Below are 72,089 nucleotides of genomic sequence, written 5' to 3'. Positions count from 1 at the left end.
ACCTTCAGAAATGACATAGAATCACTTCTAATGTGTTGTAAGGAGAGAAAATAATCTCTAGGTTTTAAAAATATACGCATACATACAAATATATATTATAATTAGAAACCCATGAACTTCTCAACCATAGTAGAGGTGCTTGGGGCTGAGATACCGAAGATAAGACTTTGGTTTGCTGCTATTTTTTTAATTTAAGGATTTATTTATTTGTTTGAGAGAGAGAGAGAGAGAGTTCTTCCTTCCACTAGTTCACTTCCAAGATGGCTGCAATAGCTGGGGCTAAGCTAGGCCAAAGCCACGAGTCAGGAGCTTCATCCGGGTCTTCCATGTGGGTGGCAGGGGCCCAAACACTTGGGCCATCTTTCGCTGTTTTTCCTAAGCCATTAGCAGGGAGCTAGATTGGTAGTGGAGCAGCCAGGACACAAACCGGTTGCTCATATGGAATGTGGGTGTTGCAGGCAGTGGCTTAACCCACTGTGCCACACCAGGCCCCTTAAAAATATTTCTACTTGAGATGCAAAGAAACAGGAGAAAGTGCATAGAGAGAGAGAGAGAGAGAGAGAGAGAGAGAGAGAGAGAGAGAGAAGGAGAGAGAGAGAGAGAGAATGTCACCTGCTGGTTCACGCCCCAAATGCCCATAAGAGCTAGTGGGGGTGAAGGTGGGTGCCAAGAACTCAGTCTAGTTCTCTGATGCAAGTGGCAGGGACACAATTCCTTGAGCCATTATCTACAGCTTCCCAGGTGCGAATCAGCAGGAATCTGGGAGAGGAGCCAGGACTGTCACCCAGGCACTCATCTGTGGGTCGTGGGTGTCCCAAGTGGTGTCATAACTGCTGTGCCAAGTGCCCACTTGGGATCTCCAGGTTTTGTGTGGATCTTGGGGACAAAGGTAGAACAGGGAACTGGACAGCTCTAGTGGGGAGAGAAGATAGTGACCTAGATGCACATATGGGAGCGGTGGATGTGGGGAGAAACGGTTGGCTCTCAGACCCTTGAAGGCAGAGCTAACATGATTTCCAGAGAGATGTGGTGTAAGGTGTGAGAGAAAGTGAAAATTCAAGGATGGCACACATGTTTTTGGTTTAAGCAACTTGTGTGGAGCTTCCCTTATAGACATGAGGATGAGTGTGGGAGAAGTAGGTATTGGAGTTTTGGGGTTGGCATTAGACATATTCAACTTAAAACAGCAAGTTAGGTAGATACTAAAATGTGCATATAAAAAAGATTTATTCATTTATTTTGAATGTCAGAGATACAGATAGAGAGAGATCTTCCATCCACTGATTCATTCCCCAGATGGCTACAATGGCCAGTGCTGGGCCAGGCCAAAGCCAGGAGGGAGTAGCCACATAGGTGGCAGAGTCCCAAACATTTGGGCCACCTCTAGCTGCTTTTCCGAGGTCATTAGCAGGGAGCTGGATTAGAAGTGGGGCAGCCAGAACACGAACTGGTGCCCATATGGGATGCCAGTGTTGCCAGCAGTGGCTTTACCTGCTATGCCACAATGCTGGTCCCTAAAGTGTACATTTTAATTGGTCTTTGGTTGTACACATTTGGAGGTTAGAAATTGATTCAGAATATGGGTATAAATTTTGAAGTCGTCAATGGAGAAATTCTTAAAATCATGAGAAAATCAGATTAAGAAGAAAGTTTGTCATTGTGAAGTACGTGGTACTACACAACCAGGTTGTTGTGCTCTTTATAATTCTTTTTGCCTAAAATGCTCTTCCCCCATGGTTTTGTTTATCACGTGAAGCTACATTCATCCTTCAACACTAAGTTTGCTCGTACACTAAGACCTTTTGTAATAAGTGCCATCTTCCATGGCCGGTGCCGTGGCTTAACAGGCTAATCCGCTGCCTTGCGGCGCCGGCACACCAGGTTCTAGTCCCGGTCAGGGCGCCGGATTCTATCCAGGTTGCCCCTCTTCCAGGCCAGCTCTCTGCTATGGCCCGGGAAGGCAGTGGAGGATGGCCCAAGTGCTTGGGCCCTGCACCCACATGGGAGACCAGGAGAAGCACCTGGCTCCTGGCTTCGGATCAGCACGATGTGCCGGATGCAGCGGCCACTGTAGGGTGAATCAACGGTAAAGGAAGACCTTTCTCTCTGTCTCTCTCTCTCTCACTATCCACTCTGCCCGTCCAAAAAAAAAAAAAAAAGTGCCATCTTCCTAGATAGCACTAAATATTTTCTTTTCAGCATTCCATGGCACATGGAACTTCCCCATACAATTGTGAAACCCACATGACTACTGTTTCTCTCTTACTGATGAGGGTAGGCTTAAGAACTTGTTGTACCCTCTTCTTCGTCTCTCAATAGTTTATTGAGATAGTTTGTATCAACCTGGGGCATTAAGCTGTCACATCAACCAAGTCATTCACTTACCACACCTTCCTTGGCATGCCTTGTCTTCATGTTCTCCAGTTTCTAAAGACTTAAAATCATTTGGGTCAGCAGTAAGACTGGCATTGAAGCAGACCTTCTGTTGCTCTGTGGGCCAGTTACTTTCTTTGATGTCTCTGTTCTTCAGTGTTGGACCTGTGGTCCTGGGCTGGGAATAGCACAATATTTCTATTTTTCTGGTTGGGTTCCTGCTAGGTCTGGCCAAAAGAGAGTTATTGGGAGTTCTGTCTGTGTGCTTTCCCCTGTCTGCTGAGGTTCTGTGAATGGTACCCTAGTTGGATCTTTTCACACAATAGCTGTCATTGTTAACCTCATGTTTGGAGATTTTCCAACACTTTCAGAACCAGTTTCATGGTCCACTGCTCTCTGCACTCCAGAGCTACCAGCACGTCGGGGCACCAGGGGTCAGTGACACCACTCTCTGAGGTCAGGTTCTAGGCCCCTAGCACCCTTCTTCATGCCCAGAGGCATCACCCCCCACCAGGAACAGTCTCCTGGGGTCTTTACCCTAAGTTTCCAGTTTCCATTTATTCCAGAGTCTTCCATTTGTCCTCTCAGCCATTGGGAGGTGGCAGCAGCTCCTTGAAGTTGTTTTTTTTTCCCTCTTTTTAACTTTCCAGTTGCTTATTAATAACCGTTTACTCAGTACTTCTTCTCTGGTCAACCAACAGGAATAGTTTCTGTCTCTCTGATTAGAACCTGAACAAGTATCAGAGATTTACACTGAAAACTGTACCTTCTTTGGTTTTAACTCAATGGTTTTCATAGATTTCAACATTAGAATAAAGTCCAACCAGGCAACTAATTGATCTTCCCCCCTGAATGGAAAATCCTGATGTTTTTCACATTTGTTTCTCTCTTTCTCTCTCTCTTAAATATAGTGTTTTTTTTTAAAAGATTTATTTGAAAGTCAGAGTTACACAGAGAGAGGAGAGGCAGAGAGACAGAGAGAGAGGTCTTCCATCTGATGGTTCACTCCCAAATTAGCTGCAATGGCAAGAACTGTGCCGATCTGAAGCCAGGAGCCAGGAGCTTCTTCCAGGTCTCCCACGTGGGTGCAGGGGCCCAAGGACTTGGGCCATCTTCCACTGCTTTCCCAGGCCATAGCAGAGAGCTGGATAGGAAGTGCAGCTGGGACTCAAAGTGGTGCCCATATGGGATGCCAGCGCTTCAGACCAGGGTGTTAACCCACTGCGCCACAGTGCTGGCCTCTTCAATTTAGTTTTTATAGTATACATTTAAGGTGCACAACTTGACGATTTGAGACTCATAAACACAGTGAAAGGACATATCAAGCAAATTAACACATCCATCACTTTCAGTAGTTACCATTTTTTTTTTTGTGGCGAGAGCACCTAAAACCTATACTTTTAGTAGATTTTCAGTATTAAACACAATATAATTAACTACAGTCCTCATGCTAACTATTGGATCTCTAGACTTATTCATCCTACATAACTGAAATTTTGTCTCCTTAGACCCACTTCACCCCATTCCCACCCCCTCCTTGTCCCTTGTAACTACCTGTCTGAATTCTGATATATATATATATATACACACACACAATCACATATACATACACACACATATATATACACACTCAGATATACACACACATTAAAAATATTCACATATACACACAGATATACACACACTCACATACACACATACACATATATATACATACATTCACATATACACACTCACATACAAACACAGTCATATACACATATATACACACAAATATACACACTCACAAATATACACACTCACATATATACACACATTCAGATATAAACACATTCACATATAAACACACTCACATGCACACATACACATATATACATAAATTCACACATATACACACATTCAGATATACACACACTCACATATAAACACACTCATACACACATATGCATATATACATAAATTCACATATACATACATATCTATACACACACATACACACATAAACACATATATATGTATACATACACTCACATTTACACACATATACACACTCACATATAAACATACATACACGTATGTACACACACACTCAGATATATACACACTCACATACACACATACACATGTACATACATTCACATATACACACATATACACACTCACATATACACACACATATATACACACATTCAGATATACACACACTCACATATAAAGACATTCACATACACACATACACATATATACATAAGTTCACATACACACACATATATATACACACATACACACATATATATATACATACACTCACATTTACACACATATACACACTCACATATATACACACACACTCAGATATATACACACTCATATATACACACATTCAGATATACACACACTCACATATAAAGACATTCACATACACACATACACATATATACATAAATTCACATATACACACATATATACACACACATACACACACATATATATACATACACTCACATTTACACACATATACACTCACATATATACACACACACTCACATATACACACACATATACACACACTCGCGTACACACATACGTATTTGACTTTTAAAAAGATTCTACTTGCAAATAGCTTATGGTATGAAAATATCCAAGGTAGATGAATTTTAGAGGGTTGTAAGATCATAAGTCATTTTATAATGTCAAAAGATCCATAGAAAATATTCATAATAGTTAAGATTGTCTGACCTTTCAGTTAGTCACATCAAATTCTAAGCATGAACATGAAAACCAGCTCATGACTGACATATTATGAAAAAAAAATAAAGAACATGGTCACACATCAAAAAAGCCTAAATTATATATACTCCCATTCTGCATGTTGTCTTTTTACTCTGTTGATTTGTTCCTGTGCTGTGCAGCAGCTTTTTAAGTTTGATATAGTTCTTCACGCCCAGAGGCACATTTATTTTTGCTTTCATTGTCTGAGCTTTTTTATTTAAAGATTTATTTTATTTATTTGAAAGACAGAGTTACAGAGAGAGAGAGAGAGAGAGAGAGAGAGAGAGAGAGAGAGAGGTCTTCCTTCTGCTGGTAAACCCCCTAAATGACTGCAATGGCCAGAGCTGAGCTGATCTGAAGTCAGGAGCCAGGAGCTTCTTTCCAGTCTCCCACATGGGTGCAGGGGCCCAAGGACTTGAGCCGTCTTCCACTGCTTTCCCAGGCCATAGCAGAGAGCTGGATCAGAAGAGGAGCAGCCTGGACTTGAACTGGTGCCCAAATGGGATGCTGGCACTGCAGGCTGGGGCTTTAACTGGCTGTGCCACAGTACTGGCACACTGAGCTTTTCTTCCGATATCCAAAAGATCATTGCCAAGGAAATATCAAGAAAGCTTCCCCTTGTATTCTCTTCCAGGGTTTTTACAATTTCAGGTCTTACGTTTATGTCTTTAATTTGTATTATGTTGGGGCAAGATAAGTATCTGGTTTAATTCTGTTGCATGTGGATATACAATTTTCCCAGCACCAATTATTCAAGAGACTGTCGTTTCCTAATTGTGTTTTCTTGGCAACCTTGTCTAAATTAGTTTACTGTATACAGTCAGGTTTGTTCCTATGTTCCCTGACCTATGTCATTGTTCTACTTATCTGTTTTTATAGTTTTTATATCTGTAGCTTTGTAATATAGTTTGAAATCAGAGAAGATGATGTTTCTACCTTTTTCTTAATATTGTCCTGACTATTTGAGGTCTTCCATTAACTTTTTTTTTTTGTATTTCTGTGAAAAATGTCATTGAAATTTTGACAGAGATTGCGTTTGACTTATATATTGTTTTGGGTTGTATGGATGTTTTAATGATACTGGTTCTTCAATCAATGAACATGATCTTTCCATTTAGTTTTATTTTCTTCAATTTCTTTTCAAGCATGCTGTATAATTTTTGGTGCACAGTTTTTTCACTGTTTTAGTGAAATTTGTCCCAAAGTGTTTTAATATTTTGGTGCTATCAATGCTATCATAAAAGGAAATAAAGAAAAACAGGCATATTTATGGTAACCTCACATTTAACTCTTAATTTCTTTTTAGAAATGATTTGATTCAACAAGCGCAGTTTACAATCTGGAGGGATAATTTCTGTTGCTGGCAGGAACTGACATTCACAGAACAGGTCTGCAAGTCGATTTGTTAGCACAGCTAATTAGTTTTGCTGAAGAATTATCTCTGTGACTTCATTGAAAAAGTGGTTTCCTGATCTTGCAGGGCCTGCTAAAATGTTCTGCAGAAGTGGTGTAATAGAGAACACTGAAGAGAAAGTGGAGTTAGCATCAACACTTCCATAGCGAGAAACAGCATATTAATCTTTTAAAAAATATCTCCATAAAGTAATTCTGTCTGCAATTAGGGACCATCTGTTCAGCCTTGATGGCTTTTGATGAGTTCTTGGACAGGGCTGAAAGAATGGAGAGTTTCCCAGCCCTCAGATACTTTTCTTTCTTATGTCCACTGGGACAGAGAGATTACATCAGCTGCAAGGAGACTTCACTGACCAGCAGCCTCCCTGGCCATCAGTGCTGGTCCCAATGCACAACAATGACCCTGACTGTGACACTGAGATATTCCGTCTAGACATCCTCTCCAGAGTTCCCATCCCCTTGGTCCAAAACCTGAAGCCAGAGACAGTCACTGCTTCCTCCTCCCTCACTGGCATTTCCTTCATTGAAAGGCGACTTATCCAACAGAATGACCCAGCCACCGTCTGAATGAGCAAAGCTCCATAGCCTGAAATGCTTTGGCCAATGTAAGGAGCCCCAGTTACATTTCTGAGTTAAGCTTTGAGTGTTTTCACAGCAGATGGTTCTTACTCAGGGCTTTAGTTCCTGCTGTTTATTGTACTTAGAATTTCCTTTTATGAAAACGAGTGAGCTAATATTATTAGCTATTGGTTATATTATTAGAATGAACAAATATCCTTCCTCATTCTATTTTAAAATACTACTTATTGTGTTAGTCAGCTTTTTGTTACTATAATAAAATACCCGAGGAAACTAAATTTATAAAGAGAAAAGGTTTATTTAGCCCACGGTTTTTGAGGTTCAAGTCCAAGACCATGCAGCCTCATTGGTCGGACATCTGGTGAGGGTGGTGGCTGGCAATGGTGGAGCAAGGTCACATGGCGAGCCAGGAAGCAGAGAGGGCAGACCCAAGCTGAGGTATTTGCAGCAACCCTCTAGTGAGAATTGCCTTCCAGAGGATGCTCCTAATGACCTAAGGACCTCCCAGGGGTTCCACAACCTCCTAAGTAATGCCACCCTGGGCCCAAGCCTTTGACACATGGCTTTTGGGGGACAGTCAACATCTAAACTAATATCCAGATCATAATAGTTGAATGTTGTGCAGCTAGTACTTACCCTGCTGCCAGGGCTTCTGGAGTAAACGTTTGTCTATGAACTCTGCAATTACAGCACTTTACACCTAATGGTAAAGACAGACAGTGGCTTAAATAAATCCGATGATGTGTGAAGAGTGTTATTCTAGGCCACTTGTTCTCCACCTTGGCTGCATATTACAATTACCCAGGGAGATATAAAAAATTTCTGATGCTCAGGCCACTGCTCAACCCAACTCAGTTGGATTCTCTTGGGGAGAGAACCAGGAAACAGCATTCAAAAATGTTTCCCAGCTCTTTTCAATGTAAAACCAGGGTTAAGAAGCACTGTGCCTATGGAATCATCTTGCATAGCCAGGGCCACAATTTAAAATGCTGCTTGTAAGAGGTTCTTAGAGAAAGTTTCTTTCTGTAGTCTAAAGTTTTGATAGTTTTTGTTTGACACATGATTTTTTTTCCCTAAAAATTTACTTATTTATTTAGAAATCAGAGAGAGAGAGAGAGAGAGAGAGAGATATCTTCCATTCACTTGTTCACTCCCTAAATGACTGCAACAGCTAGGCCTGGGCCAGCCCAAAGCTAGGAGCCAGGAACTCTACTCTCGTCTCCACATGGGTGGCAGGGTCCCAAGCACTTGGGCTATCTCTTGTTGCTTTCCCAGGTGCATTCGCAGGAAGCTGGATCAAAAGTGGAGCAGCCAAAATTCAAACCAGCACTCTGATACGGGATGCTATAGTTGCAATCAGTGGTTTAACCTGCTGCGCCACAACAATGGTTCTGATACGTGACATCTTTACACGCTTATGGGGTACAATGTGATGTTTTGATTCATGTATACTCTGGGTAATGAATTAGCATATCTATCACCTTAAATTTTTTTTATTGTGAGTATATGCAAATCCTCTCTTCTAACTTTTAAAATAATTTTTCATTTCCTTATTTTTATTTTATTTGAAGGTCAAAGACACATACATGCACATACACACACAGAGGGAAGGAGGGATGGAAGGAGATATCTTCCATTTACTGGTTCTTTCTTCAAATGTCTGTAACAACCAGGATCAAGAGCCTAGAACTTAATACAGGACTCCTATGAGGGTTGCAGGGTACTATGTACTTGAGTCAGTACTTCTGCCTCCTAGGATGTCACCAAATGAGTTTTTTTTTTTAATATTTTATTTATTTGAGAGGTAGAGTTACAGACAGTGAGAGGAAGAGACAGAGAGAAAGGTTTTTCCTTCCGTTGGTTCACTCCCCAGTTGGCTGCAATGGCCGGAGCTGCGCGGATCCAAAGCCTGGAGACGGGACTACAACTGGTGTCCATATGGGATGCCGGCACTGCCGGCAGAGGATTAACCTACTGCGCCATAGGTGCTGACCCCACAAAATGAGTTTTAAACTAGGATGAGGGGCTGGTGCTGTGGCGTAGTGGGTGATGCTGCTGCCTGCAATGCCAACATCCCATATGGGTGCCGGTTCAAGTCCTGGTTACTCTTCTTTTGATCCAACTCTCTGCTATGACCTGATATAGCAGTAGAAGATGGCCCAAGTCCTTGGGCCCCTGCACCCATGTGGGAGAGCCGGAGGAGGCTCCTGGTCCTGGCTTTGGATCAGTGCAGCTCTGGCATTACAACCATCTGGGGAGTAAACCAGTGGATAGAAGACTTCCTCTGCCTCTCTGTAACTCTGCCTTTCTTTTCTTTTCTTTTCTTTTTTTTTTTTTTTGACAGGCAGAGTTAGACAGGGGGAGAGAGAGAGAGAGAGAGAGAGAGAGAGAAAGAGAAAGGTCTTCCTTTTTCCGTTGGTTTACCCCCCAAGTGGCCGCTATGGCCGGCACGCTGTGCCTATCTGAAGCCAGGAGCCAGGTGCTTCCTCCTGGTCTCCCATGCGGGTGCAGGGCCCAAGCACTTGGGCCATCCTCTACTGCACTCCTGGGCCACAGCAGAAAGCTGGACTGGAAGAGGAGCAACCAGGACAGAAACGGCGCCCCAACCAGGACTAGAACCCGGGGTGCCGGTGCCGCAGGCGGAGGATTAGCCTAGTGAGCCACGGTGCCAGCCCCTGCCTTTCAAATAAATAAATAAATCTTTAAAAAAATAAACTTAGATGAAATAGTGTATGCTGCTTTTCTTCTCTTATAATGAGACCTAGTATGTGAGTCTCAGAACCCAAGACTAATTAATATTTTAATGGTTGGGTCACTGCTGAGAGACTTCATAACGTGGCTGGCTCTCAGACCGGTAGATGTCAACTATCTTTTGTGGGTCATTTATCCACTTACGTACTTACCTCAATAGCTTGAGAAGAATTGGAATTAGTTCTTTAAATGTCTGGTAGAAGTCAGCAGTGAAACCTTCAGTCCTGTGCTTGTCTTTGTTGGGAGGGTCTTTATTACTGATTTAATATCCATCTTGATTATTGGTCTGTTTAGGTTTTCTGTATCTTCATGGCTCATTTTTTGTAGGTTGTGTTGTTATGGACAAAGACCATAGAAAACAAAGGGCACTTGAGGCTTCAGGAGGAAAGGGACACAGTTTACTTTTGCATGAACCAGTTTCTAAAGCCAGTATTGGTTTGCTTAGACCAACCTGGCCATTTGTTAAAAGTGGGAGGGAGTCTGTAACAGTATGTGTCCAGGAATCTATCCATTTCTGCTAGGTTTCCTGATTTGTTGGCATACAGCTCTTTGTAAAGTCTGTGATGAAGGAAATGGAAGGACAAAAATTGCTGGTTTGGTTGATTGATTTATGCTGTAGATATCTGTTGAATATTACACTGAACCTCATAAAGATGTATAGGTATTTTTTAATCCAAAATTTAAAAAAATCATAGATGATAGATACAGATAGATAGACATAGGGATGATAGATAGATAGATAGATAGATAGATAGATACATAGATAGACAGACCAGTAGTGATAGTTCCCTGTTATCAATACTATAGATAAGTGTACAGAGAAGGTGATGTGAAGGGGAAGATGGAAAAGATATATAAGGCAGACAGGAGAATTCTTACTGCTAAAAAAGGAAAAAACAGTAAAAACAGAAAAGGGCAGGCCACTCCAACACCCCCAGGACTCAGGCACTACTCAGAATCTGGTTGGGAGGAAGTTATCAAAATACTCAGCCAGCCCAAGGTATCCAGTCCCTAACAGCACTTCTCAGGCCCTCAGTTGTTATTCTTCCTCCCCTCTGCTCTCTCTGATCTTGGGAAGGAGACCTTGGGGCCTGGGCCAAAGGAGCAAGAACTCCTGGTGATGACTTAAGAATTAGAATTTGGCTTGTGTTTTTTAAGCTTCAGGCACTCCCAAAAAAACTCCAATGGTGGCCGTTAACTTCATGCCCCTACTTAAAATTCACTGATAACGTTAAATGGATTAAATCAGTTTAACCACGTGCCAGAATAACACCAAGATATAAAGAAGGAGAGGTCAGATCCACTTACTCCAGGCCAGACACAAATGCACACAGAGAAGCCCAGGCAGGGTGCCAGAAAACAGAAAACAACTCCAGGTTATTGCCCAGGGAAGGAAAAACCTGTCCTCAGGATGCCTTGGCAGTTAAAAGAAGCGAAGAAAGAAAATACATAGGTCTTAGAAACCAAAAAACAAAAGTGCAACAGCAGGGAAACCTGAGCCTGACAGTGCTACCCACCAGCACCACACAACCTTCCCCCTGGGCCCAGACAGCACCTCCCTGTCTAGGCGATGTGCTTCCCTAGGCTAGATACTGCACATCATTCAGCGTGATTTAAAAAGCTTCTCATTCCAGTTCATACACATCTTCATTTTCTTTCTTTCTTTTTTTTGAAAGGCAGAGTGGACAGTGAGAGAGAGACAGGGAGAAAGGTCTTCCTTTACCGTTGGTTCACCTTCCAATGGCTGCCGCGGCCAGTGCGCTGTGGCTGGTGTACTGTGCTGATCCGAAGCCAGGAGCCAGGTGCTTCTCCTGGTCTCCCATGGGGTGCAGGGCCCAAGCACTTGGGCCATCCTCCACTGCACTCCCTGGCCACAGCAGAGAGCTGGCCTGGAAGAGGGGCAACCGGGACAGAATCCGGCGCCCCAACCAGGACTAGAACCCGGTGTGCCAGTGCCGCAGGTGGAGGATTAGCCTATTGAGCCATGGCATTGGCCCACATCTTCATTTTCTATTGGTGATTACATGTGAATAATATATTTATACTGTTCTTTATGGAAAGCAATGTTAACGAGTCAACTCTAAGAACACAATAGGCAACCCTAACCCTGAGAACCCTCGGCATCTTTCCTGGCAGTAAGCAGCCTTCTCTTGTGTCCCAGGGCTGTCTAACTTCCTCTCTTCCCCAACTGTGGTTTTTGGGCAAAGCATCCTTTATGACCATTAGTCTTCACTGGACAAATTCTGGTCCTGGTGTAAACCGTGAACAGCCAATCTGGCCAAGAAGAGACAAAGGGTGACCTGGATGTACAATCTCAAAGCCCAAGAAGCTGAAGGTCTCCAGGAGTACAGTTCTTTCTTCCTGGTCCTCCCTGAAGCAGAGGAAGACATAGTTTATTTTCACCTTCTCTGCAGCAAAGTCAAGCCATGTTAGCAGTCCTCCCTTGCTGCCATCAGCTTCTACTCCATCTGGGAGTTCTACAAATAGCCTCTGGTGAACAGGATTGCATCCCAGAAGACATTCGCTTTGCTGACCTTATACCAGCAGTGGATAATGGGAGAGTTTCCATTGTTCACAGGGAGGTCCTGGGTCGTAGTGAGCTTCTCATATAGTAGAGCTCAGAGAGAAAGATTCCTGCATCCCCTCACCAACTGAGGATATCCCACAGTAGGTGACAGCTATCTGGGCAACACAAAGGCCCTGGAACAATGTGCCTGCAGCACTGGAGCTGGGGACCGTTACTCAAAGGCAAAATACTACTGTCCTTGGTGTTTATTGTGTTGGAGTGCATTTCCTCAATATCTAATTTGTTTAAGCTTTTACATATTTTATTGAATGCTTTTTTGCATCTATTGATATGATCATATGATTTTACCCTTCAGTCTGTTCATGTGAGTCATTATGTTTGTTGATTTGTGTATATTGAACCATCTCTGCATACCTAGAATAAATTCCACTTTATCAAGGTGATAGGCTCTTGGATTCCTTGTGCTAGTATTTTGTTAAGTATTTTAGCAACTATAAGCATCAGGAAAGCTTGTCAGAAGTTTCCCTTTTTCTTTTGTTGTATCCATGTCTGCTCTGGTTTGGAGATCAAGATCTCATAGAATGAGTTCTGAGCTTTTTTCTGGAGTAGTTTGAGAAGATTGATATCAGTTTGATAGGATTAATCAATGAAGTTATCTGGTCCTGGGCTTTCCTTGCTGAGAAACATTTTATTGGTGATTCTATCTTATTACTCATTATTGATCTGTTAAGGTTGCTATGTCTTTGTGATTCAGTTTTGGTAAGTTGTAATATGTATCCAGAAGTTTATCCGATTCTTCTAGGCTTTCCAGTTTATTGGCATCTAGTTGTTCATGATGGTGCCTAATGATTCTTTTTTTTTTTTGACAGGCAGAGTTATTCAGTGAGAGAGAGAGAGAGAGAGAGACAGAGAGAAAGGTCTTCCTTTTTCTGTTGGTTCACCACCCAAGTGGCTGCTACTGCCGGCGCGTTGCGCCGATCTGAAACCAGGAGCCAGGTGCTTCTCCTGGTCTCCCATGGGGTGCAGGGCCCAAGCACTTGGGCCATCCTCCACTGCACTCCCGGGCCATAGCAGAGAGCTGGAGTGGAAGAGGAGCAACCGGGACAGAATCCGGCACCCCGACCGGGATTAGAATCTGGGTTGCCAGTGCCGCAGGCGGAGGATTAGCCAAGTGAGCTGCGGCGCCAGCCCTAATGATTCTTTGTATTTCTGCAGCATAAGTTTTTATCTTCTCTTTCACCTCTGGTTTTATTGATTTGAATATTCAATTTTATTAGCCTATCTAAAAATTATTGTTTTTATTTTTCTTATCACAGAGCCAATTCTCCATTTCATTAGTGTTGAGGTGGATTCATTCTGAGAGAAGCACGGTGGGGACAAGAGGCACTGAGTCACCACACAGACCCCAGGAGTTGGGTGAAAGTGGGCCACAGGTGAGCAGCCCGCAGACTCATTTATTTCAGTTGGTATAGCAGCTTAAATAGCCAAGGCAGCCAATCTGGTCAAGGAGCGGTTTATGCCCTAACCAATCACAGCCTGTTGCCACACAGTACCCAAAGCTATCCTATCACAGCCTGTTGCCAGTCAGGCTCTGTTGCCATCTGGTTTCCAAAGCCATCCAATCATAGCCTGTTGTAGGGCACGTTCCGTTGCCAGGTGGGTTTTGAAGTCTTTCCTGAGTAACTGATATTCGCTTGCCAGAGGCCGTCTTGGCATGGCCTTCTCATTCCACCACACATTAGTTGTTTTTTTATTTCATTTATTTCTGCTGTTTTTATTATTTATTTCCTTCTATGAATATTGGGCTTGTTCTTGTGTTTCCAGGTCCCTGAGATGCATTGTTCAGCTATTTTTCTGATATCTTTCCATTTTTTTGATGTAAGATTTCTGTTGAAAAATATCTCTTGTCAATAAAATGAAGTTCCCTTAAAATTGAGCTGGCAGTTTTCTTTTATAGATTGTAGAATTCTCTCTTTGTGCTGTATTTTGAGAGTTTGACTATAATGTGTCATGGTAAGATTCCTTTCTGATCATGTCTGTTTGGGGTCTTGTGGCTTCTTATGCTTTAATGTCTTTATATTTCTTCAAATTTTAGAATTTTTCAATTATTATTTCACTGAGTAGGTTTTCTAAGTCCCTCCTCTTTTCCAAAACTCAAATATTGGTTTGCTTAGTGATATTCCAAAGATCATGGAGGCTGTCTTCATTTCTATTTATTTATTTTCTTTTACTTACTTGTCTAAGGTGTTATGAAAGACCTGAGTTTAGGTTCAGAGTTTTTTGTTTTTTTTCAATCTTCTGTTTGAACTAGCCTATTGTTGAAATCTTCAACTATATTTTTTATTGGACTATTTGTGTTTGTATATCTAATATTTGATTCTTTCATTAAAATCTCTATTTGTTGAATTTCCCATTCTTGTCATATATTGACTCCCTAATTTAAAAAATGATCTACTTGGGACTGGTGCTGTGGTGTTGAAATCAGATATGACCCCCCTAAAATTTACACACTGATGTGGCCCCTTAAATTCCCCAGAAGTGCTATCTGGGGTGCCACATGTGCTACCAGAATTTGGGGTGCCATATGATTTCACCATGGACTTATTACTAAATTCCCAGTATTAATAAGCCCGGGAGGGTTCTTGCCTAATATTTAGAGAAGAATTCTAAATACTGGCACAGATGAATGAGGCAGCATGGTACATTTTTAGCTTTTACTTAGTGCGAAAGGTGCATAGGAGAATGAGAGCTTTACTTAAGAGAGAGAAGTAAATAGGGGTTCATACTGAGCACCATGAACCAGCCACATGGAAGAGCATCTAGGCCAGGAAGCCTAGAGCACATGGCCCGAAGCCCCTGCACCCTGGAGGTGCAGGGCTACAGCAAGCCCCCTCCTGGCAAGAGGCGAGGGAAGAAGAGAAGGGCGGACTCACTGTGTCCTAGGCTTTTAACCCACTTCCAAAGGGGAGTGGTTCATTACCCTGATTGGCTGGTCTGCGCCCAGGTGTGGCCAGGATGAGGTCACACAGGGGCGTGGTGAAGGCGTGGTCTTCCAGCTCACAAACCTAATCAATTTTAACCTGTATGCCTGCCTACTTCAATGTAGTGGGTAAAGCTGTCACTTGTGGCACTGGCATCCCATATGGGCACCAGTTCAAATACTGGCTGCTCTACTTCTGATCTAGTTCCTTGCTAATGTGCCTTGTGAAGTAGTGGAGGATGGTCCACCCCCAAAATGGCACTGCGTGAATGAACTCTGAACTCTCCCTCAATTGTGGTCTTCTCAGGTTGTGGAGAAATGACTTGGCTAGTTTAAAAGGTCTTTTCCTCTGGTTTTAGGATCTTGAGTGGGCCTTCATCATTCTAGCAGCATAGAGAACTCCATGTGTAGGAGTTGGAGTCTTCTGTACTCTGGCTGCTTGCTTGCCTGCTATGCTCCCCTGAAATTTATGACCTCCTGCCCCCCACCAGCTCCCCTGGGATTTATGGCCTGATGCTTCCCGCCAGTGCCTCCCCGTGCCATCTCCTTTGTGTGGCCTTCCCGCCACATAACATATATAGTCTTTATGTTTAAATGAACCAATGAACATGTTAGGTCCCAATACCTTGCGATAAAGAGAATAGGAAGGTGACCTACATAGGAGATGACCTGCACCCTTGTAAGTGTGAGGCTATAAAAACCTCTCTTATGCCAACGAAGGGGCCTTTAGTCTGTGCGCTGCTAAATGGCTGTGCGCGGGTAGGGGGTCCCAGCTGTCGGACCCTCGCCAGCAAGGGTCCAATGCAGTCACGACACGGTCACTGTTTCTCGGTTCTCAAGGAACTTTTGCTTGTGGGGGCAGAAGGAAAGAGTGGGGGGGAGAGAAGAAAAGAGAAGGAGGAGCTCCAAGCCCAATTCCCAATGTCCCTTTATAGGGACAGGTCGAAAGTTCATCTGTTTCACCTGTTCTTCCTAGTTGTTTATGCAGAGTCCATTCTGTTTCATCTGTTTCACCTGGCTGTTTTCGTGGGCCTTGTGGTCGACCGATTGCTGCAAGCTATGCAGATGAGGAGGTTCTCACAGGTGGCCAGCCTGCGGTTCCCCACGCCAGCCAGCTGGTAACACATAAACCTCTGCTTTTGCATCTGGACTGTGCCTCGTGCATTCATTGGGAAATTCGGACACAACAAGTGACCCCTGGGGAAAAGAGAGACACAAGGGTACAAAGGTATAGACTCTATACACAGGTATAGTATAGTTGAAATTCCAGGAGTGGGTGTTTGGACATCTTTCCAGGGGACTTCAGGATTACACTGGACCCACCTTAAATATGACTGGGAACACTTGATCTATAGGCAGGGGGGTGGGAGAAGGGGTCGCTCTGATTCAGCCTCTAATCTTCTCTTTCTCTTCCACACTTGGGGGTAGCTCATTCTGAAATCAGAGAAGACCCCTAAAATTTACACTGAAATGTGGCCCCTTAAAATTCCCTAGAAATGCTATCCGGGGTGCCACATGTGCTACTGGAATTTGGGGCACCACACAATTTCACCATGGGCTTATTACTAAATCCCCAATATTAATAAGCCCAAGAGGGTTCTTGCCTAATATTTAGAGAAGAATTCTAAATACCGGCACAGATAAACGAAGCAGCATGGTACGTTTTAAGCTTTTATTTAGTGAGAAAGATGCATAGGAAAGTGAGAGCTTTATTTTAGAGAGAGAGGTAAATAGGGGTTCATACTTGAGCACCAGGAACCAGCCACGTGGGAGAGCATCTAGGCCTGTATGTGGGCCAGGAAGCCTAGAGCACATGGCCCGAAGCCCCTGCACCCTGGAGGCGTGGGGCTACAGTAAGCCCCCTCCTAGCAAGAGGCCAGGGAAGAAGAGCTGGCGGGCCACACCATGTCCAGCTTTTAACCCACTTCCAAAGGGGAATGGATCATTAACCTGATTGGCTGGTGGGCACCCAGGTGTGGCCAGGTAGGGGAATGAGGCCACACAGGGGTGTGGTAAAGGCATCAGGTAGGGGCATGAGGTCACACGGGGCGTGGTGAAGGCGTGGTCTTCCAGTTCACAAATCTGACAATTTTAGCCTGTATGTCTGCCTACTTCAACACAGGGGCATGGCGAAGGTATCAGGTAGGGCATGAGGTCACACACGGGCATGGCAAAGGCATGGTCTTCCAGCTCACAAACCTAACCAATTTTAACCTATATGCCTACCTATTTCAAATGCACCTTGGGCTGGTCCCAATAAGAGAAACAGCAATGGTCCCATTCAACCTCTCAGCTTAAAAGAAGTGAAAGGGGAATTAGGCAGCTTCACCTATGACCCCAATAAACACATCAGCAGTTTTGAGCGACTCTGTGCCCTATATGATGAAACCTGAAGAGATGTGATTCTCATATTGGATGAGACCCTAAACCCAACTGAGAGGAGAAAAGAATGGGCAGTTGTGGATATACTTGTTGGTTTTCTCCTCTGATGGGTCTTACCTTTTAACTGTGCCTCTGTGACTTAGTGGAATGTCTGCTCCTTCTGGATATCCAGAGGTGTGTGCTGGGTGGGGCCAGGGAGCTCTGGTTGGTGCTCAATAGTGGGGTGAGAATCCAGGGTGACACTCAAGTTGGGCATGGTTTGTCACACAAAGCCTTCTGGCATCAGGATCTCAGTGCCATTAGAAAAGAGTGTCACGGTCAAGAATGTGTACCTTGCAACAATGACCAGAGGCTTCAGTGAAATCCTCCAATGGAATATGACTGATCGTAACATGACTGAGTTAAGGAGAAATCCATATGCAGTGCCTCTAAGCTTCCAGATTCCTTCAAGAGCTCCTCAAAGGCCATTGAGGTCGAGCAGGTGATCCTTGGAAAAGAATGACTTTGCTACCGGAGAAGCTAGGGTTCTTGTCTTCACGCAAGAAGGAATTCAGGCGTGAGACAGAGAGCAGGGGAAAACAAAATTGCAAGGTTTATTAGGGCAGGGACATCCCCAAGAATGGATGGGCACCTCTCCAGACAGAACCTGAGAGAGAGTGCCCAGTCGCTCAGACTGGGGGAGAGTGAGGTTACATGGTTGAGTGGAGTACACCTGGCCAGGCCAGGCTCAGCATAGAGGAAGAGGGCTGAGCTCACAGTCCGGTTGAGGCCGGGGGATTTTAAGGGGTTGGGCCTTGCCTTCCCACCTCTTCTCCTCCTGGAACAAAGGACTTTTTGGATGTAAATAAGAAAAATTCCTTTCTGAGTTTTCCCCTGAAGTTATCAGACAGGGGGAAGCCTGGTTGGCGTAGCCCCACCTTAGAGGAGCCTTAGAGAAAGGGTGGTAGAAGGGGCAGGACATTTGAAGTGCAGATACTGGGCTGCACCTGGTACGTTATTGGGATGACTTAGATGAAGATGCTGGACCTAGATGTCAACTCTTTAGGCCTTTGTTGCACACACATAGCTCATTTCTGCCTTTCTACCTAACAACTTCATGGAATTAGAGAACCGTTCTTTGCCACAAAGTCACACAGTCAGTGTTGATCTTACATTACTTAGTTCTTAATATTTCCTTACCTAACACTTTATCAAACTAATGTTAGCAATTTCTAATTTTTTTTTGTTATTGAAGGCAGACACATTTTCAACACAGTCACAGAGGTAATTATTTAAAATGTTCCTTCTGGCCGGCGCCGCGGCTTAATAAGCTAATCCTCCGCCTTGCAGCACTGGCACACCAGGTTCTAGTCCCGGTCAGGGCGCCGGATTCTGTCCCGGTTGCCCCTCTTCCAGGCCAGCTCTCTGCTATGGCCCAGGAGTGCAGTGGAGGATGGCCCAGGTGCTTGGGCCCTGCACCCCATGGGAGACCAGGAGAAGCACCTGGCTCCTGCCATTGGATCAGCGCGGTGCGCCGGCCGCAGCGTGCCAGCCGCGACGGCCATTGGAGGGTGAACCAACAGCAAAAGGAAGACCTTTTTCTCTGTCTCTCTCTCTCTCACTGTCCACTCTGCCTGTCAAAAAAAAAAAAAATGTTCCTTCCGACAATTGACAAACACACCTTAAATACCTTCTACGGGAATGTTTCTGACCTCAAAGAAGCGTCAAAAGATCAGAGTGGACTTGAAGTTGAATGAAGTAACCAAATACACTAAACTATATTTGTTAATGTCCTGTAGTTCTGTAGTAATTTACCTCTAAAACAGAAATTTTTACTCATATTTTAATGCTGTGTGGTTTTCTCATAGAAAGAATAATGAAAATCTTCTGTTAGTGTTCAGCTTTGCTTAAAAGACTTTTATTAAAAGAAATGAGTTAAATTAAAGTGAGATGGCATGTTCATATGTAAAATATTAATTCTGGTAACTGAAGTTCTACCTCAGTGGAGACCTAGTTAGGAATTCAGAGTTACTTTAAGTTTCTAGAAATTGGAGAAAAGAGAGGAGTTGAGGGAAATTAATAATTCTTTAGATAAAACAATGTGCATCATTTGTCTTATTTTTCATTTATTTAATGTATTTTGAGAACATCATCTGTGCTATTGCTAGGAACACATATATAGATGTGCCCTTATTGGCTTCATAGTTCATTGAAAGTGAAATAGTTCAGATCATAAATAGTATGTATGGAGGATTTACACTGTTCTGTGGAAGAACTGTTGAGGTGATGTTGCATTTGACTGAGTAGATGACTTAAGGCAGGGAAGTCTTAATTGTGGTGATGAGATTTTCACCAGGTCTTGGAGCTTGAGCAGACCCTGAAGAGTCAAAAGAGGAGTAAATGGGATTGTCCATTGGAAAATGATAATTTCAGGTAGATATTAAGTACATAGCTATGAATAAAGAGGATTAGAGAACATGAAATAACTATAATTACCACAAACTACAGATTAGAGACACTGCATAAGAAGAGAAAGCAAACAGTTTGGACTTTGTTCTGAAGAACTGAGGTTCTCATTTCTTAGTTTCGTAGTAACCTCTTGAGCAATAAGTGATAATAAACTTTCTGTTCAGTAAAGTATTCTGAAGTAGGAGGCTCAAAGCTCAAACTTGAAGAATCATGGTTCTAAATCCAGAATTGCCAAGTGTTTTTTTAATAAGGAGCAGCAAATGTACTTTAAAATAGGAAAGAGTTCAGAGTTTGGAAGCCAAGAGGCAAAATTGTAGATATTATGTTGACAACTACATAATAAGAGAAAAAAAAATTTCCAGAATTTTTGTATTGAGATGATTGAAACTATAATAATAATTGACTAAAAGTTTTAAAAATACAAGTCTATATGTGAGAAAAATGAAATCATTTTTCTTTTAAGATAATATTTCACTTAATTGAAGCTCAAAGTAAGTGTCACCTATTACTGATTATTTACAAATGTTTATTTGTTGAAGATGATCTTTAATGACATTGTACATATTTAATCTCTGATACTGTGTTTTCGTATGGGTAGGTAGTTCTAAATATTAACCATTAGCATATGCATTGACTGAAAGTCATTTATAGAGTTCTATTAGACATTCTTTCATTTTAAAATCTTTATTTCAGAGTGGGAGAGAGTTGGAAGCACACTTCCTTCCACTAGTTCACTCTCCTAATGCCTGCAATGGCTGGGACTGTTTCAAACTGAAGCCAGGAATAAGGAACTCAATCCAGTGCTCCCACATAGGTGGCAAGAACCTTACAACTTGAGCCATCACCTTCTTCTTATTTTTTTTTAAGATTTATTTGTTTATTTGAGAGGCAGAGTTAGAGAGAGAGAGAGAGAGAGAGAGAGAATTCTTCCATCCACTGGTTCACATTCCAAATGTCCACAGTGGCCATGATCCAAAGCCAGGAGCTGGAGCTTCTGTTGGATCTCCCATGTGGGTGCAGGAGCCCAAGCACTTGCGCCATCTTCCACTGCTTTCCCAGCATTAGTAGGGAACTGTATTGGAATCAGAACAGTCAGGACTTGAACTGGTGTCCATGTGGGATTCTGGGGCCACAGGTGGTGGCTTAAACTACTGTGACACAGCGCCAGCCCCCAAGCCATCACTTTCTGCCTTCTAGAGTGTGCAATAGCTGGAAATTGGAATTGGAATTAGATTCAGGACTTGAACTCTGGCACTCTGACATGGGATGCAGGCATCCCAATGGACGGGATAACTGCTGCACCAAATGCCTGTCCCTAGACTGTTCTCTTGATATTAAGTTATGTGGAAGCTCTTTAATTACAAAACAACATAGTACTGGCATAAAGCAGACACATAGACCAATGAAACAGGTTAGATGACAGGAAAAAATTCACCTGCCTATGGCTATCTGATCTATAAAGTCACTAAGAACACACATTGGGTGAAGAACAGTGTATTCAATAAATGATGTTGGGAAAATTGGATATCCACATGCAGAAGAATGAAACTAGACCCCATCTGTCATCATACACAAAGTCAACTCGGAGTGGATGAAATAATTAAATGTAAGATTTATAAAACTACTAGAAGAAAATGGAGAAGAAATGCTTCATGAATTGGACTATGTAAAACTTATTTTCGATATGACCCCAAAGCCAAAAACAATAGAAAAAAATAGACAGATGGTAATCCTAATGAATAAAAACTTCCACACAGCAAAGAAAACTATCAAGAGTGAAGAGAGAATCTACAGAGTTGAAGAAGCTATTTGCAGATCAGTATGACAAGGGGTTAGTATCTAAAATATATAAAGGACTTTCACAATTCTGTAGCAAAAACATCCAAATAATTTGATTAAAAATGGGTAAAAGATCATAATAGAAGTTTGACAAATAGCACATACAAATGGTCAACAGGTCTACAAAAAATGCTCACCATCACTAATTTTCAGGGAAATTAAAATCAAAACCACCGCAAAATATCATCTCATTCCAGTTGGAATGGCTGCTGTCAAAAAGACAAAAAATAAAGATTGGTGGTAAGGATTTGGAGAAAGAGGAACTCTTTCCCACTGTTGATGTGAGTATAAATTAGTATGCCTGTTGTGGGAAATAGTATGGAAGAAGTTCCTCAAAAAAATTAAAAATAGGATCATTTTGTGATCTGGTAATCCCACTACTGGGTATATATCCAAAGGAAATGAATTCAATGCTTCAAAGAGATATTTATACTTCCATGTTTATTGCATCATTAAGAATAGCCAAAATGGAGATGACCTGTGTCCACCAATGGATAAGGAATATTTGCTATATATGCACAATGGAACAGTATTTAGCCACAGTAAAAGACAATATATTGTCATTTGTCAATGAACCTGGAGGTCTTCAGATTAAGCAAAATAGACACAGAAAGACAAATGCCATTTGATCTCACTCATCTGTAGAATCCAAAATAATTGTTCTCATAGAAGTAGAGATGAAATGGAAAGGTGGGCAGGTGAGATGGGTAGAAGCTGCTCATCAGTTTAAAGTTACAGTTAGGATAAATAAATTCTGGTGTTCTATTACACAGTAGAGTGAACATACTTAATAGTAATCTACTGTGTTTTTAAAAAGATTTATTTATTTGAAAGGCAGAATTACAAAGAGAGAGTAAGAGACAGAAAGAGAATCTTTCATCCACTGGCTCACTCCCCAGATGGCCACAACAGCCAGGACTGGGCCAGGATGAAGCCAGGAGCCAGGAGCCAGGCAATTCTTCTGGGTCTTCCATGTGGGTGAAGGGGCCCAAGCACTTGGGCCATCTTCTGCAGCTTTTCCCAGGCCATTAGCAGGGAGCCAGTTTGGAAGTGGTGCAGCCAGGACTTGAACTGGCACCCATATGAGATGCTTGAGTTGCAGGCAGCAGCTTTACCTGCTACACCACAATGCTGGCTCCTACTGTATCTTTAAAAATAGCTAGAAGAGAGGATTATGGACATTCTTACCATAAAGAAATGATAAATGTTTGAGATAATTGATATGCTTATTGTTTTGACTTGATCATTACACATTGTATATGCATATCAAGCAGCAAGCTATACTTCACAAATATGTATAATTACTACATATAACTAAAAACAAAGAAAAATATCTTACTATATAAGAAAAAAAAGAATAATACTGCTAAGCTATAATTGGAATTTGAAAAATATCTCTGGGGGCCAGCGCTGTGGCACAGCAGGTTAACAACCTGGCCTGAAGCACTGGCATCCCATATGGGCTCTGGTTCAAGACCTGGCTGCTCCACTTCTGATCCAGCTCTCTACTATGGCCTGGGAAAACCATGGAAGATGGCCCAAGTCCTTGGGCCCCTGCACCCGCATGAGAGACCTGGAGAAATATCCTGGCTCTTGGCTTTGGATCAGCACAGCTCCGGCCGTTGTGGCCAACTGGGGAGTGAACCATTGGATGGAAGACCTCTCTCTCTCTCTCTGTCTCTCCTTCTCTCTGTGTAACTCTGACTTTCAATTAAATAAATAAATAAATAAATAAATAAATCTTTTTAAAAAAGAAAATTTGCATGGAGAGGTGGTTCCTGTTTCTTGCTAGTGCATTTAGCAACACAGGAAGTGTACAAAGCATCTGATATTTCTGTGGTTCAGCAAATGTTAATTATCATCAGTTTGACTTCAGTGCCATCTAACATTCACCTATAAGTGACATTTCATCTTAAAATTTTAGGTTGAACTCATGAAGGGAATATTATCAAGTCCACAGCAAGGCTGATTTAATGTCCCAAATGTATTCAGTGTTTATAATAGAGGCCATTTCTTTTCATTCAGAGAAACTTCAATTTTGGCTCTGAGCTAAAGACATTGTAATATATTTTACCACAATTTATTAGTTAGCTTTACATTATCTTCACTTATAGAAAATACTTAGGAAGGAAGGTTTATTTCAGCTAACAGTTTTGGAGAGAGGTGGATGGTAGAATGTATGAGCAGGGAGGATCACATGGTGAGTCAGGAAGGAGAGAGAGAGGAAGAGGGAGGGAGAGAAAATGTGCTTATTTTTCTTTTTTAAAAATAAACTTATTTGAAAGTCAGAGTTACACAGAGAGAGGAGAGGCAGAGAGAGAGAGAGAGAGGTCTTCCATCCTCTGGTTCACTCCCCAGTTGGCCGCAATGGCCAGAGCTGTGCTGATCTGAAGCCAGGGGCCAGGAGCTTCTTCCAGATCTCCCACACGAGTGTAGGGGCCCACGAACTTGAGCCATCTTCTGCTGCTTTCCTAGGCCACAGCAGAGAGCTGAATCAGAAGTGGAGCAGCCAGGTCTTGAACCGGCACCCACATGGGATGCTGGCACTGCAGGCTGCGGCTTTACCCGCTATGCCACAGCGCCAGCCCCATGTGCTTAACTCTTATAACCAATCCTCTTGTGAGACCTACCTTCTGAAGGCAGTCTGCAATAACCTAAAGAACTCCACTGGTGTCACCTACTAGATGCTTTACGTCTCCACCCTTAATCCATCAACAATTAACATCAATCCATTAACCATTAATGTAAGACTTTGGAGTTTAAACATGTACATGAGTTTGGGGAGCTAAATCCTGTTCAAACGATAACATCCCACTCCTTATCCTTCAAAATTCTTGTCTTTGTCACATACAACAGTCTTTCCAGTCTCCAAAGTTTCAAAGTCTTAACTGAGTCCAACATTAATCCAAAGGTCTAAAGTCTAATCTGAGACTCAAGGCAACTTGCTTAGCTGTGAGCCTCTGTAAAGTCAAACCCAAGTTATGAAATTTCAACATAAAATGGTGGGACAGGCCCAGGATATACATTTTCATTTGAAAAATGGGGACATAGGGAAATAGAAAGAATCAATCACACCAAAGCAAGATCAAAAACTAGCAGTGCAAACATTCAAAGCTCCACATTTGGCATCCTAGGTACACTGTGCAGGGGGCCAGGCTCCCAGCGGTTTGGACAAACTCACCTCTACAGTTTTGCCAGGCATGTGGCCCATGCATTAGTTGCTACAAGTTGGAGTGTCATCACTGAAGGTCCTGGAGTGTTTCCTTAACTATAGGAGAATCACACTATCTTCACTGGTTTTACATCCAGTCTACAAAGTTGACTACTTTGCTTCAAGAAAGGAAACCCACATTGCACCTCTCCTCCTCCAAGCTCCACACCCTTGCTACTATGACATAACCACTGCCAGACTCCATTCTGTATTAGGGGCCAGCTTTATTTTTGTTGTTTTTGATGGCTTTAGCTATTTGGAGTCTCCTGTGACTCAATATGAATTTCTTGATCATTTTTCTAGATCTGAGAAGAATATCTTTCATATTTTTGACAGGGATTACATTTAATCTGTAAATTGCTTTCAGTAGTATGGACATTTTGATATTAATCCTTCCAGTCCATGAACATGGAAAATTTTTTATTTTTGTGTTTTCTATTTATCTTCTTAATGTTTTATAATTTTTCATTGTTGATATCTTCCACATCCTTGGTTAAATTTACTCTAAGGCATTTAAATTTTTTTGTTGGTATTGTGAATGGGACTGATCTTACAAGTTCTTCCTCAGCCGTGGTGGCATTGTTTGTATATACAAAGGCTATTGATTTTTATGTGTTGATTTTATTTCCTGCCATTTTGCCAAACTCTCTTGTGAGTTCCAACAGTCTCTTAGCAGAGTCTTTTGGAAAGCTATGCATCTGATAAGGATTTAATACCCACAATATATAGAAGCTCAAGAAACTCAGCAACAACAAAACAAAGAATCTAAGAAATGGGCTAAGGATATGAATAGACAATTTTCAAAGAATGAAATACAAATGGCCAACAGTCACAGGAAAAGATGTTCAGGATCACTGCCCATCAGGGAAATGCAAATAAAACCCACAATGGGGTTTCACTTCACCCCAGTTAGGATGAATATCATCCAACAATCAAAATATCACAAATGCTGATGAAGATGTGGGGAAAAAGGTAACCTAACTCACTGTTGGTGAGATTGTAAACTAGTACAAACATCATGAAAGACAGTATTGAAATTTCTCAGAAATTTGAAAATTGATCAAACATATGGCCCAGCCATTCCACTCCTGGGAATTTACCCAAAGGAAATGAAATCAGCATATGGAAGAGTTATTTCTACCCCCATGTTTATGGCAGCTTAATTCACAATAGCTAAGATATGGAATCAACCCACATTTCCACCAACTGATGACTGATAAAGAAATTGTGGTATACATACATATATACATACATACATACATACATATATAAGAGGGAATACTACCCAGCTGTAAAAAGGAACGTAATCCTGACTTTCACAACAAAATGGATGTAACTGGAGACCATTATGCTTAGTGAAATGTCAATCTCCAAAAAAAAATCACATGTTTTCCTTGATTTGTGGCAACTAATACACAGAGTCCCCCCAGATGTAATGTGTATGATTTGATTATTGTTTATAGCCCTTGTTTTATAGCCCTGGGTTTTCTACTTACTACTTACTGATTTCATTATTTAGTAGAGAATTAAGCTCGTGATTATGAAATAAATTGAAAATACGTCATTTCAAAAATTAAAAGAAAAATATAAAAGAAAGGAGGAGGGAAGGTGGGAGTGAGGGTAGTAGGAAGGGAGGGTAGAATGGGAAGTATCATTATATTCTTGAAACTTCATATGTGAAATACATGAAATTTGTTTCCTTTATACAAATAAAAAATTGGGATAAAACAAAAGTGGATAATGGACATGAATAGATAATTCTCAAAAAAGAAATACAAATGGCCACAAATCTATGAAAAATTCTCAGTATCACTAGCTTTCATGGAAATGTGCATCAAAATCAGAATGAGATATTAGTTCTCTTCTATAAGAATGACTATTACCCAAAACACAGAGAGGAAAAAATGCTTGCAAGGATGTGGAGAAAGGGGAACTCTGACACACTAATAATGAGAATGCACATTAGTGCAACCAATGTGAACAGATAGTCTGGAGCTTTCTTTATAAACTACAAATAGGGGCTGGTACTGTGGTGTGGCTGGTAAAGCAGCCGCCTGTGGGGCCAGCATCCCATATGGGCGCAGGCTGCTCCACTTCTGATCCAGCTTTCTGCTATGGCCTGGGAAAGTCGTGGAAGATGACCCAAGGCCTTGGGCCCCTGCACCCTCATGGAAGACTAGGAGGAAGCTACTGGTTCCTGGCTTCGGATTGGCATAGCTCTGGCCGCTGCAGCCATCTGGGGAACGAACCAGCGGATAGAAGACCTCTCTCTCTCTCTCTGCCTTTCTTTTTCTCTCTGTGTAACTCTGACTTTCAAGTAAATGAATAAAACTTAAAAACCAAAAACCCTGCAAAATAGACTTGCTATGTGATCCAGCAATCCCACAATGAAGTATATACCTTCAAGACATAAATTCGTTGTATCAAAGAGATAGCTGTCCCAGGATGTTTATAGCAGCATTGTTCACATTAGTCAAAATATGCAGTCAACAAAAGCGTCCATCATCAGATAAATGTATAAGGAAAATGAATATCATTCAGCTATAATAAAGAATAAATTTCGGGGCCGGTGCTGTGGCACAGCAGGTTAACTCCCTGGCCTGAAGCGCCAGCATCCCATATGGGCGCTGGTTCTAGTCCTGGCTGCTCCACTTCCAATCCAGCTCTTGCTATGTCCTGGGAGGGCAATGGAGGATGGCCCAAGTCCTGGGGCCCTGCACCCACATGGGAGACCTGGAGGAAGCTCCTGGCTCCTGGCTTCAGATTGGTGCAGCTCCGGCCATTGCAGCCAATTGGGGAGTGAACCAGCAGATGGAAGACCTCTCTCTCTCTGCCTCTCCCCTCTCTCTGTGTAACTCTAACTTTCAAATAAAAAAAAAAAAGAATAAAATTCTATTATTTTCAGCAAAATGGTTGGAACCAGAGGACATCATGTTGAGTGAAATAAGCCAGACACAAAAAGACAATGCATGTTCTCCCTTATATATGGGAACTAAAATTAAAAAGCAAAAATGCCTAAGTGTATCAATTTTTTTGCAAATATGGTGTATATAGGTGAACTGGTCATTTCCATTCTATTGTTTATAGCTGTTGTCTATATTCCCATTAAACTAAGTTCTTTTTAAATTTTACTAGTTAAACTTCTTATTTGGTGAAATATTAAGCCTTTTTACTGTAATGTAAATTGAAATGTTTTATCTCAAAAACTAAAAAGAGACAGAAAAGGAGAAGAAAGGAGGGTAGGAGAAGAAAGAGGGAGGAAGAGAGGCAGAGAAGAAGGGAATATCATTATGTTCTTAGAATTGTATCTATAAGCCATATTGAATCTGTTAAAACCAATTAAAAATTAAAAAAATAAATAAAAATTAATTAAATATTTTTCAAAAGAATTGGTAGGAATTATATTCTGGTATAGTTTTAATGATTTTGTGACTATTTAAAAATTTGCTTTATGTCAATGAAGTTAAACATCTTTTCTTTAATTTCCTTGTATATCTATTGCTGATTTTCCTGCTGGACTATGTACGGTCTTTTTATTTTATATTTGCTGAAATCTTTATGTAGTGGCACCAGTAAGCCTCTGTCTATAATGTAAATTAAAAATGTTATGCTAAAAATAATAAATGAAGTACTTAACATTTTAAGTTAATGAAAGATCTCCAAAATGCCTTTCGGTTCTTTCTCCAATTGCTTTGCCCATGGATGCCTTTTATCTGAGCTAATCCACAAGTGGTTTCTCTACTTGATTTTCTTGTCCCAAACAAGTTTTTCTCCCTCCTTTCCCAGGCCAGTTTGTAAAATTTTCCAAAACTTTCACTGTATTCCTTTTTGCTCCCAGTTTTCACTAGGAACTTGCTAGCAGCTGCCAATATCACTTAGGCTACAGCCTATACACTTTGCTGCTTCTAGGTCTCCATGGTCAAACAAACTAATCCACCATGTTTAAGTTCAATCTCTCAGAAAGTCTCAGGAAATGGGCATGAAAGAGCCAGGTTCTTTTGTCACCATACAGCAAGGATGGCTTTTAGTTCAATACCCAAGAGAATCCTCATTTCCACCAGAAAAAACCCAGCCTGGCCTTTATCACTCACATTTCTACTCTGGTCCTTTAAGTCCTCACCATGGATGTCCTTAGTTCTATGCTTACAGCCTTTTTTTTTTGGCAGATTTTTTTTTTAATGGGCTTTCTCTTAGGGTGATTTTTTTCCCCCAAATCTTTCATGCCTATTCATTAGCACATGAACAAATAGCAAAATAAAATTATGTGTTCTACAAAGCATTTCAAAGGCTAATTAAGCATGGGACAGCTTGGTTATCAGCACTGGGATGCTTCAGGGTCGTGGTTTCACACTGCATTTCTTTAGCCTGCTCCTCCACAGTCTTCCCGCCTTCTCCAGCAAACCAACTCCAAAGCGTCTTCCACATCTTCAGGTCCACAGTTCACAGTAACAACCCCAGTTCTTTTTTTTTTTCTTTTTAACTTTTATTTAATAAATATAAATTTCCAAAGTACAGCTTTTGGATTACAGTGGTTCCCCCCCCCAACCACCCTCCCACCCACAACCATCCCATCTCCCACTCCCTCTCTCCCTCTCCCATCTCATTCACATCAAGATTTATTTTCAATTATGTTTATATACAGAAGATCAATTTAGTATATACTAAGTAAAGATTTCAACAGTTTGCACCCACACAGAAATATAAAGTGTAAAGTACTGTTTGAGTGCTAGTTATACTGTTAATTCACATAGTACAACACATTAAGGACAGAGATCCTTCATGAGGAGTAAGTGCACAGTGACTCCTGTTGTTGACTTTACAAATTGACACTCTTGTTTATGGCTTCAGTAATCACTGAGGCTCTTGTCATGAGTTGCCAAGGCTATGGAGGCCTCTTGAGTTTGCTAACTCTGATCTTATTTAGACAAGGCCATAGTCAAAGTGGAAGTTCTCTCCTCCCTTCAGAGAAAGGCACTTCCTTCTTGGATGGCCCCGTTCTTTCCGCTGGGATCTCACGGAGATCTTTCATTTAGGTGTTTTTTTTTTTTTTCCCCACAGTGTGTTGGCTTTCCATGCCTGAAATACTCTCATGGGCTTTTTAGCCAGATCCGAATATCGTAAGGGCTGATTCTGAAGCCAGAGTGCTATTTAGAACACCTGCCATTCTATGAGTCTGCTGTGTATCCCACTTCCCATGTTGGATCATTCTCTCCTTTTTAATTCTATCCGTTGGTATCAGCAGACACTAGTCTTGTCTATGTGATCCCTTTGACTTTTAATCCTATCATTATGATCAATTGTGAACTGAAACTGATCACTTTGACTAGTGAGGTGGCATTGGTACATGCCCCCTTGATGGGATTGAATTGTAATTCTCTGGCATGTTTCTTTTTTCTTTTTTTTTTCATTTATTAAACTTTTATTTAATGAATATAAATTTCCAAAATACAGCTTATGGGTTACAATGGCTTCCCCCCTCCCCCATAACTTCCCTCTCACCCGCAACCCTCCCCTTTCCCGCTCCCTCTCCACTTCCATTCACATCAAGATTCATTTTCAATTCTCTTTATACACAGAAGATCAGTTTAGTATATATTAGGTAAAGATTTCAACCGTTTGCCCCATATAGCAACACAAAGTGAAAAAACTACCGTTGGAGTACTAGTTATAGCATTAAATAAGAGTGTACAGCACATTAAAGACAGAGATCCTACATAATATTTTTTTTAAAAAATTAATTGATTTCTATGCCATTTCCAATTTAACACCAGGTTGTTTTTTTTTTTCATTTCCAATTATCTTTATATACAGAAGATCAATTCAGTATATAATTAGTAAAGACCTCATCAGTTTGCACCCACACAGAAACACAAAGTATAAAAATACTGTTTCAGTACTAGTTATAGCATCACTGCACATTAGACAACACATTAAGGACAGATCCCACATGGGGTATAAGTACACAGTGACTTCTGTTGCTGACTTAACAATTTGACACTCCTGTTCATGGTGTCAGTAATCTCCCTAGGCTCTAGTCATGAGTTGCCAGGGCTATGGAAGCCTTTAGAGTTCGCTGACTTTGATCTTATTCCGATAGGGTCATAATCAAAGTGGAAGTTCTCTCCTCCCTTCGGAGAAAGGTACCTCCTTCTTTGATGGCCCCGTTCTTTCCACTGGGATCTCACTCACAGAGATCTTTCATTTAGGTCTTTTTTTTCCATGGTATCTTGGCTTTCCATGCCTACAATACTCTCATGGGCTCTTCAGCCAGATCCGAATGCCTTAAGGGCTGATTCTGAGGCCAGAGTGTTGTTTAGGACATCTGCCATTCTATGAGTCTGCTGTGTATCCCACTTCCCATGTTGGATCGTTCTCTCCCTTTTTGATTCTATCAGTTAGTATTAGCAGACACTTGTCTTGTTTGTGTGATCCCTTTGACTCTTAGACCTATCAGAGCCATCAACTGTGAGCTGAAATTGATCACTTGGACTAGTGAGATGGCATTGGTACATGTCTCTGGCATGTTTCTAACTCCACTGTTTGGGGCAAGTCCGATTGAGCATGTGCTACACTGTACATCTCCTCCCTCTCTTATTCCCACTATTACATTTAACAAGGATCACTTTTCAGTTAAGTTTAATCACCTAAGAATAATTGTGTGTTTATTAAAGAGTTCAACTAGTAGTATGAAGTTGAACAAAAAAAAATACTAAAAGGGATAAAGTATTAAGTTGTTCCTTGACAGTCAGGACAAGGGCTGATCAGGTCATCATTTCTCATAGTGTCCATTTCACTTCAACAGGTTTCCTTTTTTGTGCTCAGTTAGTTGTCACCGATCAGGGAGAACATATGATATTTGTCCCTTTGGGACTGGCTTAATTCACTCAGCGTGATGTGTTCCAGATTCCTCCATTTTGTTGCAAATGACCGGATTTCATTTTTTTTTTTACTGCTGTATAGTATTCTATAGAGTACATATCCCATAATTTCTTTATCCAGTCCACTGTTGATGGGCAGCTTATATAGCCGAGGCAGCCAATCTGGTCAAGGGGCGGTTTATGCCCCAAGCAATCACAGCCTGTTGCCAGGCAGGCTCCATTGCCAGTGGCCATCTTGGCATGGCCTTCTCATTCCACCACAAACATGAACTTTTGAAGTATGTACATATTACAGATGGGTAAATCTAGCTACTTAACAAGTGCATTACATCATACAGTTATTTTTACAGTGAGACCATCATCCACTTTTTTAAAGCATTTTTTGGGGATGCAATATATTGTTATTAGCTGTTGTCACCAGGCTAGATAACAGATCTCTTGAACTTACTCTTTCTATAAACTGTAATTTTATATTCTTTGACCAGCATCTCCCCAAACACTCCCTACTATCCAACTGCCTGAGCCTCTGGTAATCAACATCTACTCTCTATCAGTAACTACTCTGTTTTTATGAGATCAACTTATTTTAGATTCTACATGTGGGTCTTGAAGAATCTTGCAATGATTGTCTTTCTGTGCTTGCCTTATTCTCCTAACATAATGTCCTCCAGGTCCATCCATGTTGTTGCAAATGATATTTTCTTCTTTTTATCAGATGAATAATCCATTGTGTATCTACACCATATTTCAATTACTCATTCATCTGTTGGTCATTTATGTTGATTCTGCATCTCAGCCATTATGAATAGTGCTGCAATAAACAGCCAGTGCAGACATCTCTTTGATATAGTGATTCCATTTCTTTGGAAATATACCCAGTGGTGGGACTGCTAGATCACATGAATAATGCTGCTTTTTCTAAATCCCTTTGGCTGTTGGTAATTTGTAGGTGAATTTAGAGATACTTTTGCAAACAATTGCATGATGTAATTACTTAAAGTCAAATTACTGTGAGAAAATGCATGATTGTAAAAGGCATCAAGTTGTACATTATAATTTTTTTAGCTAGTTTTATAGGTTTAGAGGAAAAATCTTGATATCCTCCCCCATTTTGCTCTGATTTGGATCCATTCTTGGAATACTCCTTAAAATTTTGTTACTTTTATGAAAGTATCTTCCTCCTTCACTTTTCTTGCTTCTTTTGTGCTGGGGAAAAATTCCAAACAAAAACAAAGTCAGGAAACAATCGAACAAGGTACAGAATAACTGTACACAGCCTTCATGCTTAAGGCCAAGGTGATCCTCTACCTACCAGCTCTTCACTCAGGATCCCTGACATTGACACATTTGTGTTGGGAAAGGTACTGATATCTGAACATACCTGAGAAGGTGGTGTTGAACAATGCTGTGGTCACCACTGTCTTTTTTTTTTTTTTTAAAACATTTGATGTTTTTGGAAAAATCAAAGGGACAACGGAAAAATTTAAGGGTATTTTCACATTTTTTTTCATTTCAAATTATTTTCTTTTTTTCTTAATTTCATTTCTGCAAAATTTCTGTTACTGGTAGTGAATCTGACAATCTTACAGACTCAGTTCCTTTAGATATACTGTCTTCTCTGCAAGGAAGCTTGTTCCATACCCCAGTCCTGTAATTCTTCCTAACTGAAGCAATAAACAGGTTTGTGTCCACAAGCCAAACTCACTTCTCTTCTCACATTATATCAAGCACTCATTGGGCTCATGGATGGTAAAACCAGTGTGATGGAAATGGAGCATTTGAATCTTAGTTGGTTTATGAGAAAATATCAGGCGTGTGCATTTCCCATAAGGATAAAAGAGTATGAGTCCTTCCCATTGGGAATATTTTGACCTTTTCTACACTAAATCTACTAGTGTGAGATGATATGTGTGACCTAGAGAGCCTCACAATGCGTTGACACCTCTGTGGGTAGGGGTAAGGCTGCCAGTGAACTAAAGGACATGGAGACAAATAGCCCGTGTGTGAGCCTTCACTGCCAATGGTCATTTCCCTCTTCACGACAGAGCTATTGACCCAGCTACTCCCCACTCTGGTGACAGCTACAGGATTTACTCACTCATTTTCCACATCCTGAATGGTGTTAGGAAGAGGCTGATTCCTGGTTTCCGGAAGGCCAAACACAATCAGGCCACAAAGGATGGGGAAGACTCCATACATGATCCAGGGCAGGTGGGGAGAATACACCACTAAGGTCATCAGGAGGGGGGCCAGTACTGACCCAATTCTTGAGAACACATTATTGATTCCTGCAGCTGTTGACCTTTGTGTGCAAATAACGATAAGGAGAAAATTTTGTACAGATTTGTACATGGTATTCTTATTTATCTTCATTATTAAGCAGATAAGCTTTGACTTTAATAGTGACATTTACTGTTTGATAGGATAAATTGGTAAGTGCTCAAAACTTCAATTTTATTGCTTTTAAAATAGGGATAAATGTAGCATCAATCCTGGAGAGTGGTTCTTAAGATAACGAGATGATACCTTATAGAACCTGGCACATTGACAGGTATAAAGTTAGCTTTAATATTGAATAATTGAAGTCTTAATTTATGCTAAAATTTATTCCTCTGCCATTTTAACAGTCTCAGGTTTATTCCCACATAAATGTCAATTATTTCAGAAACGTGCTGAATAGAAACCAGACACATGATCTTTTAGTTCTCGTACCTGAATGTGGTGGGGATGAGTTCCAAAGCATGGACAGAAAAAGTAGCATTGGCAGCAGAAATTGTACCAATTCCCAGAGTGGCTAAAACCACACGCAGGGTTTGCATTTCTGGAGAGAGGAAGACCAAGGAGAGTTAGGAAATCTTGGCTGAAGAAATCTGTCAACCTCCAAAAAATTGTGGGAAGATTCTCTTGGGGAATGTGTGGGGTTTCAGCTGTGGAATCTAAGGTATGAAACCACAACCTTCTAGAGGTTATGGAATGGTTGATACGTGGATGGACGTGGGCTGCAGAATGTCATGGTTTAAACAGTGAATGAAAAAATCTCGATCTGTTGCTTCAACTCTTCTGGCACATTTGAGTAATTTTGTTTATTGCGTGTTACCTTTCCTGTGCCCTTCCTGCAATGTATAGATATATATATACAGGTAATAACGGAGAGTTTATGATCCACATCTTGTACAGTTTGGAACCAACAGTGTGGGGAACAATGTTTGATGGGGGACAGGTATGCCATCCCATAGTAAGAAATAGATTGCATTCATTTGGGAGTAGACAGTGTGATGACCCTCATACACTGGAATAATCACTCAGGAGAGAATTAGGACTCCTAGTTGGAAATAATCGATGTTATCCTGAGAAACACTAACACTGAAAATTCAAAAAGCACTTATGAAATTCATGAAAAAAACTACCTACAGAGATATTTAAACAATGGAGAGGGCTCTTGAGTGGAGCCCACCAGTCTGGGATACTGAAAAAATGTTACTGCTCTGGGAACATGGCTGAAGTTCCCATATTTATCACATAAGGTCATTCAATTATTTTAGTAAAATAGATTCTAAGAGAGTCTGAGTTAGTTTATTAACTTGTTCCTTGTTTAGACACAGATTAGGAAACAGATTAAAAGATGGAACAAGATTAGACTCTCCCTTTGTTCCTACCATACACTTCTCTTAGTAAAGACGGGATTTTTGTTTCGTTGTAGTCAAGGAGCTTCTCCTAAAACCTGTTGCATTTATGATAACTCAAATGCCATCTGCGAAAAATGAATATGAAAATGTGTGAGAGAGGACAAAGAGGAAAGGCCTTGAAACTCGAGAAGAGTCCAAGACAGAGGAAGTGAGAGTACTATGTGCCCATCTGGGGCTACAGTTGCAAGGGCTACCTCTCCAAGAGTATTTAAACTCTCCAAGAGTATTTAAAGGCATGTGGTGTAACTGCTAAAGAACCTGTTCTGTGTAGTTGGAACTGGTGTCCAGGTTCATTCTGTATGTGATGGAGACACCTTCATAGGAGAATCACCCCTTGCTGACACTGGTTCAGCTGGAGCCCAAGTCCAGGTTTTGGACAACTTGTTATCAGCGTCAGTTTCAAGCCCTCATATTAGCTTCCGCCCACCCTTCAGGTTTCAATGTCAATGAATTTTTTTTTTTTTTTGGCATTAGGAATATAAGACCCATGTAATTCCTGAGGATTGGGGAAACAACTTGCTCCCTCCAAATTCTTGCTTTCTCACCTTGGGACAAAAAGGTGTTGACCAGAATGCAAAGTCCTACCAGGAAGAAAAACAATGACTGATTTATTCGCCGGTCCATATGTTTCATTATCAAATGGGCAGAACATCTGGATATGAATGTGATGGCTCCGAAGAGCACCTGGAACAGGAAGATACTGCTCCCCAAGTCCTGCAGGTTGAGTATCAGGCCCATGAAAGGTACAGCGGCTCCCAGTCTGAAGTGAATAAAGGAGTAAAGACATATTTAATAAGGCTTAGAGCCGAAGAAGTGTTGCTGGCTGGCGCTGCAGCTCACTTGGCTAATCCTCTGCCTGTGGTACCGACACCCCGGGTTCTAGTCCCGGTTGGGGCGCCGGTTCTGTCCCGGTTGCTCCTCTTCCAGTCCAGCTCTCTGCTGTGGCCCAGGAGTGCAGTGGAGGATGGCCCAGGTCCTTGGGCCCTGCACCAGCATGGGAGACCAGGAGGAGGCACCTGGCTCCTGGCTTTGGATCAGCGCAGTGCGCCGTCCGTTAGCAGCCACTTGTGGGTTGAACCAATGGAAAAGGAAGATCTTTTTCTCTGTCTCTCTCTCTCACTAAGTCTTCCTGTCAAAAAAAAAAAAAAAAAAAGAAGTGTTGCTTACAATTTTGAAGACAAGTCCTGCAATTGAAGATAGCATTATCCCAGGTGGGTGAGGTCAGTGCAAAAGAAAACACTTCATTTTATTTCATAATGTATTTTTTTTCTTGAAGGAAGATCTGAATATAAAATCATGGTAAAGCATGATGTCCAAATGGGCTCTAGGTTGCAGTTTTTTACTGAGGCCCCCAGGAAACGAGTATCAGATATACACAGATTCAAGTAAAAGTTACATAAACACACAGAAAAGGTAGTATGAAATCAGTTCATCACTCAACTGCAGATTATAAAGAATTGAGCACAGATAGGCTCAGGTATTGAAAATTAAGGAAATAGTGGTTTTTACTTTTATTTTTTGTCACAATTCAGCGTCCTGTGAGGCTCTTCTCTGCCCTCCAGAATAGACACCTTCTTCACTTTAATCCTAGTGGGTGAGGCTGCGAAAACACCGAGAGGGAACAGTTTTCCATGGGTTTCCTGCAGTGAAGGGTGGAGTGACCAGAGTTCTCAGCAATCTAAGAACTAGAAGCAGTGAAGTATTAGCTACAAATGTCAGAATTGAAGTCAAGAGCGTGGCAGCTAAGTATACTTTCAGTAACGTATGGCAAGGACGTGTGGGTCTGTTCATAGAGAAGTAAAGGCTGTGGAGTCATTTTAGTTCCTTTGTGGGAAGAAGGATGGAGACAAAAGGCATGGGGTGAGTCCAGTGATTTATAAGAGGGTAATACCCAGCCAGATTCGCAGGGCCTAGAGAGAAATGTGTTTGCAGGAGCCAGAGGAAAACAAATTTGTTATATCACAAGAAATGGAATGAAAGGCTAAATGGCATCTGGAGGCCTCCACGGAATCTGTACAGAAGTGTCCGGGGCAGGAATCTGCTTTGACCATCGACTGTGCTCAGGACTGTATGTTTAACAGTGCTCAGTTCTTTCTTTCCCATTAGCTCTTCCCCTTTTTCCTGCATAAATCAGGACTTGGCCCACAGGTTAGAGGCTTGGAGAGACATCACAGCATGGCAAAATAGAGAAGCGGTCAACAATGTCTGCTTCCCGTCACCTTATTGTCTTCCAAGGCAGCCTGGATCAGAGAAACAGAGCCACTGTAACTCTGGGTGAAGATCTGAGCTTTTACGTGCTTGGCTGAAATAAATCCATTGGTAAGACGAGATCATTCTTGGGAATGAACAAACTGGACTCTTTATTCCTGGCAAGGAGAGTAGACGTTAGGCTGATTGTTAGAGGTTTCATTCAGAGAGGGGGAAGCGATCATAGGATGGGGTTGAATGGATGAAGATTATGCTTTTTTTTTTGACAGGCAGAGTTAGACAGTGAGAGACAGAGAGACAGATAGAAAGGTCTTCCTTTTCCGTTGATTCACCCCCTAAATGGCCGCTACAGCCGGCGCTCTGTGCTGATCCAAAGCCAGGAGCCAGGTGCTTCCTCCTGGTCTCCCATGGGGTGCAGGGCCCAAGCATTTGGGCCATCCTCCACTGCACTCCCGGGCCACAGCAGAGAGCTGAACTGGAAAAGGAGCAACCAGGATAGAATCCGGCACACCAACCGGGACTAGAACCCAGGGTGCAAGTGCCGTAGGCAGAGGATTAGCCTAGTAGCCAGGGCACCTGCCAACAGTCTTATTTTGATCACAGAAATTCAACCTGTAATAGACTATTTTTCCATGGAAAATATTAAGGCCAATATGGATTCATTCTTTATTATTATATACATTTGAGGAAGGAATAATAACAGCTGAATTGAGAGTCCATATGTTACATGTATAGCCTTCTGACTTACAACAAAAATGCTTAGGAAATTAACTAGAGAAAGATTATCTTTTCACCTAATGGTGAGTCAATTATCAATCCATGTGGAAAATCTTGATCTTAATTTTTTAAATTATTATTATTTTTGACAGGCAGAGTTAGTGAGAGAGAGAGAAACAGAGAGAAAGGTCTTCCTTTCGTTGGTTCACCCCCAAAATGGCCTCTACGGCCAGTGCACTGTGCCGATCCGAAGCCAGGAGCCAGTGCTTTCTCCTGGTCTCCCATGCGGGTGCAGGGCCCAAGCACTTGGGCCATCCTCCACTGCACTCCCAGGCCATAGCAGAGAGCTGGCCTGGAAGAGGAGCAACCGGGACAGAATCCGGGGTACTGGCGCTGCTGGCAGAGGATTAGCCAAGTGAGCTGCAGAACCGGCCTTGATCTTAATTTTAAATCCTTCACAAAACTTAATTCGAAATGCATCAAGGCATAAACGGGAAAGGTGAAATAAGTTTTGAGAAGAGAATATCTGTATAAACTTGGAGTAGCAAAGATTTCTTAAACGGGATATCAAAAACTCTAGCCATAAAAGAAAAGCATAATAAATAAAACTTTATGAACATTAAGAAATTTAGTTGGGGGCTGGTGCTGTGGTGTAGTGGGTCAAGCCGCCGTCTGCGGTGCCGGCATCCCATATGGGTACCACTTTGAGTCCCAGCTGCTCCACTTCCAATCCAGCTCTCTGCTATGGCCTGGGAAAGCAGCAGAAGATGGCCCAATTCCTTGGGCCCCTGCATCCACGTGGGGAGACCCTGAGGAAGCTCCTGGCTTCGGATTGGCCCAGCTCCAGCTGTTGCGGCCAACTTGGGAGTGAATCAGTGGATGGAAGACCTCTCTCTGACTCTCTCTCTCTCTCTTTCACTGCCTCTCCTTCTCTCTTGGTGTAACTTTGACTTTCAAATGAATAAAATAAATCTTTTAAAAAAGAAATTTAGTTCATCAAAACACATCCTTTAGGGGAGGGGAAAGGTAATTCAGACTGAGGAAAAAATAGTAGTAATATACATTTAGGAGACATAAATAAGAAAAAAAAAAGGACAACCTAATAAAAATAGACAGAGGCCAGGCAAGTTAAGGAGTACTTCATCACAAGTTACCAGGAAAATTAAAATTGAAATCACAGTTTGATACAATATGCACCCACATAGATAAGTACATTAAAACAATTCAGAAACTTAGTATCAGTAAGGACATGGAACAACCGAAAACATTGTACTTGCTGGTTTGCCTGTACATTTGTAAATTCAATTTGGAATACTGTTTGGCAGCTTACTGTAGCCATATATATACACAACTCAAACTCAGGAATTCATAATGACCCCCAAATGGGAAAAATTAAAAATCTATAAACAATAGGATAATTATGATATATTAATATAAAAGAAAATGACCAGTAATAAAAATAAACTCAATTACTTCTTTTTAAAAAAAGATTTATTTATTTATTTATTTGAAAGTCAGAGTTACACAGAGAGAGAAGGAGAGGCAGAGAGAGAGAGAGGTCTTTCATCTGCTGGTTCACTCCCTAGTTGGCTGCAATGGCCAGAGCTGCACCGATATGAAGCCAGGAGCCAGGAACTTCTTCCAGATCTCCCACATGGGTACAGGGGCCCATGGACTTGGGCCATCTTCCACTGATTTCCCAGGCCACAACAGAGAGCTGGATTGGAAGTGGAGTAGCCGGGATTTGAACTGGTGCCCGTATGGTATGCTCGCACTGCAGATGGCAGCTTTACCTGCTACACCACAGAGCCAGCCCCCTGAATTACTTCTATGTAAAATAAAATGCGTGAATTTCACATATATAAAAGTTGCACAAGGAGGACTGGCCTTGTGGGATAGCAGTTTAAGCTGCTGCCTGCAATGCTGGCATCCCATCTTGGAGTGCTGGTTCAAGTTCTGTCTGCTCTGCTTTTGATCCGGCTCCAGACTAATGCACCTGGGCAGGCCACTGGAAGTAGTCCAGGTAGTTTTGGATCCCTGTTACACATGTGACATGTGGGAGACTCGAATGGAGTTCCTGATCCTGGTTTGGACCAAGCCCATCCTTAACCTAGCCGCCATCTGGGGAATGAACCAATGGTTGGGGAATCTCTTTCTCTCTGTCTCCTCTCTCTCTCTCTCTCTCTCTCTCTCTCTCTCTCTCTCTCTCCCAGAATTTGGCTTTGAAGTAAATAAATAAATGCATCTTTTAAAAAAATATACATGTATGATTCCATTTATATGAAATTCAAGAACAGACAAAAGTAATCTGGGAGAGGAAAGAACTTAGGGACAAGTATTAACTGAAATGAAAGGGGGTCATGAGAGATGATTCAAGGTTTTGAAAATGCGGTCATCTGCATGGTCCTCCATGGATTTATAGGTGGTTTAAAATTGATATAAGGAGGGAAGTTGGCTAAACATTGAAAATCCACATGGAGCTCAGCAACAGAAGACACCAGAAAAATAAAGGAGGAACCACATTCCTAGTGGACTGATAGAGAAATGTTCAGTGGACAACTCATAGTCCAGAACAGAGACTCCATGGGGCAGCGAGGAGAGAGATACCATAAGCCATGCTGCATCTATATGACTAGATCCTGACTGGGAAATGCCATCTTGCCAGGACAAAGTAGGAAGAAGGTGCCATGGCTTCCACCCCTGGCAGCTTTAACTGAGTGAGAATTCCACAGTCCCCACTGACTTCAGGTCTGGAGCCCGGAGTTGACAGGGGTCTAAGTGACTACTTTGCTCTGAAAAAGAAAACCTCATTGCCTCACTCTCCTCCCCAACTTCCTCAAAGCACCAGGCTGTCTGCTATGGTAGAGTCTCTGCTGAACTTTGTTCTCACTCAGAGGACAGGAAGCAGTCTTGCTACTTCCAGAAGCTACCGGCACTACTGACAGGTAAGTTATAGGTCAGAGAGCAGACCCCTCTGTGTTCTGTGGCTGTGGGAGTTCCAGACATAAGCCTGAGAACTAAGGAAATCACAGGTTGCAGCTGGGTTCCTGTGCACCTGGCCAGTCTGACTTGAAGAGGCAGAAGAAAGAATATTGGATCAAGAAGGTAGGACTTTAAAACCATCTTAGGCAGATCAAAAGAGAGACAAGAAAACCAGAATGAAAACAGTGTTTGGAGTCTATGCAATATCATCAAAGAATCAAATATATGAGTCTTACGAGATCCTGAAGGAATACAAATAAAAGAATGGCTTAGAAAACTTATACAATAAAACAATGTCAAAAATTTCTCCAGTTTGGAGAAAGATATTGACATCCATATACAGAAAGTTCATAAAACTTCAAATAAGCACGAGTAGAAAACAGTCTCACCATGACACATTATAACCAAACTTTCAAAAGCAAAATATAAAATGTGTGAGAGAGAAATGCCAGATCACCTTTAAGGTAACTCTCATCAGATTGACAGATTCTCAACAACAACCCTACAGGTCAGGAGAAACTTTGGAGATATAGACCAAATCCTAAAAGGAAAAACTGCCAACCCAGAATACTTTACTCAGTGAAGTTCTCTTTCATAAATGAAGGTGAAATAAAGACCCTATAAGTCATGCAAAAATTGAAATAATTTTTCACCACCCAGCCAGAATAACAAATGATACTTAAGGATGTACTTCACACAGATCAGCAGTATGAAAGACTGTGAAGGCAGAAAACCTCCTAGTCAAAGAACAAAGTGGTTAAAAAGTAGGGATATTTATGGAAAACATCAAGACTTATCAATAATAACCTTGTATGTAAATGGGCTAAATTCTCCAATTAAAAGACACTGACTGGCTGAATGGATTAAAAAATAAGACCCATCTATATGCTACCTACAAGAAACAACTTCACCAATCAAGATACACACAGACTGAAAGTGGAAGCATGGAAAAAGATATTTGATGCAAATGAAAATAAAAAACAAAAGCAGCAGGAGTAGCTATACTCATCAGACAGATTAGACTTTAAAACAACAACTCTTAAAAGACACAAAGAAGGTCATTATGTAATGATTAAGTGGTCAATTCAACAAAACATGTGCCTATCATAAATTTATATGCACTCAATGTCAGGGCACCCAGTTTCATAACACAAATGTTAATGGATCTAAAGGGAGACATAAGCTCTAATACAAACATAATAGAGGACTTCAACACCTCACATTCATCAATGTACAGATCAACCAGACCAAAAACAAACAAACAAAAAACCAGAGCTATTCTACACTATAGACCAAATGGACCTAATAGGTATCTACAGAACATTTTGCCTGACCACTGCAGAGACAACATTCTCTTCATCAGTGCATTGAACATTCTCCAGGATAGAACAAGTGTCAGCAAGTTGAACAAAATTGAAATCATATCATGCATATTTTTTGACCATAGTGAAATGAAGCTGGAAATTAACAATGAATAAAAAAAATTTCTTGAAACAAATTGAATTGAAAGCACAACATATCAAAACATTGGAGATACAGGAAAGCAGTGTTAACAGGAATTTCTAGTAATTAGTGCTACATTAAGAAACTGGAATGGCTTCAAATAAATGATCTAACAACACATCTCAAAGACATAGGAAAATAAGAACAAGCTAAACCCAAAATTAGTAGAAGGAAAGAAAGAATAGAAATTAGAGAATAAAGAAATAAAATAGAAATAAAAACCTACAAAAGATCAGTTAAATGAAGAGTTGTTTTCTGAAAAAATAAGCAAAAATAATAAACTGTTGGGCCAACTAACCAGAAAAAGGGAGACAACTCAATAACATCAGAGATGAAAAAGGACATGTTATAAATGATACCACAGAAATACCAAAAAACCATTAGTAATTATTACAAACCACTATATGTCAACAAATTGGAAAATTTAGAAAATTGGATAGATTTATGGGCACATAATTTACTTCAAATGAGGCACGAAGATAGAAAATCCGAATAGACCAATAATAAAACTCAGATTGAATGCATAATGAAGAGCCTCCCAACTAAGAAAAGCCCAGAACTTGATGATTTCACTGCTGAATTTGACTAATAAGAAAGAACTAACACCAATTCTTATTAAACTATTCAAAACAATCGAAAGGGAGGGAACAGTTCCAAACTCATTCTGTGAGGACAGCATTATGTTAATTCCAAAGCTAGAGACAGATAAAGCAATAAGGAGAACTACAGACCAATATCCCTGATAAACATAGATGCAAGAATCCTCAACAGAATACTGGAAAATTGAATCCAATAACAACAAAAAAGACATCCACAATGACCAAATGGGATTAATCTTATGCATGCAGGGATGGTTCAACATACAGAAATCAATAAACATGACGCATCACATCAATAAAATGAAGGATAAAAATCATATGATTCTTTCAATAGATGTAGACAAAGCATTTAATAAAATATAACATCCTTTCTTTGTAAAAACATTAAAAAACTCGATATAGAAGGAACATATCCCAGCAAAATCAAGGCAGTACATGACAGACCCACAGTCAGCATTATATTGACCTGAGGAAAGTTGAAAGCTTGTCTGAAACCAGACAAGGATACCCACCCTCACTATGATTATTATAATTATGGAAGTTTTAACCAGAGCCATTAGGCAAGAAAAAGAAATCAAAGGGATAGTTATTGAAGAGGAAGAAGTAAGATTATTACTGTTTGCAGATGATATGATCCTTCATAGAGGGGGACCAAAGACTGCACTTAAGAGACTGTTGCGGGGGGCAGCACTGTGGCATAGCAGGTAAAGCTGCTGCCTATAGCTCTGGCATCCCATATGGGTGTCAATTTGAGTCCAGGATATCCCACTTCCAATCCAGCTCACTGCTGTGGCCTGGGAAAGCAGTGCAACTAATCTTTGATAAGTGGTCTAAAATTGATCCCTGGAGAAATGACAGTCTCTTCAATAAATGTGATATGAAAATTGGATTCCCACACACAGAAGTTTGAAACAAGACCCTTACCTTATGGAGTAACCAAAAATAAACTCACAGTGGATCAAAAATCTAAATTAAAGATATGAAATCATTAATATACTAGAGGAAAACATAAGGAAAGTGCTACAATATATTTGTCTAGGCAAAGATTTCTTGTATAATACCTCAGTAGCACAGAGAATGAAAGGAAAAATAGGCTCATGGGATTACATCAAGCTAAGAAGCTTCTGCACAGGAAGAGAAACAGCAAAGTGAAGAGGCAACTGACAAAATGAGAGAAAATATTTGCAAACTATACATTCAATAAAGGATTAATATCCAGAATGTATAAAGATCTCAACAGACTCAAAACCAAAAAAACAAATAAACCAATTAAGAAATGAGCAAAGGATATAAACAAGAAATTTTCAAAGAGTGAATTACAAATGACCAACAGATACATGAACAAATGCCCAAGATCACTAGCCATCAGGGAAATGCAAATACAAACCACAATGAGGTATTACCTCACTCTAGTTAGAATGGCTATCATCTGAAAATTAACAAATAACAGATTCTGCTAAGATTTTAGAGAAAAAGGTATCCTGATACACTGTTCATGGGAATATCATTTAGTACAAATATTACAGAAAGCAGAGTGGGATTCCACAGAAAACTAAAAATGAATTTTCAATATGACCCAACTATTCCTCTCCTGAGAATATCACATGCTTTCTCCTATTTGTGGATGGTAATATCTATCTATCTATCTATCTATCTATCTGATATGTATCTAGTATAAAAATTGTGTTGATGCCATATCATTTGGTATTTAGTTATAAATACTGGGTCACTAAATCATACCATGTAAATGACAATATACTCTTCTTTTGCTATGTTATGATCATTGTAATGAATCTCTCACTTTGATATTAATGTCTCTTTTCAAGATAAAATAGTATACATGTGGATGTATATAATGTCTACATTTTAAGTGAATGTGGCAGTGTTAAACAAGTAAAATACTAAAGACATTAAAATATGATATAGATGAATACTTAAGATTTGTGTTTTTCACTTCTTTAAGTTTTCTGTCTGTAAAACATTTCAAAAGGTGAAAGTATATTTTATGCTAAAGCCTCTCTTCATGCTACTCTCCAGTGATACACACTGTGCTGGAATATGCAGCACAGTTAGGTTAGGTGAATCTTACACTGTTAGGCTATCCTAAATTGTGGCACTTTAAAACAAATCCTTTATATCACTTTCTTTTCTCTTACGTATTCACTTATCACCAAAAATTCTGCTAATATTTTTGAAAGAATAAAGTCATCTGCATCTCCAATATTTGAAATTTAATCATCAACCAATGGAACTCACCTTACAAAGCCCAAGAAGCAGATTCTCATGCGCAGTTTGGGTGCACGGAGCAACTGAATAACTGAAGTTTTGGTCTGGGCTTTGTTCAGCTCCTCCTGCATGGCGGATCTCACGAACTTCAACAATAAAAGCAACAACAAGCATTTATGAGATGTCAGTAAGGCATAATGGTGAGTCTCAGAGAATGAGATAGAAATGATGTTTACTATGTTCATGGACACTTCTGATTAGTGAGGTGTGTGGACTATAAGTAATCTATCTCTTGTGTGGAATGTTACAAAATGTATCATGAGAGATAGGACCTCAGAGGAATTGTATAAGAAAAAAGCCTGTCTAAATATTGAACTCATAAGGGGCAAAAGGCATTGATTAAAAGATATATATTATAGGCTGGCGTCATGGCTCACTAGGCTAATCCTCCACCTGTGGTGCTGGCACCCTGGGTTCTAGTCCCGGTTGGGGCACTGGTTCTGTCCCAGTTGCCCCTCTTCCAGGCCAGCTCTCTGCTGTGGCCCAGGAAGGCAGTGGAGGATGGCCCAGGTCCTTGGGCCTTGCACCCGCAAGGGAGACCAGGAGGAAGCACCTGGCTCCTGGCTTCAGGTTGGTGCAGCGTGCCATAGCAGCCACTTGGGGGGTGAACCAATGGAAAAAAGGAAGACCTCTCTCTCTCTCTCTCTCTCTCTCTCTCTCTCTCTCTCTCTCACTGTCTAATTCTGCCTGTCAAAATTAAAAAAAAGAAAAAAAATATATATTATAAAGGGAAAAGCCAAAGGGAACTTGCTCCAGGTTTCAAGATTTCTGTCCTATCCACTGAGCAAGAGAGACTTGTCCTTCCCTTATTAGAATAAGACTGTTTTGGCCATAGCAATTAGCAAAAATAAAGAAATAAAAAGCTATAAATTAGAAAGGAGATAGTTAATTTCCTGTTCACAGATATAAAATCAACATGTAAAAATCAAAGCAATTTTATACAGCAAAAAATCTTACTGAAAAACAAGTGATAAAAGTAGTCCCATGGGCAGTAGCTAGGAAAAGTATACAGAAATAAATTTAACTTTCTATTTGAAATATTTTTACAGTGAAAATAATGAAACATTGATGAAAGAAAGAAACTGAAGGCACAAATATGTGGAAAGACATCCCATATCCATTTATTGGAAGAATGCTCCTCTTCCATTCTAGCTCTCTGCTGTGGCCTGGGAAAGCAGTGGAAGATGGTCCAAGTCCTTGGATCACTGCACTCACATGGGAGACCCTGAGGAAGCTCCTGGATTCTTGCTTCAGATGGGCACAGCTCTGGCCTTTGTAGCCATCTAGGGAGTGAACCAGTGGATGGAAGACCTCTTTCTCTCTCTCTACCTCTCTCTGAAACTCTGTCTTTCAAATAAATAAAAATAAATCTTTAAAAAATACGGCAAAAATTTAACAAGATCATTAACTCTAGTTAGGTGGAAAACATGACATGGACTTCATGAACTTGGCTTTCAGCTAAGAAAATTTCCAATCCAAGTATTGATGTCTCTTGATTTCTTCATATTGCTAATAATAAAAGCAAGGGATAAAGAGAAACTGAGGAAAAAATTGAGAGTAAAGAGAAATAATAAGAGCTTCTTCAGGAAACTTAAGTTTCTACTTCAAACTCTCATGAAAAAATGAGATTAAAAGATAAGTTTACTTTGGAGCAAACATTTTTTGAAATTCAGGCATAATTTCTTTTTCATAATATGTACTTTCCATTAATGTTTTGAATTGTCCTTCTATTTCTCAGACTTTCCAAATGGCAAATGAAGCTAACATTTAGAATTGGCTTTGAAGTGCTGTCAAGAAAACATGGTGTGGAGATAAACCCTAGCAATTGATAAAGTCCAGCATGTGAATGTATGGTGTTTCTCTTTAAAAAAAGTTTCACTTAATTTTTAATGGACCCACAGTGACAGGACTTACTGATAGAATACCATGTGAAATGTGGTTAATTTCAAGGCAATTAACATATCCATCACCTCATACATGGTTTTTATCAAGCTCTCATAGAAAACATCAAAGGGTCAGTGTATAATTCAGAAATAAAGGGCCCTTTAAAGAAATTAAGAATGTGCCTCTCAATCAAGCAGGTACTTAGATGCAATGCCTCTCAGTCATCTCAGCAGGAAACCAAGGTAGATACAAACTTATCTCAAAGGTATTTGTTAGGGTGAACTTTGCTTAATAAAATAAACAACAATGAGAATCATAGGAGATCCACACAGGTTCTGAGAAATACTTATCAAAAGAAATACTGCCAAGTTGACTGAAAATAAGAATGCAAAATGAAAGGGTCATGTGTTCCCCAAATGCTGCTGGTGGGAAACTCCCTGCGAACACCATGCAGCTGCAAACTTTTTGTCTCTAATGAAATAGGAACCACATTCCAGAGATTGTATCTAGGAGTCAGGGGGATATAGCTTAGTCACATTTCTCTCATTTTCCATGCCTTGAGACCTACTCAAGGAATAGTTAACATTTGCCCAACAGGATTTTATAACTAGTCTGGGCTCCTTTGTGTCTCACAGTCTCACATCTCTCCCCTATTTGGACTACAGATGTCTACAGTGGCTATTCCATGCTTGTATTTTCATTGCTTGTTAGATTGTTAGATGTCTTGAGGACAGGTGGTTTGTCTTTTCAGTTCTAAAGATCTACAAACACAAATATGTTATAGTTAGAGAACTACATGTGTCTCATCCACATGTGAACCTCATTTTAATGTTAAGATTGTAGACTTTTTTTTTTTTGACAGGCAGAGTGGATATATAGAGAGAAACAGAGAGAAAGGTCTTCCTTTTTGCCGTTGGTTCACCCTCCAATGGCCGCTGCGGCCGGCGCATCTCGCTGATCCGAAGCCAGGAGCCAGGTGCTTCTCCTGGTCTCCCATGCGAGTGCAGGGCCCAAGGACTTGGGCCATCCTCCACTGCACTCCCGGGCCATAGCAGAGAGCTGGCCTGGAAGAGGAACAACCGGGATAGAATCCGGTGCCCCGACCGGGACTAGAACCTGGAGTGCCGGCACCGCAAGGTGGAGGATTAGCCTGTTAAGCCACGGTGCCGGCCAGATTGTAGACTTTTAACGTGAGTTATAACGAAATAAGGTTTTCTGGGGACATTTGGCATGTTGCAATTCATTTATCATGTCAGAGTATTGAAATCATTTGGAGCCTGAGGATATAATCTTTGTTTTTTTTCCCTTATGCACATTTTATTCTACAAGGTATTTACTTTCAGAGTTGATATGAGGATATCTATTTGTTGTGCCTCTACCAATAAGTTTGCTGTCAGAAATGCTTTTCCTTTTCCTTTTTATCAACTAATTCCTAATCCTCCTTTGCACATGATGAATCCACAGGGAATCAGAACAGAGTTGTAACACCTCACTCACAGAATTCTAATTCTGGGCTTGCAGTGTTTCCAGGAACCCAGACTAGGGTGATTGTGAGTTCATGGCATTTTATCCCAGTAACCAACTCCCCTTTCCAGATCACCTCAATGGTCAGGATCTCTCCAGCATTCTTTTTTCCATTGATGCGTGCAGCCCTTCTAAGTGCCTTTGTGCCTTCATCTAGCTGATTGGTGGTAATCAGCCACCGAGCAGACTCTACCAGCCTTCTGATGAAAGAACACAACAAAGGACCAATTAACACTCAATTGTTTAATTGTCACTTAGCTTTAAGTTGAAGTTCCTTTCCTCTTCCATTTAATACAAGCATTACAAATTCTAGTAAGGTAACTTCTAATCAAACCTGCCTCCTCCATTGGACTGACTTCCTAAGGGGAGGGATATATCTGATCATCACCATGTGTTTAAGTAAGCTTAGAAAACAGTGAGGAATGAGCAATGATATAAGTCACTGGTCTGAGTTAACATGTTTGTTATTAAGATATTACTTATATATCACAAAATTAATAATTTCAAAGGACACAGGTCAGTGGTTTAAACAATAATCACAAAGTTTTGCAAAATCACCACTCCATGATTCCAGAAAATTCTCATCATCCTCTAAAAATGATCCTATACATGTTAACAATCTCTCCATAGTCCTTCCTTCTTTACTTCTAGGGGTCATCTATCTGCTTTCTGTCTTTATGACTTTCCTATTCTGATGCAACTGGACAGCATCATACATAGTGAAATAAGCCAGTTGTAAAAAAATACCATATGGTCTCTCTGACACCACAAAAAAGAACACTATAGACCAGTATTCCTGATGAATGATGCATCAATCATAAACAAAAGACTAGAGAACTGAAATAGACAGCAAATTAAAAGTGCTATGCTCCAAAACTAAGTGGGATTTATTCTGGAGTGCAAGGATGGTTCAATACACAAACAATAAAAATATACACACATTGATCAATGTAATATAACACAGTAACCGAATGAAAGGCAGAAAAGGCAGAAAAGTGATAAAATCAACATCCTTTCATGACAAAAAATACTTAAAAAACTTGAACTTTTAGGACTAGAAGACAATTTCCTCAAAATAATAAATTACCTATACATATTAAAGTTCTGTTCCATTTGATCTATAAGTCTGTTTTATGTCAGTAACATGAGACTTCGGTTACAATAGAGCCATAGTATGTTTTGAAATCCTGTATTGTGATGTATCCAGTTGTGTTCTTAATATTCACTATTTATTGGCCGTTCAGGGTTTTTGTATTTTATATTAATTTTATTATTGTTTTTCTAATTTTGTGATGAGTGTTATTAGTAGTTCGATGGTGATTGCATTGAATCTGTGAATAACTTAGAATAATATGGACACTTAGATAATGCAAATTCTTCAAATCCATCAACATGGGAGGTCTTACCATTTCTTGATGTCTTCTTAAATTTCTTTCCTTAGTGTTTTCTAATTTTCTTACACATATGATCAACTCTATACTAAGTAAAGAGTTTAACAAAATAATATGGGAAAAACTGCTCCTTAACAGTAGAGACAAGGGCTGCTCAAAGTCATTGCATCTCAAATATCAATTTCACTTCTATAGATTACCTTTTAGGTGCTCTATTATCACAGATCAAAGAGAACATATGGTATTGTCTTTTGGGACTGGCTTATTTCACTAAGTATGAAGTTTTCCAATTTCATCCATTTTGTTGCCAATGACAGGCTTTCATGTTCTTTTTTTTTTTTTACAACTGTGTAGTATTTCATGGTGTATATACCCCATAATTTCTTTTTTTTCTTTTTTTAAACTTTTATTTATAAATATAAATTTTCAAAGTACAACTTTTGGATTATAGTGTATTTTTCCCCCCATAACCTCCCTCCCACCCACAACCATCCCATCTCCTGCTCCCTCTCCCATTTCATTCACATCAAGATTCATTTTCAATTCTCTTTATATACAGAAGATCAATTTATTATATACTAAGTAAAGATTTCAACAGTTTGCACCCACATAGATACACAAGTATAAAGTACTGTTTGAGTACTAGTTATACCATTAATTCACATAATACAACACATTAAGGCAGAGATCCTACATGGGTCTCTGAGAAAGCACAGTGATTCCTGCTGTTGATTTAACAATTGACACTCTTTATTTATGACATCAGGAATCACCTGAGGCTCTTGTCATGAGCTGCCAAGGCTACAGAAGCCTCTTGAGTTCGCCAACTCCGATCTTATTTAGACAAGGTCATAGTCAAAGTGGAAGTTCTCTCCTCCCTTCAGAGAAAGGTACCTCCTTCTTTGATGGCCCATTCTTTCCGCTGGGATCTCATTCACATAGATCTTTCATTCAGGTCATTTTTTTGCCAGAGTGTTTTGGCTTTCCATGCCTGAAATATTCTCATGGGCTTTTAAGTCAGCTAGGAATACCTTAAGGGCTGATTCTGAGGCCAGAGTTCTGTTTAGAACACCTGCCATTCTATGAGTCTGCTGTGTATCCCGCTTCCCATGTTGGATCGTTCTCTCCTTTTTAATTCTATCTGTTGGTATCAGCAGACACTAGTCTTGTTTATGTGATCCCTTTGACTTTTAATCCTATCATTATGATCAATTGTGAACTGAAACTGATCACTTTGACTAGTGAGGTGGCATTGGTACATGCCCCCTTGATGGGGTTGAATTGCAATTCTCTGGCACATTTCTAACTCTACCCTTAGGGGTAAGTCTGATTGAGCATGTGCTGCACTGTACATCTCCTCCCTCTCTTATTCCTACTCTTACATTTAACAGGGATCACTTTTCAGCTAATTTTAAAGCCCTAAGAATAATTGTGTGTTAATTGAAGAGTTAAACTAATGGTATATTTTTTTTGACAGGCAGAGTGGATAGTGAGAGAGAGAGACAGAGAGAAAGGTCTTCCTTTTTGCCGTTGGTTCACCCTCCAATGGCCGCCGCTGCGGCTGGCGCATCATGCTGATCTGAAGCCAGGAGCCAGGTGCTTCTCCTGGTCTCCCATGCCGGTGCAGGGCCCAAGCACTTGGGCCATCCTCCACTGCTTTCCCGGGCCATAGTAGAGAGCTGGCCTGGAAGAGGGGCAACCGGGATAGAATCTGGCGCCCCAACTGGGACTAGAACCCGGTGTGTCGGTGCCGCAAGGTGGAGGATTAGCCTGTTAAGCCACGGCGCCGGCCAAAACCAGTGTTATTAAGTAAAACAAAAAGATACTAAAGGAATAAAATATTAAGTTGTTCCTTGAGAGTCAGGACAGGGCTAATCAAGACAGTGTCCTTGCTCCAAAAATTGGTTTTAGATCCTTGATAGAATATAAGTTGGCTGTAGATGTTTGGATTGATTTCTGGTGTTTCTATTCTGTTCCATTGGTCTATCCATCTGCTTCTGTACCAGTACCATGCTGTGTTGATTACAACTGCCCTGTAGTATGTCCTGAAATCTGGTGTTGTGGTGCCTCTGGATTTGTTTTGTTGTACAATATTGCTTTAGCTATTTGAGGTCTCCAGTGCCTCAGTATGAATTTCAGCATAATTTTTTCCAGATCTGAGAAGAATGTCTTGGTAGTTTGATTGGTATTGCATTGACTCTATAAATTGCTTTTGGGAAAACGGACATTATGATGATATTGATTCAACCAATCCATGAGCATGGAAGATTTTTTCCATTTTTGGGTATCCTCTTCTATTTCTTTCTTTAAGATTTTTTAATTCTCATCTTAGAGATTTTTGTCAACCTTGGTTAAGTTTATCCGAGGTATTTGATTATTTTTGTGGCTATTGTGAATGGAATTGATCTTACAAGTTCTTTCTCAGCCATGGCATTGCCGTGTATACAAAGGCTGTTGATTTTTTGCATTGATTTTATATCCTGCTACTTTGCCAAACTCTTCGATGAGTTCCAATAGTCTCTTAATAGAGTTCTTTGGATCCTCTACATAAAGAATCATATCATCTGCAAAGAGGGATAGTTTGACTTCTTCCTTCAAATTTGTATCCCTTTCACTTCTTTTTCTTGCCTAATGGCTAATGCTAAAACTTCCAGAACTATATTGAATAGCAGTGGTGAGAGTGGGCATCCCTGTCTGGTAACAGATCTCAGTGGAAATGCTTCCAACTTTTCCCCATTCAACAGGATGCTGGCTGTCGGTTATTCATAAATTGCTTTGATTGTATTGAGGAATGTTCCTTGCATACCTAGTTTGCTTAGAGTTTTCATCATGAAAGAGTGTTGTATTTTATCGAATGCTTTCTCTGCATCTATTGAGAGAATCATATGGTTTTTCTTCTGCAGTCTGTTAATGTGGTGTATCACGTTGATTGATTTGCAAACATTGAACCATCCCTGCATACCAGGGATCAATCTCACTTGGTCTGTGTGGATGATCTTTCTGATGTGTTGTTGCATTCTTATGGCCAGAATTTTATTGAGTATTTTTGCATCTATGTGCATCAGGGATATTGGTCTGTAATTCTCTTTCAATGCTGCATCTTTTTCTGACTTAGGAATTAAGGTGATGGTGGCTTCATAGAAAGAATTTGGGAGGATTCCCTCTTTTTCGATTGTTCTGCATAGTTTGAGAAGAATTAGAATTAGTTGTTCTTTAAATGTCTGGTAGAATTCAGCAGTGAATCCATCTGGTCCTGGGCTTTTCTTTGTTTGGGGCCTTTATTACTGATTGAATTTCTGTCTTGGTTATGGGTCTGTTTAGGTTTTCTATTTCTTCCTCGTTCAAAATAGGTAAGTTGTTTGTGTCCAGGAATCTGTCCATTTCTGATACATTTCCCTGTTTGCTGGCATAAAAACTCTTTGTAGTAATTTCTGATGACTCTTTATTTCTGTGGTGTCTGTTGTTACATTCCCTTTTTCATCATAGATTTTATTGATTTGGGTCTTTTCTTTGTTAGTCATTTGACCCAATGGTGTGTAATTTTGTTTATCTTTTCGAAAAAACCAGGTCTTTGTTTTGCAGTTCTTTTTAAATTTTTTGGATTCAGTTCTGTTGATTTCTTCTCTAATTTTAATTATTTCTTTTCTCCTACTAGTTTTGGGTCTGGTTTGCTGCAGTTTTTCTAGACCCTTGAGGTGAATTGATAGCTCATTTATTTGGTGCCTTTCCAATATTTTGATGTAGGACCCAATTGGTATAAACTTTCTTCTTAACAATGCCTTTACTGTATCCCATACAGCAGAATCTGGTGCCCCGACTGGGACTAGAACCCGGGGTGCCAGCACCACAGGCGAAGGATTAGTCTATTGAGTCGCGGTGCTGGCCCATAATATTTTTGAAACCCATATCTTGCATTTATTCTATCTCATCATCTTCATAATCTTATATTGGAGTGTCATGTTCATTTGGGAGTGTCATGTTGTCTTCCTTATACTTGTTTCCTTGGTTTTTGCTTGGTTTGTTTGGCTTTGTGAGATATTCTTTGGTTTCTTCTTCCTTTGTTTTTTCTCACTGTGGTGGCTTTTTCGTTATAGTATGACTCTAGATTAAGTGGACTGTTTGCTTTTGGTGAATCTCTAGAGGTTTGTGGTGGGTATGGCTCTGTTGAGTTCTCAGCAGGTGTGGCTTTTTCAGTTCTTCAGGGTTAAGGGTGTGCCAAAGGTGACACACCCAGGTTTGGCATGGTAAACCTTCTCTCTCTCTCTCTGTCTCTCTTTCTCTCTCTCTTATAATTCAGAAGGGAATATACCCACTCAGCTGAGCTCTTCTCCTTGATGGCAATCAGTGCCTGAGTGCTAGCCCCAGTGGGTATAGTATTTGTCTGCCCTGTCCCAAGGACCACACAAAGGATCTGTGCAGTCCTCAGTGTAAGCTCAGATTCCCCTGCAATGTCTCTTACCAGGTAGCCAGGGCTACCGAGTTTGTGATGTCTCCCACCGAGACTACTCATCTCTCAGCCACACTGTTAGTTCTCCCACACAACCTATGTTTTTTTTTTTTTTTTTTTTTTTTTTTTTTTTTTTTTTTACAGTCCCGGTTCATAAGCTCCACACATTCACTAGTCTTGGTCTCCTGTTATTTCTCTCCACCAGAGTCAGGTTTTCTTCTTGGCTGAGGGAGGGCACAGCCCTGAGCTGGTGCACCTGTTATGTATGACCAAAATGGCACCTGCTCTATTGTCTGTTTGCCTTTGTAAGGTGAGTGGACAGAGAGAATCGTGCCTGTACTGGTCACTTTTATTTTTTTTCTCTCCTCTAGTTAGGCTTGTGTACTTTCTCCCATGGGGTTTCAAGCATCGTTTCCTCTATGCTCTTCCTGCTGCTTTTCTGCCAGTTTCTCAGGCTACTGTGGTTTTGCTTCACCTCCCTTTCCAGTGCTGGTGCATAGACTCGGCAGGTGAGATCCCAAGCCGTGGGTGCCCGCGCCCTCCACATATGTCCACCATGTCCCACCAATTCTGGAAGAGTTTCCTCTGCCGTTTTTCCCCAACTCTTCCCTGGGTCTATAGTATCTTGACTTTTATTAAACTATCTTTTGCTGGACTATCAGTGAGCTCCCTCCCTATTCCACCATCTTGGAGCCCTCTCTCTCTCTCTTTTTTTGACAGGCAGAGTGGATAGTGAGAGAGAGAGAGAGAGACAGAGAGAAAGGTCTTCCTTTTGCCATTGGTTCACCCTCCAATGGCCGCTGCGGCTGGTGCATCATGCTGATCCGAAGCCAGGAGCCAGGTTCTTTTCCTGGTCTCCCATGCGGGTGCAGGGCCCAAGCACTTGGGCCATCCTCCACTGCCTTCCTGGGCCATTGCAGAGAGCTGGCCTGGAAGAGGGGCAACTGGGATAGAATCCAGCACCCCAACTGGGACTAGAACCCGGTGTGCCAGCACCGCAAGGTGGAGGATAAGCCTGTTAAGCTACAGCACCAGCCTCTCTCTCTCTTTTTAAAGTTTTATATTATTTATTTGAAAGAGTTACGGAGAGAGGTAGAGACACAGAGAGGTCTTCCATCTGCTGGTTCACTCCCCAGATATCTACAATGGCCAGAGCTGTGTTGATCTGAAGCCAGGAGCCAGGAGCTTCTTGTGGGTCTCCCACATGGGTGCAGGGACTCAAGGACTTGGGCCATCTTCTACTGCTTTCCCAGCCATAGCAGAGAGCTGGATCAGAAGAGGAGCGGCCAAGTCTAGAATTGGCGCCCATATGGGATGCTGGGGCTTCAGGCCGGGGCATTAACCTGTTGTGCCAAAGTTCTGGTCCCACCCTATAATTTCTTTATCCATTCTTGATGGACATTTGGGTTGGTTTCATATTTTACCTATTGTGACTTGAGCTGCAATAAACACAGGGAACAGATATCTCTTTCATATGCTAATTTCATTTTCCTTGGGTAAATTCCAAGAATTGGGATGACTGTGTCGTATGACAGGTCTATATTCAGATTTTTGAGGTATATCCATAATGTCTTCCACATTGGCTGTACCTTTTTCCCCACTTCCACACCAGCATTTGTTGTTTGTTTATTTCTGCATGAAAGCCATTCTAACTGAGGTGAGGGGAAACCTCATTATGGTTTTGATATGCACTTCTCTGATGGATAGTGATCCTAATTATTTTTTATGTGTCTGATGGCCATTTGGATTTCCTCTTTAGAAAAATATCTATTTAAGTCCTTTGCCCATTTCTTTACTGAATCATTATTTTTTGTTGTTGTTGAGTTTCTTGATCTCTTTATTAGTTGCATAGTTTGCAAATAATTTCTCCCATTCTGTCAGTTGCCTCTTAACTTTGCTAAATGTTTCTTTTGCAGTATTGAAGCTTATCAATTTGATGTAATCCTATACGTCAATTTTGGCTTTAATTGCCTGTGCCTTGGGTCTTTTCCAAAAACTCCAGCTACACAGTGAAAATCTGGTTGCAAGAATGCCTTTTCTCTTCCAAAACAATCTAGTACAGAGTGGTTCAGAAAAAAAAGTATTGATCACATAACTTAAGTAACTGTTGGTTCACATAACTTAAGTAAATCTTTGATAGATAATGTGCTTTAAATGTGGAAAAAGGACATTTTAAAAAGCTGTTAATGAACATTTGTGCCTGGTTGCTGGTCAAGAAATGTTGTGCTTATCTTTGTTAGTTATTTGAAATCATAAAGGTATAATTATGACCTAAGAGCAAGTAATTCAGATGAAGCTACAGTACTCATTGTGTTCCATGCATTATGTACAATGAATTAGCTTTAATTGTTTTCTGTGACAAGAAAATTATTTAAAATGATAATAATGCTTATCTAATAGCCAAGCTTCTTAAGTCATCTAGATATAATTGCTAAGTATAATTTGGGTAAATGTAAATGAGATAAATGTTTCTAAATATAAACTTAAGTACTCTTAGTGTCTTAAATTCTACAAAAATACTATCTGAGTTTGTTAACAAATAGGGTTTCATAAATTTTCCATATATGAAAAGTAATTTAAGGCTGCTTGGAAATAACTAAGATTGGGGCTAGTACTGTGGAATAGTAGGTTAAGCCTCCACCTGGCTCTGGCATTCCATAGGGGTACTAGTCTGTGTCCTGGCTGTTCCTCTTCCAATTCAGTTTCCTGCTTATGGCCTGGGAAAGCAGTGGAAGATGGCCCAAGTGCTTGGGCCCCTGCACTCACATGGCAGACCTGTAGGTAGCTCCTGGCTTCTGGCTTTGGATTGGCCAAGCTCCAGCTGTTGAAGACATTTGGGGAGTGAACCAGTGGATGGAAGACCTCTCTCTTTTTCTCTCCCTCTCTTTGTAAATCTACCTCTTAAACAAATAAATACATAAATCTTAAGAAATAGAAAATAGCTAAGGTTGGAATTTTGCAAGTTCTTTCATTAGAACGGTTTGTCTTGAGATTTTTAAAGGATTATTTCAAAATGTAAGTCATGTAAAGTAGATATGGGAGGAAGAAATAAGGAAGTTGCATGCATGAAAATGTACTTTTGATTTGGAATATTAAGAAGGAAAGAAATTTTGAATAAAGAAAGAGCATTGCTTGTGCGAATTTTTGTCCTAAAGTAGAATGACTATATTTCTCTAGACTAAAAGGGAAAATTTAGGGCAAAAACTAAAAGTTTAAGTAAGTTGCAGAAGGTATGCACATGTTACAGAAAGATTGGAGGGCATAATCTCTAAGAGAAATTTGTGTGTGATAAAATTAACATTCATTTAAAAAATATTGTTTACAGGGTTTTCTAAAGATTGAACATTTATATCACAGATATACTAACATAAAATTGGATTCTGATCTATTAGAGCAATGAAGTTTTAAAAATCTATGTATACCTATATGCTGGTAAACACCTGGAAATATATTGATGTTTAATTTTGAATTTTTAAAAAATGGCAAACTTCCTTTTAATGGTTGATGTTTAATTGGTGGTTTTCTGTCAATTTTATAGTCCGTTCCTGTAAGCTCTTTTTATTCTTCCTGGTTCTGACTCTGTTAAAGTGTTCTAAGTTATGGGGTGATTTCATTTAGCAATTTTTCTATTGAAGGTTTTTATTTCCCTCTTAGATGACTGACAAAGGAAACACTGGTTTGTATTTAAGGTAACCTCTTGTATTCTCTACTGTCTATTAAGTTCTGATTGTATGCAAAGAATTGAGTCTTCAGAGAGTTATTTCTGGATATGTACTTATTTTGAATTATTTGAATGATCATTATGGCTAAATATGGTCTATCAGTGGTTGAATCATCCTGACTAAATGGATGAGCATTATTTCATAATAATAAAGGATCTTATTTTGAGCAGATATGTTAAGCCCTCTTGGCATCTTTGACAGGTTTTCAGAGAATCAAAGTCCTAAATTCCTTGGACTTTGAGATTTCCAGTTGGGTCCCTGGTAATGTCAAAGAATGCATCTTTCATCCTGTAGAGGTAATAGCTAATTAGACTATTTAGAATGTTTGGAAAGTACTGTCAAGATGTGAAATGACAACAAAGATAGGTTATTGATGTAAATGTCCTAGAAATTACATGAAAGGCCAACAGACACATGAGAAAATACTTAGGATCACTAACCATCAGAGAAATGCCAATCAAAACCATAATGAGGTTTTTACCTCACCCCCATTAGAATAGCTTTCATACAGAAATCAAGAAACAACAAATGTTGGCCGGGGTATGGGGAAAAAGGCACTCTCATTTACTGTGGTTGAAAATGTAAACTGGTGCAACTACTGTGGAAGACAGTATGAAGATACCTCAGAAAGCTGAATATAGACCTACCATATGACCCAGCCATCCCACTCCTGGGAATTAACCCAAGAGAAATGAAATCAGCATGTGAAAGAATGATCTATACCCCCCTGTTCATTGCAGCTAAATTTACATTAGCTAAGATATGGAATCAACCCAGATGTCCATCACCTGAAGACTGAATAAAGCTAATTAGACTATTATACTACACAGTGGCAGAATAGAATTCTATCATTTGCAACAAAGTGGATGCAACTGGACACCATTATACTTAATGAAATAAACCAGTCACATACACACACACAAAACAAAAGGTTTTAACTCAAAGTCCTTACCATGCCTTCTGCCTTAGAGGAGGTAAGAGAATAAACTTCTGGGGCTGGCACTGTGGTGCAGCAGGTAAAGCTGCCTCCTTCAGTGCCAGCATCCTGTATGGGTGCTGGTTGAAGTCCTGGCAGCTCCAACCCCAAGCCAGCTCTCTGCTATTGCCTGAGAAAGCAGTAGAAGATGGTCCAAGTCCTTGGGCCCCTGTACCCACATGGGAGACCCAGAAGAAGCTCTGGCTTCTTCCTTGGACTTTGAGATTTCCAGTTGGGTCCCTTGTAATGTCAAAGAATGCATCTTTCATCAGGTAGAGGTAATAGCTAATTAGACTATTTAGAATGTTTGGAAAGTACTATCAAGATGTGAAATGACAACAAAGATAGGTTATTGATGTAAATGTAAATTGATGTAAATGTAAATTGGCCCAGCTGCAGCTGTTGTGGCCATTTAGGGAGTGAACCATTGGATGGAAGACCTCTCTCTCTTGGCCTATGACTCTTTGTAACTCTGGCTTCCAAATAAATAAAAAATAAACATTAAAAAAGAGTAAACCGGACTTACCTCCAATGGTGGAACTAGAAATGTGCCAGGGGATTTCAAATCAATCTTACCAAGGAGGCAGGTACCAATGCCAGCGCACTTGGTAAAATGATAAGTATAAATACACAACCGATCAAAAAGATAGGGTATGTGTCAAAGAGATTTCACAAATAAGACCAGTGTAAGCAAAAAATGAAGGATAGAATTAAAAGGGAGAGAATGATCCTGCGGGGGAAGCAGGACACACAGCAGACTCATAGAATGGCAAACGCCCAAAACAGCACTCCTGCCTCAGAATCAACCCTTGGGACATTCAGATCTGGCTAAAAGGTCCATGAGAGTCTTACAGGCATGGAAAGCCATGACACGGTGGCAAAAAACAATCTAAATGAAAGACCCTGGTGAATAAGACCCCAGCAGAAGGAACAGGCCATCAAGGAGAGAGGCGCCTTTCTCTGAAGGGAGGAAGGAACCTCCACTGTGACACGGCCTTGACTAAACAAGTTCAGAGTCGGTGAACTCAAGGGACTTCCATAGCCTAGACAGCTCATAGCAAGAGCCTCGGGTGATTGCTGACGTCATAAATAAGAGTGCCAATTGTTAAATCAACAACGGGAGTCATTGGGTACATGTTCCCCACGTAGGATCTCTGTCCTTAGTGTGTTTTACTATGAAACGTAAAAACACTACTAGTCGAACAATACCCTATACCTTGTGCGGTTGTGTGAATGCAGCCTGTTGAAATCCTTGCTTAGTATATACTAAGTTGATTTTCAGTATATGAAGGTAATTGAAAAAGAAACTCGATGAAGGGCAGGATGGGAGAGGGAGAGGGGAGGGCCACGGGAGGGAGGGAGGTTGGGGGGGGGAAGCCACAACAATCAAAAGTTGCACTTTGTAAATTCACATTTATGAAATAAAAAAAAAGAGTAAACACCCACACTGACTCTAAGTAAGGAAACAAAAATGATAGCCTTGGCTTCCCCTGAGATAGAGAGGGAAGATATATTTTGGGCCTTCTTAGGTTTAAATAAGATGGGAAAATTATACAGAATTTTGCCAATTTTCCAAACTTGCTTCATAGATAGACCAGATGTGTCTTCCATTGGTATGACCACTTGCTCTGTATCTTTGATCAAGGGTTAGGGCTGGAGAATGTAATTTTTCTTAGTAAGGCATTGATAGATGATACTCAATGTATCCTAAGATGACAGTTCCACACACCCAGATTAATGTTATGTCTAAAGTCTTAGCCAATGGCTTTACTCCTGGTTGGGGACTGAAAGTCTTCTTATGGGAAAAATTACTAATTTCTCTGGCTTTTATCGTAGGTGTAAGAATGGTAATATGTTGTTGGCTTTATTGTTGCTGTGAAATGATGATGCACTGGGTCTGGCGCTGTGGTGTAGTGGGTAAAGCCGCCGCCTGCATTGTTGTTATCCCATATGGGTGCCGGTTCAATTCTCACTGCTCCACTTCTGATCTAGCTCTCTGCTATGGCCTGGGAAAGCAGTAGAAGATGGCCCAAGTCCTTGGGCCCCTGCATATGCTTGGGAAGACCTGGAGAAAGCTCCTGGCTCCTGGCTTTGGATTGGCGCAGCTCCGGCTGCTGCGGTCAATTGGGGAGTGAACCAGCAGATGGAAGACCTCTCTCTCTCTCTCTCTAGGTCTGCTTTTCAAATAAATAAAATAAATACAAATAAAAAATAATCTTCATCATTAACTCCTCAGGAAACCTGACAATTAAACAATAACTGCCCATCTCCTTGCCCTGCACTTTGCAATAAAAAAACGAGTTTCTTCTATCACCATCACGTCAGTGAATGAGTTTCTGCATGTCAAGTGAGTGGACCCGTTTGAGGCTCTGTAGAACATTTCCAACTAGCTTGGGGTTTTATCTGGCAATAGTCACATTATGAGCAGGAAGGAGAGAGAGAGAGATAGAGAGAGAGAGATAGGAGGAGAGAGAGGAGACACCAAATTTGAAATTAAATAATAATCAACTTTCTCATTAAAATGATCCTCTGAGGACCTAGCCTTAATGACCAAAGCAACTCCCACTGGAACTGCCTCCTACCTGTCACAATTAGATCTGGTTTCCACCCTTAATCCATCAACCATTAATATTAAGACATCAGAGTTTAAACATTTGTATGAATTCTTTTTTTTTTGACAGGCAGAGTGGACAGTGAGAGAGAGAGAGACAGAGAGAAAGGTCTTCCTTTGCCATTGGTTCAACCTCCAATCGCCGCCACGGCCGGCGCACCACGCTGATCCGATGGCAGGAGCCAGGTGCTTCTTCTGGTCTCCCATGGGGTGCAGGGCCAAGCACTTGGGCCATCCTCCACTGCACTCCCTGGCCACAGCAGAGAGCTGGCCTGGAAGAGGGGCAACCGGGGCAGAATCCGGTGCCCCGACCGGGACTAGAACCCGGTGTGCTGGCGCCGCAGGTGGAGGATTAGCCTAGTGAGCCGCGGCGCCAGCCAACATTTGTATGAATTCTAAGGAGAAAAGTCCTACTTAACTGATGTACTTTTTTGTTGTTTTTGATTTTTCCCCTTTTCTTTTTGTCTGACAATGGTATTTCAATAGACCTCTGAAATTGTTGTGTATATGTTTCTTTTGCTTGGTGTAGTTTGCTGTTGAGGTTTTTAACTCTATTTTTAATTTCATTTACTGAAGTCGTTAGCTCAAATAATTCTTTTGGGCCCCTTTTTAAAAATTTCTATCTCTGCTTAATTTATCACTGACATTGAATTTTGTCTTCCTAATTTTGTGTGTTTTATTTTCTGTCTCATTGACTTTCCTAAAAGTCATTACTTTGAATTCATTTTCATGCAATCCATCAGTTTCCTTCCCTTTGGGGTCTGTGGATAGAGAGTTAGAGTGTCTCTTTGGTGGCATCACATTATCTTGCTTTTTTATCATGCTACTTGTGTCCTATATTATTTGTATGTTTGGTTGATCAATTGTTCTTATTACTAATATTTGAGGGGGACTTTTGTAGTAAAAGATTTTCTCCTGATGATATATACTAGGGTATTGGTAGAGTAGCTTCACTTGCTTTGGTTCCAGGTGTTTGACATAGCACCTGGGTAGCTTCTTTGGCTGTCATCATTTTTGGCAATGTCTGTTGGTGTCTTAGTGACCTAGGCTGTTGACATTGTGGAATTGTATGACGTGTGGAGTTTAGTTGTCTTGGTTGGGGTAGGTTCACTGGTTACTCTGGCCATACCTTTAGGTGTTGTATGCTTGTCAGTTTCCATGGGTTGTATGGGGCTGAAGCCACTTATGTTAGTCCATTCAAGTGAGGCGTGGCTGGTATGGCAGCAGAGGAGTAGCATTATCAGTTTCCAAATGTCCTATGGGTGTGAGCGTCAGGTGGGTATAGCACAATATTTCTGGTAGTGGAGCATAGCTGGGGTGCTCATCAATGCCCCAGGGCTGTGTGTGTGCCTTTCCAGGGCCCCTGGGGATGACCAGCTCAGAGTACACTGCCTAGCTCCTCATTTGGGTCAGTGATAAGAGGATTGGGGAACTCATTTACTTCTGAAGGCCTCAGTGGTCCAAAATTCCTAGAATGAGCTATTTGGCCGCTTTCCAGGGCCATGGTTGTGTAGGAGGGCTGTTTAGATTCTTCCTCGGATTCTGTGTGATTGGGTGGGGCCATCTGACTGCTGCCCAGGGCCTCAGTAGGCTGAATAACCAAGATCAGACTGTCTGGCTATTTCCTGGTTACATAGGAAGATGGACAAGGCTGCCTGACTGCTTTTCAGGAGCCTCAGTGGATTTCGCATCTCAATACATGTTGCCCAGGAACTTCTTGGGACAATAGGAGAGCAGGCATGTTAACTCAGTTGGTTTGTGGGACTGGGTTGGATGAATACCTTGGGGCAGCTCTTGGCTACTTTACAGGACCTTGGGTGGCTGGGTTCTTGAGAAGGCATATGTGCAGCAAGAGCTTGAGTAGGGGAAGGCATAATATGGACTGGGATATTTCCCTGGGGCAATGCAGCCATATAGTAACCCAGAAGGTCCCTCAAATGGGCCCAGACCTGCGAAGGGTGCAGGTAACTCCAGGAAAAAATACTTCATATCTCTGTGGCGTGAGTGGGATTCCTGCTTTTTATTTTCCTGCCATGCAGGGTCCTTTTTGGCTTAATTTTAATCCTGATTGTTGGGATGGTGAATGATGTGTGCTTGGTTTCCATTTTTATAAGGCTATTTTATATCTCTGTGCTCTGCAACATATCTGCCACAGCCCCATCACACTCCAGAACTCTGCCTCAGACATCCCCGTGGAATGGGTTTTGTTTCTACTCTGGACAACTTGAAGTCAGCTCAAGTATAGTCTTCCAAATGAGTTCTTAGGCAAATCGTCACACAGATAATGACAGTTCTTTGTGAATCAGGCTATGAAACAATTCAAACTGTGTTCTTCTCCTTCTAATATCAAGAATAACAGCATTTTTTTTTCAAGGCTATAATATAGCTGGAAAGTAGAAAATAGAATTAGGATATTTTAAATACCCCAAACTCACTATTCTTACTGGGATTCCTGCATTTTTGAATGAGTCCCTGAATTTCTGGAAAAAGTGATTCAGCCTTTTTTTTTTTGTTAGTTTTGTGTTGCATTTATTGAGGATCTAATTTTTGGAGGTGCTATTTTCCAATTTTCCCTAACACCACCTTCATGTCAATTCTTAGTGCAGGAGAAAACATACTCTTACTATTTCAAATACTTATAAATTCCTTATCATTTTCTTTCATACAATATTACTTACAGGGAAAAAGCCATGAAATCATCTCCATCACATACTGCTTTCCAAAGTTAAAAAAGTATTTGCTTCATAACTAAGCTTATTTTTTCTCCTAAACTTATTTCATAAATAATTCTGTTTCTATTGAACCTCTGTGATGTCAGCCTGCCCAGTAGAGCATCATTCTTTACCTTCTTTTGCTTATCAAAGTACAGTATGAACAGGGACCATGGTTTCTGGTCAAGCCAATACTAACCAGATCTTAAGTGTCAGGATTTTTCTGTGTGTTACCACCATAGCCTCCTCTATGGTTGTACATACCTGGAGAGCAAGAAAAGGACAAACAGGGGTATAGACACAGTCAGATGCAGTGTGTACCAGTCTCGAATGGCAAAAGCTAATCCTCCCAGGAGCATCTGCCCAATACTGTAGGAACACAGTATCAGTGTTACTCCTATATATTGTAATTTGGGCACTGTCCACTCTGTTGCTGGAAGAAAACATACACACAACGACAATTTCAGACAAAGGGCAATTTCAAGGGCAACTCAATGCTTAGGTGCAACAAAAGTCTTAAGTTACTGACTTACCGAGAATGAAAGCATTTGCCATAATATTTGTGGTAGTCAACCCTGCCAAGAAGCGAAATATGCAGAAAACAAGGAAGGTGGGAGCAAAGATTGCACAGGTGTCAGCGATGGCTGTCTGGAGGAGACACCATGTGTATATCGCCTTCCGGCCATACCTAAGAAATAAGATGATTTAGGAAGATAAGTAAACACGTGGAAAGCTTGACAAAAGATGACACATCTTGAAATTTAGGATAAATATTTAATAACTGGAACATTGCATTGGAGACCTGGTAGAATAATTATTTTTGTCAACACGAGAAATCACAGATATAAGCCTTCCTGTCAATATGAGAATGTTGTCAATCTCTCAGCCAGCCATCACTGTTACTCCATGTGAAACCACATAAAAGAAAATGTAATATGGGAGATTATCTCAGATAATTGCTACACAGATATATGTATTGAGTACACTGAGTTTGTGTATTGTGTTTAGAGCAGTGGAGACTGAAATCAAGAGACTTGTATTTTATCACTGTTTTATCAAGGTAAAGCTTTCACAAAATAAAAGATATGTATTTAATGAGTCTCAGTTAAGTAGAACATTATTTTCACACAAGAATCCCATGTTGTGCCCTCTCTTAGTCCCTATTCCCACTGAAGTTATCTGAAATTACAACTTTTAATACCATTTATTAATTTGTTTTTGACTTTATAAAATTGGAATCATATAGTGTGTAATCCTATGTCATATAATTTTTCTCGATGTTGATGTGTGATGATAGCTTGTTTTAATTATTGCTGGGTATGAATTTATATGAGGGGCAGGCATTGTGGTGCAGTCGGGTCAGTTGCTGCTTGGGATGCCTGCATTCCGTTTTGGAATGCCACTTTGAGTTCTTGCTTCTGATCCAGCATCCTACTAATTCATGCCAGGAGGCAGCAGATGATGGCTCAAGTGCTTGGGTACCTGCAACTCACATGGGAGACCTGACAGATAGAATGCTAAGCTCCTAGCTTTGCCAGGCTCAGCATCTTGGGTGTCGACCAGCAATGAAAGATCTCTCTCACTTTGTCATTCTGCCTTTTTAGTAGATGAAAATAAACAAATAAGCATTATGAATATGTCACATTTTTCATTCTACAGTTTATAGGTACAACCTGAATTTACATTTCAAGAAAACTTATTGACATCTTCTTCAAACTGTTCCATTCATTTACTCATCCACTCGTTCTGCAGTTTGAATTGTAGTAATGTGAGTCTGAAAACTAGGGGCAAGTGAATTCTATGCATATAATATTTAACTGTGCAAACTCAAAGGTCATACCTTTTAACTAAGGCAACTGATGGCATTGAGCATCTGTAGTGCCTTGAGTGTATTTGTGAGAGACATGCTTGAGTGCTAGGCATGGTTTTGGTTGACTGCCTCCTTTTGAAGGAACTCTGCCAGTACACAAGAAGTCCCAAACTTCTCATACCCTAACAACATCCGTCTATGTTGTTAATATTATTTACATTTTATGATTGCAAAAATTACCCATTGGAGCTCTTTCAGAAGGTTCAGCTCTCCAGGTACGGGTGTAATGTCTTACCACCCCACCAGGAGCATTTTGCTTTTCAACCAACAGATTCTGTAATGGTGACTACCACTACACAGGTGTACGCATGTCATAGGTACAAAAGGATGACTAGTCTAAAAGTGCCCATTATCATGTTTCTCACAGGGTCTAGGTGTTTCAGACCATTGGCAAGGCCAATCACACTGTTTCAGTTTTGTCCTTTTGAGCATTAAGGAAACTTCTGCCTCACTTCCCCTTCCTTTCCTTTTATTTAACTAACTCCAACTCACAAACTTCATATCCTGAAATGTGCTCTGAAAATCACTCCTGAAATTTGTTTGAATCTAATTTAAATGGCTTCTTATGTCTTCCTTCATGCACACAAAGAACAGATTTATCACATCAAACTATAATGTCCAGGTCACAACCAAATACTTTTATTTGGTAATAAATACTACTACTACTACTACTACTACTACTACTTATATTTGGTTGTAGCACTCTGAAGTCAGAAGTAGAAGTCAGTATGTAGCACAATATAATGCACACAGCATAAAAACATCAAAAATTTCCAAAATAAATGAGTGCATGCATCGTTTGATCAACAGCCCAAAAGAAAGTGAGGAGACAATTACCTGTCTGAAAGACGGCCAAGCACCAGACCTCCCAGTAGTGACCCACTCATAAACAGGGTTTGAACCACTGATTTTAGTGACTGAAATTCACATACCAGATCCCACTGGAAGAGAAAAATAGCACATCAGAGTTTTAAGAAAGTGTAGACCCTTTGGTGGAACCTGATCTCAACTCCTACATATGATATACACAATCACCTGTTATGGGGTCCTGCCTCCCTCTTCAGCTTCATCTAAAATTGCTCTCCTCTGGTTGCCCATACTCTAAAAATACTGAACTTACTTCAAGCCTTCAAATGTAATTACTGCCTATCTCATACCCTGCCAATAATCTGTAACCATGTATCTACATGTCTTTAGTCACTTTCCCTTTGATAACAAATTCCCTTTGCTGCAAGAATGTCAACACATTTCAGATATCATAATTAAAAGTATACAAATTTAATTTTAGAAATCTTCACTTACCAAAATTGAAACTATAGGGAAAAGCCCATGTTTTTCTTTTTCTAGGAAGCTTCCTTCATCATGTCACTAACATGTCACTTAACAATATATACTTAATTAATACAATAATTTTTTGTATGGTTTTAAAAGCTTTTTATATCAGAATAGTTTTAAATTTACAAAACAAAAATTTTAGCTTTGTACAGAGATCCCATGGACCCTTGTAATCAGCTTACACTATTTCTTTTTTTTTATTTGACAGGCAGAGTTAGACAGTGAGAGAGACAGAGAGAAAGGTCTTCCTTCCGTTGGTTCACCCCCAAATGGCCACCGTGGCCAGCGGGCCACACCAATCCTAAGCCAAGAGCCAGGTGCTTCTCCTGGTCTCCCATGAAGGTGCAGGGGCCCAAGCACTTGGGCCATCCTCCAGTGCCTTCCTGGGCCACAACAGAGAGAAACAACCGGAACTAGAACCCGGCACCCATATGGGATGCCAGCATTGCAGGCAGAGGATTAACCAAGTGAGCCACAGTGCTGGCCCCGAGCTTCCACTATGTTTAAGTATTTGTCCCAATCTATAAACCATTCCAAATGTTTCACATTTTTTAATGCAAACTCCTTGAATGCCTCTCATATCTCCTATCCTATAGTTATTAACATTCTGTGTTCATACTGGTGGTGTTTTTCAGCCCCCACATTTACAGTATTTGCCTGTTGGTGTCTGACTTATCTCATGTAACATGATGTCCTCCAGTTCTATCATTTTGCTGCAAATGACAGGATGAATGAATGAAATTCCACGTATATATGAACCACATTTCCTTTATTCATTCACCTGATGATGGGCACCTTGGTTGATTCCATATTTTGAATATTGTGAATAGCAATAACTGTGGTGGAGCAAGTATCCCTTTAATAAATAATTTCATGTCTTTTCGATATATACCCAGTATATATTGCTGAGTCATACAGTAGTGAGATTGCTGTGTCATATGCAGTTCTATTTGTAGTTTTTACAGAAATCTCTATACTGTTTTCTATAGTGGCTATAGTGTCTATGCCAATTTACATTCCACCAACAGTGAATAAGTGTTTCCCTTATTCTATATCCAGGACAGCACTTTTTCCTTTCTGTCTTTTTGATAATAACTGTTCAAGCAGGGGTGAATTGATGTTTTATTGTGGTTTTGATTTTCATTTCCCTGATGAGTAGTGAGTGATATTGACCAGCTTGAAAATATTATCTGTTGGCCATTTGTATTAGCCACACATCAAATCCGTTGAAGAGCTTCAACAATACTAATTCCTGAATCACCTAGAGGTTCTGATATCCTTGCTCTGTGCATCACTTTTCAGTAAGTACTAAGAGCCACTGATCTAGCATCACATTTGGGTAAAAGTCTTCAATTACTTTTTAAATGACAGAATTACCCTCACTAGATTAAGTGATATATGACATCTGTATACACAAGTTTATGTTTAGTTAGATTGATTGACTAATCTCAATACTGGTATACAAGTATATTGTAGTGTAGATAAGCAATTGCTACCTTCTGAAGGGATGTCTAAGCACTCAACTCCCAGTCCATTCTTCGTGTTAACCCCAAAAACCTTCACTACTTCACTACTTATATGCAGAAGATTTAAATGAGGACTCTTACCTTAGTCACAATGGTGGAGGAGAAGGAGCTCTGATCGTACACCCAGCCATCCACGCAGGGCTCTGTGTCTGACTCACTTACATTGGGGAAGGTCCCGTTCAGATGAAGGAGCTGCCACTGGGGGTGGGTGAAGCGACGGCACTTCTCTGGCCTCAGGTTTGAGTCCAGTGGGATGGAGACTCTCAGGAGGGCGTCTTGGCTGAGGATGTCAGAGTCATTGCCAGAGGCCGTGTGGTTGTCCAGGAGGGGCACCCAGCAGCGATGCCCAGGGACGGCGGCAGTGAAGTTCTCCAACAGCAAATGAGGGTATGTTATCATACTGGTGACAAAAAAGAGAGCCACCTGAAGGATCTGAAATCTCCCCAGACCTCCAGCTTGTTCCAGGAGCACATCGAAGGCCATTGAGGCTGAGCAGGTTAACTCCAAGGTGAAGCACAGTGACTCTACGGAGATAAGTTCAGAGGAAGAAAATGTTTCCAAGTCCACTAGTGCTGTGTTGCTCTTGACCTTACTTTCTCCTTAATAGGCCCAGTCTCTGCACTTCAGGAAAGCAGAGACAATTTCTTTGATTTTGGCAGCCAACAGGTTAAAAATTTGCACAGATGTGATTATTTGACGTTTAGTTGTTGATGACTGATCCTGCTCAAAACACTTCTCTGAATGATCCTGACCCCTGGGCTTTGCAAGAGATGAGCGGACTTTCAGCTGGATGGAATCCCCGCATGATCTAAAGTAAGCATTCCCAGTGGTCTGTGCTTGTTTGCAGAGAAGGGATGTTGGAGACTCACAAGTTAAGTGCCTGATGGTGTGTGTCCTAAACAATGGAATACGGCTTTTTCCTGGCTAGAAATGGATTCTGACTCAAGGTTAATGAAAAGACTCCTTAGTTAAAATAAAGCAAAGAGGAATGCTGAGTGGAAATGCTGACTGCTGGTAATTGAGACTGCTTCCGTTCAATCGTACCGGTGACAGTGATTTTAAGAGTTTTGCAGTCGTGAAGTAAGGTTATGGGGCAAGAAAGAAGGAAGTAGTATGTAGTCAGTGTCACAAGATCTTATCTTCAGTTCATAAGAGGTAGATCAGGAAGCCTTCCCTTTAATCTCATTTAACCTTTTCTCCAAGTGTTGTTATATCTTGACGTGTTGGGGGTTTGGGTTTCATCATGTGAATTTTGGGAGACATCATATATCCCATAGTGGAGCTAAGCAATCAGATTATTATTTTTCAAAAGTCACTAACAGTACATAATAACAGTGAGAAGGGACTCATCAAGGCAAAGCATTTTGAATTTATGGTTAAATTATATAAAGAAGGACAATGAAAAACTCACAGAATATACACTATGGATCAGCTGTGTCATAATCACTTTTATTTCTTTCCTTTCTCTCTTACTCTTATCATCTTCATTTTGTCACTGAGAAAACTGGTTCAGAGAGATTATGTAACTTGTTAAAGGATGGAAATGCCGGGTATAAGTGATGGAGAAAAACTTGGACCAAGGTAGTTCCTGCCCCAAGCACAGTCCTTTGCTCAGTTTAACTGATAAATTTTATTCTCATTATTCATTGGTTTCAGACTGAGAAATGATGAAAGTGCTGAGTGTCAAGGCGCCTGAGAAAGAAAAAGTGAAAATCTTGGTGCCTCATTCTCCAGTTCTCCCAGGAAACACAGGGAAGTTAGAGTAGAGGAAGTGAGGAAGTATCATAGTAATCAGGTGAAGACATGAATAGAAAGTGAATGTTCCACATTCAAACAGGAATATATCACCAAAAGAATGAGGAAATGAATGAATATGCAGAAATATAAGTACTGACAATGAGAATAACATATTAGTATTTCCTATGTGCATCTGCTATGTATTTATTTGAGATGATATA

At 40.6% G+C, this 72,089-nt stretch overlaps 1 protein-coding gene and 1 pseudogene across 1 annotated transcript; both read right to left on the bottom strand.

The window, feature by feature from the left end:
• Positions 1 to 12,110: 12,110 nt before the first annotated feature.
• LOC133763253 (ornithine decarboxylase antizyme 2-like) lies at positions 12,111 to 12,679 on the bottom strand (annotated as a pseudogene).
• A 20,619-nt stretch (positions 12,680 to 33,298) lies between these two features.
• LOC133764140 (steroid transmembrane transporter SLC22A24) lies at positions 33,299 to 70,614 on the bottom strand. Its single transcript, XM_062197817.1, has 10 exons — positions 70,213 to 70,614; positions 68,108 to 68,211; positions 65,934 to 66,088; positions 65,665 to 65,833; positions 49,619 to 49,742; positions 46,105 to 46,220; positions 36,385 to 36,599; positions 34,866 to 34,974; positions 34,252 to 34,455; positions 33,299 to 33,359 (listed from the first exon to the last, which is right to left on the bottom strand). Exons 1-10 carry the CDS (start codon positions 70,612 to 70,614, stop codon positions 33,299 to 33,301), a joined length of 1,659 nt encoding a protein of 552 aa, XP_062053801.1.
• Between the last annotated feature and the right edge of the window lie 1,475 nt (positions 70,615 to 72,089).

This window comes from Lepus europaeus, chromosome 7 (genome assembly GCF_033115175.1).
Source record: "Lepus europaeus isolate LE1 chromosome 7, mLepTim1.pri, whole genome shotgun sequence".
Taxonomy (NCBI): Eukaryota; Metazoa; Chordata; class Mammalia; order Lagomorpha; family Leporidae; genus Lepus; species Lepus europaeus.
This window is presented reverse-complemented; position numbering and strand designations above follow the sequence as displayed.

Bases quoted from the DNA above. Each gene is read 5' to 3' on its own strand.
- LOC133764140 (XM_062197817.1), bottom strand. From the start codon at position 70,614: ATGGCCTTCGATGTGCTCCTGGAACAAGCTGGAGGTCTGGGGAGATTT. The intron at 66,089-68,107 runs GTAATTGTCTCC...CTTATTTCTTAG, and splicing joins CTTGGCCGTCTTTCAGACAG to GTATGGCCGGAAGGCGATAT. The intron at 65,834-65,933 runs GTAAGTCAGTAA...GTTTTCTTCCAG, and splicing joins GGCAAATGCTTTCATTCTCG to CAACAGAGTGGACAGTGCCC.